We start from the raw sequence: 72,089 nt of genomic DNA on the forward strand, positions 1-72,089 counted from the left end.
AGTCCTCCCATGGTCAATTTATAAATTTTGTCATCTTCTAATGTAATTTTAGATGCATGTTTCAGCTTCAACTCCTTTATTCTTTAGGCAGTCACATTATGAAGAGGAGAGAAGACTTGAGAGCCAAAAAACTACATGAGAATTATGGCCAAAGTCTCCTTAGGATTCTGACATTAGTGTATTTCTTCCTTCCCCTTGGACTGTGAATGTATAGTGCAACTTGGATATATTGTAGGAATAACAAAAATATTTTCATATCTTAAACCATTCTCTACCTTAAGGATGTTTGTATATTTTTCTTTTAAAAATGCTTCATCTCTCTTAAAATAGCTGAAATTTAAGCAAATATAATTTTTAATAGTCTCCTGGTTGGGGTCAGAGGAAGAGTGATGGTAAAAACAGTCCAATCAAGCCTTTAGGGTTCACGAGCCAAACTTCTTATTTTTCTCACCCACATCCTGAGCACTGATAGGATGCTGAGCTGAAGTCATGAAAAAAAATATCCTAACTCCATGAAGATGCAGGAGTCAAGTACTCATGTGTGAGGGGAAGTGGAAAGTCCTCCCCAGGGTCACACTTCAGTGGGTCGCCTGTCACCTAGGTGGCACGGAAAGGCCTACTTGATTACAGAGTGCAAAAGTTTATGGAATGACAAAGAGATATGGACAAGAAAATCAGAGCAAAAAATGTATGCTTTCCCTTTTTGGATCCTAGAAATAGCATTAATTCCTTTGTTTCATAGAGAGGAGAAAGAGGCACAATATGGATATCTATTAGGTCAAGCTTTATTTTTTTCTAAATTTAGGATTTCTCCTAGTTAGAACCACCATATGCTAGTACATGTCCACACATCTTTGCTTAAACTGTCACATTTGTCAGAAATGCTCCCAAATCCTGACCCCCTTCTGGTCTCTATGTTCAATTTGTGACTTTCACTAAAAAAGTAGAAAGAATAGGAAACACAACATTTTCTGTGTATTAGCATGAGTAATGCCTGATCGATGCATAGTAATGGAAGAAAAATCAGGAGAGCGCCAAAGAAAAGACGTCTGATGTGAAGTTTGGTTAAGTCAACTAACACAAACGTTTTGTAAAATTAAAACTGAAAAAAATATTTTTCAAGTGTTTGATCAGATCACCTTGAATTAACAAATAAATACTTGAGTACCTTTATTACTTGAACTTTTTAAACTGTTGTAGTCTCTATTTTAGTCTTTCAAAAACTTGTTTTCTTGTTTTAAGAAATATTACTTTCAGGATGCTCAAGACTTAAAGTAAATATTTCTCTTCCATGTTATATGTTAATTCAAAATAAGAAGATGATTACATTGTAAACGACTCCGATTCACAGCAATGGTCCTAAGGCAATGTTCCAAGTGATCTCTTCACTTCATCAAAGTGACTTTGTTAAGAAATTTTGTCTTTCATAGAAACAACAATTGGAACAATTAATTAGTTTCAATTTTAATTAAACGATGATCTCATTTAGCTCTGATTAAATTACAACAGCTAGATAAATCCAGACAGCAACGTTTAGCTAATGTAATTAGGTATGGTATTGCTTTTCTCTGTTGCCACTCTGAATGACTAATATTTGGACACTGGTGTTTTTCCTACAGAAGGTTCTTTGCACTTTTCTTGGATAGACACAGGAAGAACAAGCAAACTGTTCTTCATCTCATAAGATAGCATAACTGAATGGTTTCTTACATTACTTTTCCAACTTTTATTTTCATATAAATCTTCAAATGCATGGCACATAATTGCCTTTTTTCTTCTGTTTAAAAAAATTAAGACCTGAACAAAAGATTTGAGGTTAAATTTCTCAAGAAATCAATTTAAAGATTATTTTGAGACAGTAAGGGTTAATTTCCTTGAAAAAGGTGAATCCACCTAATTTCCACATTTATTATTTTTTATAATTTTATGAAAACTGATTTTTAATATGTAGGTTCTTTTTTTCATGTTTGTTGTTTCATTTCTTTTTTTTTTTTAACCTTTCTAGCTTTATGTGTCTAAAATGCTTAACCTTTCAGTGGTTCTAAAGCATAAATCAACTTTGAAATTTCTGGATCTCTAAGAAAATTATTGTATATTGGCTAGAGCTCAGATTCAGTTTCACAAATGAGAGTTATTAGAATAAGATGGAGATATAATATACTTTCAATAACAAGAAGTCCAGGGGTAAACAACCTCGGTCCAGAAAGGAAACTCTTAAAATAAATTTTTAAAAAATCATACTAGACAAGATGAGTGAATACTTTATTTATTCCAAGAATATTACAATAGAAGAAAGGTAATGAACTCTCAACTCCGTTAAAAGAAAAGCAAGAAAGATTTTAAGAACCGGGATTGAGTGAAGGCATGGGGACTTGCGTTTACTAATTGACTAATCAACCAAAAAATAGGAAGAGTAGCTTTTCTCCTATCTTTGAGACTGGAGGGAGATTTACAACTCAGCAGGATGAGGACTGAAGGTACTTCCTATCCTCCCACAGAGGGAAAGAGGAGCCCACTCTTCCTTGATGTCTAAAATTCCAAAGAGGCTTCCCAGGTCCTTGAGAAAGACATTCCTGAGGCTATAAAGATGGTGAGAGGCTTTAGAGGAGATTTATACACATTTTTAAAAAGCAGAGAAAAATTGCAATTTTACACATTTTAAATAAGCTCAGAAGAGAACCGTAAATTTTCTAAAGTACAAGTTCTCAAAAAAGGGATATGGGATGGTGGGCTAGAGATACAAAGAAGTCAGTTTAAAATTTAGTCAATCCAAGGAAAATGTGAAAACTCCTTGGTCCACAGCCCATGAACATTTTGGTTGCGCTATCTGAAGCCCTCTGAGTTTTGTCTCAGGGCCTTCAGCAAGGAGTCTGGTCCAGCTCCCTCATTACATCTGCAGTGGGATGGGAAGAAGCAGCACTGCAAGGGGCCAAAAGAAAAAGATTTTATTAAGAACAATGCAGCAAGTTTAATATACAATGCTGTGACAATTACTGAGTCATAAGTCCATGCTTACTGTCACAAAAAGTTAGAAAAATAACTTGTCTTTACCCTGAGCATATTGACATTCCACAAAACTGGTTTCTGTAGTACAGAAATAAGTAAAAATGTGTTTAATTCATGAAGAATGTAATAAAATACCCTGATTTTAATCTTTTAAATATAACTGTATGATATTATCCCAAGTAACAATTAGAAATTGTATTTTTCATGTCAGTACAGCCTTTTCAAGTTATTAGAACTTGAGTTAAGGACTACCCCGGGAGCTTGTTATTTCATGTTCTTTATGCTTTTGTTCTATTGCTTTCCTGCTGTCTTGACATTCATGGCCTTTCAGATTCGAAGGGCTTTACTTCACACTTGAACACCATGAAACCTCTCCAGATGTCATTGTTAAGTTTACTTTTGAGTTGCATTTGTTTTTAGGGGCTATGGTTTTATTTCCTTTCTTCTCTTCCTAGACACAGTGATTTTCCAAGTCTATTTTGTGAACAATTATGATTTCAGAACTATTCAGAGGAAATATCTTTCTAGGTAGTGAGACACATAATGAGGATCCCCAGATGAGTCCCTAAACTGGTGCACTGTGTTAATTACACTCTGTTAGTCAGCTTTCTAACACTATGAAATATGCCTGAGACAGTTGACTTATAGAGAGAAAAAGGCTGATTTTCATTCAAAATTTTAGAGATTACAATCCACCAATGCTTGGCCCTGTTGCTTTTGATCCTGTGGTAAGGTCACATATCACAGTGGAAGCAAAATCACTCACATCATGGCTGAGAAACAAAAAAGAGATGGGAGGGCTGAAGTTCCACCAGTTCCTCCCAGGACGTGTCCTCAATACCCTAAAGACCTCCCACTAGACACCGCCTCTTAAAGGCTCTACCATCTTCCATTGGTGCCACTTTGGGGAGATGGCGTTTGGGGCACATTCAATATCCAAACTGTTGCACTTAACTAGTGCAATTAAGATGGCTGGAATTTGCAGACATCATTCTAGGACAGGTGGACCTGAAGGATCGAGTAGTAGGACTTTTACAGTAAAACAGATTTAATATTTGAAGATGCAGTAAAGATGATTTACAGTGAACTATTTCTCAAAGTTAAATTCCTCAAACAATTTTGTAACAAGGCATGTGTTCTAATCATGAAAAATATACTGATATGTTCTTCCTCAGTTCAGAATAGAGTATGTGGCTTGTTGCTGTCCAAGAAATATTTTGATTATCACACTCACTTTGTATAATTCATGTTAATATGTGACCAGGTCATCCAGTGACTTGGGAGATGCAGACATATTTAACATTTGGAAAAGCAAACACAAAATGTGTTTCCATTCTGTATTAAATTCTCCAGAGAATCAAGACCTTTTGATTTCTTTGTGTGAAGGTCCCCCAGACTGTAAGACAGAGATCTGTTTCCTTTCTTCAGGGAAATAGTGTTTTTGAGCACACAGTGTTTAGGATCAGCACACTTCAAGGCCATTAGCAGCTGTGAGGAACTCTGGTGGCACCTACAAGCCAGGGCATGGTGACAGCACAGTTACTAGGGAACTACGAGGTAAACGTGGAACAGATCATCCAAGACTAGGAGGTAGACTTTAACAGGCTCAAGAGAGACAAAAATAATCTCCCTGTGGATCTCTGAAGCACACAAAGTGTGTATGTTCTCAGTATGAACCATCCCTGATAGAAGCCAGAAACAAGAAACTAACATAATTAACTCTAGACTATCCCACATGCTTTCTAATCTTAAGAAATTCTAATTGCATATATAAGAAGCATTTTTTTAAAATTTCTATGACTCCATGGATGCATACATAAACAGAAACTGTACTGATCTGAGTCATATTTATACAACAGCACTAGACAAACCTAATACTCAACCCTCAGGAGTATTTATCAAAATAATAATTCCCAAGAATTTTGTTACACAAAATATATTTAATCTCTAAAGCAATCTTTGCTACTAGCTGCATTTCCTAGATATATTTTGAGTTTTAAAAATTGAGACTACAATGCTTAAATGACTATCCAAAGATCACATGACTGATATATGGAAAAGTCAGATTCCAGTCTAAATCATCTGATTCCAGCATAGATCATCTTGGCTACTCAGTCACACCACATGATTGAAAGGCAGCCTCTTTTATTTATACCATACTTAGAGATGCCATCCCTTTTAATTACAACATGTATACTTCCCATGAAATGTTACTGAGGACATTTTAAGTCAGGTATTCTTTTTCCCATTCTGTGTTTTATTTGTCTATGTCACACAGCAATATGTCTGTGTTTACTTTCATGTGCATGTGTGGCATATATACATATTTATGAATAGTCCATTTATATTAGAGATAATAAACAAAATATAGAGGATGACTAGTCTCTGCTGGACACATGCAAAGACAGCTACATAGTGAGTATAACTTATTGCATTATAGATGGCGTATTACATCCCAATAAAGAGAGTATAAAGTTAAAACACATTAAATAAACCTAACTTACCAAACCTCACAGCACAGCAATATAACACACTGTGAGTACCTGTTGTTCATCCTTATGCTCACATAATATGATCACATAACTGACAGATCTGTAGATATTTGCTGTTGCCCAGCATCACACATTGCTGCCTGAGAAAAGAACAAAATTCAAAATCAGAAGTACAAGTCCTATTAAATGTGTACTGTCTTCTAACTATTAAGGTGAAAATTCATAAATTGAATCATGGAAAGTCGGGGACTATCAGTACTTTGGTTAGTTTTAATTTCCATACTTTGCTAAAGAAATATGTTTCAAGAATATCAAGAACAATGTGATGGTATTACATGCATTGTACTTTTAAGTGTCAAAATACTTTCAGTTACTTTTGAAATGTTTCTGCAAAAGCAAAAATATAAAAACAAAAGATAAGAAAGACTGGTGGTCAAAGAGAAACTTTGTAAAACAGGCAGATACTTCAACATTGTGTGTGTGTGTTTGTGTATACTTACATTTGTGAATGTATGTGCATTTCTGAATGGTCAATTTCTAGTAGAAGCAATTAAAATACAATATCAAATAGGTATATGAATAACAACTTAAGAACTACTGAAGAACATTAAATACGATCTGCAATAATGGAAAAGATTAGAATAAGGATGTTCAATATAAAATTTTCAATATAAAAGCATATCATTCTCTATAAATTGATATATAATTTGTAATCAGCTCAATGAAATCAGAAACAAAATTTTCTTTTATTTATTTATTATTAAAATCTTTTTTATTTTTACTTACTGCATTTTGATTCATTGTACACAAATGGGATTCAACTTTTTCATTTCTGTGGTTGTAAATAATGTAGATTCACACCATTCATGTAATTATACATATACATAGGATAATATTGTCTGTTTCATTCTACTATCTTTCTGTCCCCAACCCCCTCCCACCCCATTTTCCTCTGCACCATCCAAAGTTCCTTCATTCTTCTCTTCACCCTGCAAACCTGCCTCGTTATATATTGTCATGCCCTTTTATTCTTCTTTATGGCTGAGTAATATTCCATTGTGTATATATACCACAGGTTCTTCATCCATTTGTCAAATAAAGGGCATCTAGGTTGGTTCCACACTCTAACTTTTGTGAATTGAGCTTCTATGAACAATGATGTGGCTACATCACTGTAGTATGCTGATTTTAAGTCCTTTGGGTATAAACCGAGGAGTGGGATAGCTGGGTCAAAAGGTGGGTCTATTCCAAGTTTTCTGAGGAATCTCCATACTGCTTTCCACAGTGGTTGCAAATATTTCCAACTCCACCAGAAACGTAAAAGTGTGCCTTTTCCCCCACATCCATGCTAACATCTATTATTGTTTGTGTTCTTGATAATAGCCATTCTAATTGGAGTTAGATGAAATCTTAGGGTGGCTTTAATTTGCATTTCTCTAATTACTAGGAATGATGAGCACTTTTTCATATATTTGTTGATCACCTGTATATCTTCTTCTGTGAAGTGTCTGCCCATTTCCTTAACCTATATATTGATTGGGTTCTTTATACTTTTGGTATAAAGTTTTTTAAGTTCTTTATAAAGTTTGGAGATGAGTGCTCTGTCTGAAGTGTGTGTGGAAAAGATTTTCTCCCACTCTGTAGACTCTCTTTTCACATTATTGATTGTTTCCTGTGCTGAGAAAGAACTTTTTAGTTTGAATCTGTCCCATTTATTGATTCTTGCTTTTATTTCTTGCATTATGGGAGTCTCGTTAAGGAAGTCTGGTCCTAAGCCAACGTGATGGAGATTCGGGCCTACTTTTTCTTCTATTTGGTGAAGGGTCTCAGGTCTAATTCCTAGATCCTTGATTCATTTTGAGTTGAGTTGGGTTTTGTACAGGGTGAGAGACAGGAGTTTTGATTTTACTGCATATGGATTTCCAGTTTTGCAAGCACCATTTGTTGAAGAGGCTATCTTTTCTCCATTGCAAGTTTTTGGCACCTTTATCTAGTATGAGATAACTGTACTTATGTGGGTATGTCCCATGTCTTCTATTCTGTACCATTGGTCTACCTGTCTATTTTGGTGCCAACACCATGCCTTTTTTGTTACAATTGCTCTATGGTACAGTTTAAAGTCTGGTATTGTGATACCTCCTGCATCACTCTTCCTACCTAGGATTGTTTTGGCTATTCTGGGTCTTTTGTTCTTCCAGATGAATTTCATGATTGCTTTTTCTATTTCTATGAGAAATGTCATAGGGATTTTAGTTGGAATTGTGTTAAATCTGTATAACACCTTTGGAAGTATGACCATTTTGATAATATAAATTCTGCCTATCCAAGAACATGGGAGATCTTTCCATCTTCTAAGGTCTTCTTCAATTTCTTTCTTTAATGTTGTATAGTTTTCATTGTAGAGATCTTCCACCTCTTTGGTTAGTTTGCTTCCCAAGTATTTTATTATTTTTGAGGCAATTGTGAATGAAATTGTTTTCCTTATTTCCCTTTCAGATGTTTCATCGCTTATGTATAAAAATGCTTTGGATTTATGTGTGTTGATTTTATATCCTGCTATTTTGCTGAAGTCATTTATGAGATCTAGAAGTTTGCTGGTGGAGTTTTTTGGATCCTCTAAATATAGAATTATGTCATAAGCAAATAGTGACAGCTTGAGTTCCTCTTTTCCTATTCGTATGCCTTTAATTCCTTTAGTCTGTTTAATTGCTCTGGCTAGTATTTCAGGGATGATGTTGAATAGATGTGGTGAAAGAAGGCGTCCCTGTCTTGTTCAGGTTTTTAAAGGGAATGCTTTCAGTTTTTCTCCATTAAGAATGATTTTGGCAGTGGACTTAGCATAAATAGCCTTACAATGTTGAGGTATGTTCCTACTATCCCTATTTTTTCTAGTGTTTTGAGCATGAAGGGGTGTTGTATTTTGTCAAATGCATTCTCTGTATCATTTGAAGTAACCATATGATTCTTGATCTTAAGTCTATTGATGTGGTGAATTACATTTATTTATTTCTGAATGTTGAATCAGGCTTGCATTCCCAGGATGAACCCCATTTGATTGTGATGCACTATCTTCTTAATATGTTTTTGGATGCAGTTTGCTAGTATTTTGCTAAGGATTATTGTGTCCACATTCATCAGAAATATTGGTCTAAAATTTTCTTTCCTCAATGTGTCTTTGTCTGGTTTGGGTATGAGGCTAATATTAGTGTCATAAAATGAGTTTGGTAGGGTTCCCTCCTTTTGTATTTCCTGGGATACTCTAAGAAGTATTGGAATGAGTTCTTCTTTGAAGGTTTATAGATCTCGGCTGAGAATCCGTCTGATCCTGGGTTTTTCTTGGTTGGTAGGTTTTTGATGGCTTCTTTTATTTCATTGCTCAATATTGATCTGTATAAATTGTGTATATTCTCCTGATTCAGTTTGGGAGGATCATATGTCTCTAGAAATTTGTTGATCCCTTCAGTATTTTCTATTTTGTTGGAGTATAGATGTTCAAAGTAGCTTCTCATTATGTCATGTAAATTCAGAGGTGTCTGTTGTGATATTCTCTTTTTCATCACGAATTTTAGTAATTTGAGCTTTCTCTCTCCTTCTCTTTGTTAGTGTGTCTAAGGGTTTGTCTATTTTGTTTACTTTTTCAAAGAACCAGCGTTTTGTTTTGTCAATTTTTTGAATTGTTTCCTTCATTTCAATTTCATTGATTTCAGCTCTGATTTTAATTATTTCCTGTCTTCTACTAATTTTGGTGTTGTTCTAGTCTTCTTTTTCTAGGGCTTTGAGATGTAATGTTAGGTCATTTAGTTATTAACTTTTTATACTTTTCTTGAATGTGCTCCATGTAATGAATTTTCCTCTTAGTACTGCTTTCATCATGTCCCAGATATTTTGATATGTTGTATTGTCATTCTCATTTACCTCTAAGAATTTTTTATCTCCTCCCTGATGATTTCTGTTACTCATGCTTCTTTCAATAGCATATTATGTTGTCTCCAGGTGTTAGGGTAATTTCTGTTTTATATTTTATCTTTGATTTCTAATTTCATTCCATTATGATCTGATAGAACACAAGGTAGTATCTCTATTTCTTTTGCATTTACTAAGGGCTACTTTGTGGCATAATATGTGGTCCATTTTCAAGAAGGTTCCATGTGCTGCTGAGAAGAAAGTGTATTCACTCATTGATGGATGGAATATTGTATATATATCTGTTAAGTCTAAATTATTGAATGTGTTATTGAGTTCTGTGGTTTCTTTGTTTAGCTTTTGTTTGGAAGATCTATCCAGTGGTGACAGTGGTATGTTCAAGTTACCCAGAATTATTATAATTATTCTATTGTGGTCTATTTGATTCCTGGAATTGAGAAGAATTTTATGTACTTGGATGTACTGTTGTTTGGGGCATGAATATTTATGATCATTATATCTTCCTGATTTATGGTTCTCTTCAGCAGTATGAAATGTCCTTCTTTATCCTTTCTGACTAACTTTGGCTTGAAGTCCACTTTATCTGATATAAGGATGGAAACCCCAACTTTTTACTGAGTCCATGTGCATGGTAGGTTTTTTTCCCATCCTTTCACCATTAGTCTGTGGATGTCCTTATCTATGAGATGAGTCTCTTGAAGGTAGCATATTGTTGGGCCTTTTTTAAAATCCAATCTGCCAGTCTGTGTGTTTTGATTGATAAGTTTAGGCCACTAATGTTCAGGGTTATTACTAAGATATGATTTGTATTCCTAGTCACTTGGGCTTATTTGTGGTTTTTAACTTAACTTGGTTTCTCCTTTGGTTTTTCCTTTAAGGTAGTTCCTCCCTTTACTGACCTACATTGTTGATTTTCATTTCTCCTTGTGGAATATTTTGCTGAGAATATTCTGTAACCCAGTCTTTCTATTTGAAAATTGTTTTAACTTTTGCTTATCATGGACGAATTTTATTTCATCTTTAAATCTGAAGGTTAGTTTTGCTGGGGGTATGGGATTCTTAGTTGACAATCATATTCTTTCAGAGCTTGAAATATGTTGTTCCAGGACCTCCTAGCTTTTAGGATCTGGGCTGAGATATCTGAATCCATATTGGTTTCCCACTATATGTAATCTGATGCTTTTCTCTTGCAGCTTTCAAAAATCCTATCTCTATTTCAAATGTTAGGCATTTTCATTATAATGTGGTGGATCTGTTGTGATTTTGTTGATGTGATTTTGTTGGTGTGGATCTGTTGTGATTTTGTGCTTTTGGTGTTCTGTAAGCCTCTTGTATTTGATTTTCCATTTCATTCTTCAGGTTTGGAAAATGTTCTAATATTATTTTATTGAATAGGTTGTTCATTCCTTTGGTTTGTATCTCTGGGCCTTCCACAATTCTGATAATTCTTGAATTTAGTCTTTTCATGATGTACCATAGGTCTTAGAGGTTCTGTTCATGATTTCTTATCATCTTCTCTTTCTTAAAGTTTAATTCTCTATCCTTATCTTCTTTCACCTCTCAGCATCACTCTTACTCTTGTAGAGGTTTCCACATGAAACTTCTCTGTTATCTTCTAACCAGGGTTCCATGGTATCTCACTAGTCTCTTCCCCTTAGTACATTAGCCATTGTTTCTTCTTCTAATACCCTCTAAATGCTGGGGACAGCGAAGCTTGTTCCTGAATTCTTTTTTATCCCATAAGCACCTCTATTCCTTGAGTGATTTCATTGCATGCCTTTAAATATATTCTATATGCTGGTGACTCATCAGATCATATCATCAATTCTGCTCTCTTCACTGCACCTGAATTTCAAGTATCCAGATGTCTATGGGACATCCCTATGTGCAGAAATAAGACACTTCTCACATTGAACATGCTTGAAACAACTCTTTTCCCCTGACACATTTATCCTCCAGTCTCTTCAATCTCAACAATTGCTATTGGGATTACTAATCTTTTAAGGAACAAAACATCTCCTCCAAACTAACAGTATTATGAAAATAGTAGAATCTTTAGAAATAATAGAAATTTTGGATTAATGAAGTCTCACACTTTACCTCTATTTCTCTTTCCTCCTTGATACCCCTCAAATTTTCAAGCTCTCTGCTGTCTTTCCAGTTACCCTAATTCCTTATCTATATGTTTATATGACTTCTAACCTGTCTGCTTGCTATCACCCTTTCTTTTACTGCTATTTTTTTTTCACATATCAGACAAAACATTAAAAATCAAAGCCCTACTCTGGCTATCACAAACTATCTGGAGTAAAATTAACTGTCCTAAGAAGAAAAATTAAAAAACAGACAAATTTTGTAAAAGTTTTACTGTCTTAGGGTGATAAACTTTAGAATTCATGTTTACCAGAGTAGGAAGATTTGAACAACCAAGAATGCAGGAAAAAAAGAAAAAAACAGAAATGAGTCACACCATTTCTGTATAATTTCTGAGACATTTTCCAACTCTCAGTTGCACATTTCTGTTGCAGACCATAGAAAACAACCTCTAAGTTGCTAAGAGTTTGCTTTACTGTGTTGGAGAGACAAAGAAGTAGAGAACTGGGTCTGTGAAATGGTGGATCTAAGATACTCTGAGCTTCATTGAGGTCCTCCAAAAGCTGCAACTCAGAAGTAATGGCTATAAGAAGGTAAAGATGATCTGCTTGTAATCTTTTATGTACCAGAAAAGAAAATTAAATCCTGTACTGAAAGATGTCATCATCTCTAGTGTTTGTAGTTTTTATAATGTTGATGTCCTTCATGCTATAATATATTTCAAGGATGCCAAAAAATTAGACTCACACACCAGATACTAATAACAAAATGTAAAAAAGAGAATGAGACTTATAAGTGATCTTGATATTAGACTTGACAGAAAATGACTTTAAAATAAATATAGTTAATATTTTCAACAAAGTGGAAGAATGAATGAGGGCTATCACAGGTGATTTTAAATCTGTAAAAAAGGAATTAAATGGAATTTCTAGAATTAAAATATATGAAAGAATGATCTACAGGTGAGTTTGGCAGTAGATGAGATTAGAAGACTGAAATATAACAGGTAGAGAACATCTTGATCACAAATGAAGAGGTCAGAGGATGAATAACACAGAAAAGAACACTAGAAAACTATAAGATACATACACATAACCGAAGTCATGTGAGAGGAAAGAAAGATATTAGAATTAGTATATTTTATATCTTTATTTTATTTATTTATTTTTATGTGGTGTTGAGGATCAAACCCAGTGCTTCACACATGCTAGGCTCTACCACAGTCTCTAGAATTAATATTTAAAATAACGTTGTCCAATATTATTTCAAGCTGAGAAAAAGATATTAAACCACAGATTTAAGAACCTCAAGCAGAATATACAAATAAAAATATTATGTATATATATAAATATATATTATATATTATATATGTGTGTGTGTGTGCACCTGCATGTTCATGCATGAACACATGTATATTCAATTATTAGGAAAATAATTAAAAGTACATGAAACCCTATCTAGTGTGATCACTTCTTCTTATCTTCTTAGTTTCTTCTTTGGGACTAGCGCACTACTCCCTGAGACAATCTGTACTTATTTAATGTCTCACTGACTTCTGGGTTAAAAGAGAGTCCCTGTGATTACAAGGATGTTAATCTGGTTTGTTAACTGCATAGTCGCACCAAATAAATTAGAGTCTGGCACACAGTAAGTGTTCATTTAACATTTTTGAGTGAGTGAAAACTGAATGAATATAACTTCTTTGAGAGTTGTAGAAAAATGCTCCATGTTTTAATGACATATTTTTTATGACTAACACATTGATTTTATTATAAAATATAACTCCCATTAATTTTGGGCTCCAGCCAACTCTCTTCTCATAATTCAAAAGGAGTTACATTGACAAGAGTTGACTTAAATCACATCTTGATCTGTATTATGAACACAGAAGAACACTTTCTGCATTAAAGTGACAATAAGTGTCTGATTTATAATTCTAAAGCACAGACATTCAAAGTTAAGTAAATAAAATGACTTAGGCTTTTTCCTAGATATTTTTTTAATTGCCAGGGTGTATGAAATCTATGAAAAAATAATGAATGCTGTAGCAAGCATTCCACTGTAAACTCAAGGTGTTACATAAGTGTATTAAGGATACATTTTGAGTTTGGAGAATTTGAAAATGATAATTAGAAATAAGACAATTGTCTTCTCAGAAGTAAATGTAATTTGTGGAATTCCTGAACCCATATTTTTCAGAATCATTCTTAATGTAATTCCATGAGCACATGGAGTTTTGTCAAATTCCCAGCACTCAGAACGGTTTTCAACACTGATTGAATATTTTTTATAGAATGTGTTTGCCTTTTTTTAATCCTCTGCAGAGATACTTCCCTTTACATAGTCTTATGCTTGGGGGGTTAGAAAAAACACTAAACTAAACTAAAACTAAAAAATAAACTGAACTAAATTAGAAATACTAACTCTAAGTTTGATTCTCTTAAATTGACCAGAAATAAATTTTCCTGAGGATATTTAGGATCATGGAAAATGTGGACTAGCAATAAACCTGTAACAATATTTATATTTTAATGACATATTTTTAAAAATGTTTTTTCACCTACATTAATTTGATTTTGTAGGTGATATTTGCTTCATTAGACTGATGGCAAACTTAAGAATCAGAGGAGTTGTAGTTTGCCTGAATTCATATAGTTTATACATTGTAAGACTAAAATAACATTTCTACACTGTGAGAGGTGTGACTTCACAACAAGTAAAAGAAATTCCATTAAATGACCTGATAATCTCTTTCACAGTTGCATGGCAATAACTCTGTGCTACATTTCAAAGAGCAGGGAGGATTGATGCCTGCCTTTCTAGGTATCCAAGATGGCTCCCAAGGAAAGAGTATCTGTATGCTGGAATATGGTGACCCCCACTGAAAAGATACGCAGGCATATAGTTTCAGGAATTTAGAAGCAAGGAATTATTATCATTATCATTTCTCTCTTTTGGCCTGACTCCAAAACATTTTAACTTGTCTAAATTAGGCTTACTTAAACAATATCTCTCATTCTCTCTCTCGCTCTCTCTTTCTCTCTCTCGTAATAAGAAAGCTTCTCACTTTAATTCATAGGTCACGGAAAGAGTGAAATCTACTTGTGATGGTAAATAAAAATTAGGCCAATAATATTTTCCTATTAAATTTTGTACAAAATTAATCTGTAGTCAGAGGAGTCTTTTCTGGAATAACAAACTTCCAGGTTCTCATGAGACTTTACATGCAACCTTTATTTGAAGATATGAGGTCTTCAATAACTATTGGCATTGCCTGTGATGACAGATGGAATTCCATGTCTATTAAAGTAACATATGCAATTTTGACCCCAGTGCAAAATAACAATCTCTCTTCCTCATAAAGTTAAATTTTTTTCATCAGACCCAAAATCATAGTTACTAATATGCAATTATAATTTCATGAGATTTGAGGTCTAGGATTAATTATCATTTTAATATTTGAAATTGCCTTCATATTTTATATTATAAATATGTTATTGTAGCCTTCACTCTAGGTAAAAAACATATTAGGAACCTAGACTATGATGTCAGTTAAGTGGAAACATACCAAGTGTCATTGCTGAAATTCAATTGCCAGACAATGTTAAATTTGTACAATATTTATAGAAATGTCAGTGTGAATGATGTGAGAATCATTTCTTTTCTTCACCAACAAGGAGGTTTAGGTTTAGATTTCATGATTTGCTATCCTCCTCAGCATAATTGGAATGTGATTTAGAGGCCGATAAATGAGTATCCAAAAAATGCACATAATTGAGGAACAGAAACAGATTTCAGAAATACATGGCTTAATTGATGTCCTGAGGACCTAGAACAGCTGGAGGCCTTCCTTCATTATGCTGCTCCTTCTCACCAGGGGAGGTGAGCATGAGAAGCTCTCTCTAGCTGCAAAATCACCCACTACCTCCTTTCCCTATTGTAACCATAATCATAATTTCCCAGTTATATGTTCAGAATTTGTGAATAATTATCTGCCCCTGAAAGAAGTGGGAATTCTTTTGAGAAGTGAGGAGATTTTACAGTGTGCATGTTGAATTGCATTTAAAATTAAAAAGCACTGATGTGCCTTCTGAACTGAAATTTCAGCCACCACGGACAGTAAATCCCCAAATTAACTACAGATTACTTTATTTCTTATGTGTGCTGGTATTCAAATTAACATCATCTAGATTGACACATGGGATCTGTGAGAATAGAGGAGGATCCAGGCAAGATGCGAGGTGCTGCTATTCCCATTTATTAAGTAGGTAAACTCACTTGAGAAATCGTTCAGTTAAAATCCACACATAATAAATGTAGACCCGGGCAGACCATTAGCTGTTGTTTTATTAGATGACAAACTCAATGGCAATTCACGTTTAAATATTCCTTACAAATTTGTACCCAAATCTATTACTTTACCCATAATAACTTGAGAATTTCTGTGGTTTTTCAATTAACTAGGTAAGAGAAGCATGAATACCTGAGTTACATCCCTAAAGATTTATCTGAAGCATGAATTTGATAACAATAATTGACTTGTTTAGAAAAGAAGCTTCTTGCCTCTGAGAGAAAATAAAGTGGCACCAAATTAAATGCACATGCTGAAATTTCATTATGAAATGAGATAATGGAGAGAATGGCAAGCTGGTTCTTATATGTTTTATTCTATAAACCACAAAATGATAACAATAAAGCTATGTCATTATTGGACAACTAAGAAATGATGATTCCTGATTGCAATAAGTTGAATACATCCCAACTACTAAAATTTTAAAAATAAATATGTCCATTCCCAGACTTTGAATTTGATTTTCTTTGGAACCTCAGAATTCAATCTTTGGAAATAGAATCTGCAAGCCTAACAAGTTAAGATGAGGTCATACTGGATATTGGTGATGCCTAAATCCAAGGACTGATGTTCTTATAAAGAGAACACCCAGGTAAGTATAAGGAAGAAAGTCATATGATGATGCAGGGAGAGATTAGAGCAATGTAGATACAAGAGGAGGAACACCAAAAGCTGCAGACCACCACCTTTAGAGCCTCCAGAAGGAACTGATTCTGCTGATCACTAGCCTCCAGCACTGTGAGGAAATTAATCCCTCAGTGTTAATTTAAGACACTAACTTTGTAGTAATCTGTTAGAGCAGTTCTAGAAAACTTAAAACATTAAAAAGATTACATGGTGCATAATTTGTGAAACAAAATCTGATTTAAAAAGCTGAAATTTCCATCCATTTTTATTAGTGTATTATAATTATATGTAAAAGTGGGATTCACGGGGATAGATTTGTACATGGTCATAGCATTATTTGATATATTTTGTTCCCCAATACCCTCTTCTTTCAATCCTCTTCCTGTATTCTATTGGTCTCATTTCTATTTTTCTGAAATTCCTGTCTTTAATTATTTTTTTTCTTTTCTCTTTAACTCTCACATATGAGAGAAAATCTCTCACCCTTGACTTTCTGAGTCTACCCTATTATACTTATCATGATGTTCTCCAGTTCCACAAATTTACCAGCAGATGACATAATTTCATTCTTCTTTGAAACTGAGTAAAACTTCATTTTATATATATAACATATTTGTATATATATAAATATATATTATATGTAATTATGTTTTATAATTATATATGTCTATGTCTCTCACATTTTCTTTATGCATTCATCTGTTCACAGAAATCTAGTCTGGATTCATAACTTGGCTGTTGTGGGTTGTGTTGTTATAGACATTGGTATGCATTTATAACTATACTATGCTGATTTTAGTTCTTTTGGATAAATACCAAGCAGTGGGATATCTGGGTGATATAGTGATAACATTCCTAGTCCTTTGAGAAATCTCCATACTACATTCCAAAGTGGTTGTAGTAATTTGTATTCTCACCACCAATGTATACGTGTGCTTTCCCCCCACATCCTTGCCAACAATAATTATTATTTGTATTCTTGATAATTGCTGTTCTTACCGAAGTGAGATGAAATTTCAATACTTTTAATTTGCATTTTCTTGATTGCTAAGAATATTGAACATTTTTTCTTATGTTTGTTGACCATTTGTATTTTTTTTTTTTTTAGAAAAATGACTGTTTAGAACATTTTCATCCATTTTTCTTTTTTGAAAAGTGAAACACATGCAAGTTCTTTGTATGGGTGTGTGTTCTGGTTTGTGTTAATTCTCCAAATATTATTTTGGGACCTCGACAGCCTCTCTTACCCTCATAAGAAAAAGTTGTTCACAAAGCAGGATAAAATTACACCAAAGATAATAGGTAAAATGTTCATCTGAAATGATCCTCTAGATTGTTGTCATGGATTATAGACTCATTTGGTGATACAGGTTAACTATATCCTAGGCAACAAAATAAATTCCAGTTGGATTAAAAAGTCATCGTTACAGAACTATTTTTAAAAATTTAAAGAAATCAAATGACATATTTCATGATATTAAAGAAGCGAAGAGACCCCAAAAGATAGTACCTTTTTGCTGTGTTTGATTGCATCAAAGTTTAAAAATTACATATTGAAATGCATACAATGAACTGATTTAAAGTTTAGGCTGTGACCTTTCTCACCTCTGTAAAATGTATACAACTAGTCAATTATGGATAATGGAACACAAATTCTGTTTCAGTATATCATTCATTTTTCATATATTTGTTTAAGTAGAATATTCAGTGAGACATGCACATATAAACCTAGAGGTGAACCACACCAGTGATCCCCTATGCCCTAGATTGTTCTACCTTCAAGCTCTTGGAAATCTAATGATACATAAAGAATTGTGAGTTCCATCATAAAGTGTTGATTTTATTTTCATTCCTAAATATTTTTAAACATGAATAAAGGAAAATTGTTGCTAACATTCTAAAAACCCTGAGCTCATTTTGTATATTGTAGCCATCTGAAAATTTCACAGAAGTTATAAATCACTTCCTTAAGAAAATGAATCTAATCTTACATGTGTGTCTACACATACCTACATACAAGCACTTTCATCTACATATAGTTGTATGCATTATTTTAAACCATCCATGAGTGTAATGTTTTCAAAGTCTTCCTAACATTGATCTTTAAATACAGTGAGGATTCTGAGATATCAAGTTAAGAATCATGACAGGTAATTTCTATAATATGCTCTAAATTCAATTCCTTGGTATCTATGAAAAACCCTAATAATTAAGAGGTTGTATAAATATTGAAGTATTGAAATGATATAAACCATTTCTAAACAAGTTCTTTTTTCTATCAACATGATGGTTTGTATGACATCTATGGAGAAAAGTTCTTAGAAAGTTATGTACATTTTCCAAAACATCTATCTTATGGTTTGAAGGTAAGGTGTCCCCCCAAACTCCTGTTAGTGCAGGAATATTCAGAAGTAAAATAATTAGATCATAAAAACTATAATCAGCCTATTCTAATTTGAATGGATTAATTTGTTGGTAACTGTGGGTAAATGGGGTGTGGCTGGAGAAGATGGGTTTCTAAGGATGTATCCTGGAAAGGTTGTTCTTCCCATGACTCCTCTCTCTCTCTCTCTGTTGATTCCTGACACCACCATGGGCTGAGTAGTTTTCTTTCTTTGGGCCCTTCCCCCATGATGCACTTCCCCCCTTGGGCCCAGCAAAATGGCATCAGCTGTTTATGGACTGAGACCTCTGAAAATGAGAGCCACAAATAACCTCTTCCTCTTCTAAGTTGTTCTTGTTAGGAATTTTGGTCATGGTTATACGAAGCTGACAACAAGAGTCTGTGCCTATACTCCTCAGTACATAAGGAAGTCCTGCAAACAAATCTTTTATTTATTTTCCAATATTATTTGTCAATTATTCAATTAACTGATTTAAAAATTGTTACTGACTCACAAAAATTGTTTCTTCCAAACTCTGTCCAAATGATGTTCAGTGGTAACATACTAGTATTTGTCACTTCTTTACACATTTTTGAATTTCAAATACTTTTGTTTCTTTAAAGAAAAAATGCACATATTAGTTAGGAATCATTGCATGTGGACTTTCTTTTGGAATGCTTACTCCTTGATAAATAGCGAGAGCTTAAGAAATGTATTTTAATAGAAGTTAATTGAGGAACTCCTTTTTTCCTTTATAGCATTAGCAAATATTTTCAAATTTCTAAGCTTTCATTTTTCATGTATATAAATTGAGAGAATAAATATCTACCTTGCAAGATTGATTTATGTACTGAGACTATTTATGTCAGAGCATTTAACAAATTTCTCAACATGTAGGAAGAATTTAATGTGACTTCCATTTTCTCTTAATTCTTTTCAATTTGTGAATATGTGATATGCTGTAAATTATATATGCCTGGTTTTTAAAAGCCCAGTTGAAAAATAAACAATAAATTTTCTGAATTATAACTATGTTATTGGCTTATTCTACTACTTTAGAATTAAACTAAATTTACAAAAGGTCAACTTAAATACAAGTTTAACATTTTGTTAAGTCTTAATTTTATCATTTTAAACTTAGTGCTTATTTATAAGGAAAATTTGGCAAACACCGAATCTTCATCTCGCTGCCTCATTCCTCTCTCTCTTAATAGGAGCATAAAGTTCTTTCACTATGCTATTTTATTTTCAAAATGTAAGCACGATCATTGGTTTACAGGAGGTTTTTTTCAAACCTTTCAGTACAATCTCACTTTTTTGAGATTTAGAAGAGTAAACTTCAATTGAAGACATGTTCTATATAAATGTCAACTACCCTTCTTTTCATAGTAGATCTGCTCTCCATGCTGCTCAGCTTTGACTTTTTCCTGATGTCATTTTTGCTCTCTACCTTCCAGTTAGTTTTACCCATTACAGGTCATTATGGTTTGATTTTTTTTAATGTTCCCCAAAATGATCATGTGTTAGATAATACAGAATGTTCAGGGTGAAATTATTAGATTATGAGAGCTATACCTGATCAGTGGATTAATCCATTTGATGGATTAATAAACTGAATGAGTGGTAACTGTAGGCAGGAGGAGCTTGGCTGTAGGAAGTAGATTGGGGAGTATATGTCCTTGGGGATTTTATCTTATCCCTGGTTCCTCACTTTCTCTTTCTGCTTCCTAGCTGCCATAAGCTGAGCAGCTTTCTTCTGCCATACCTTTCTGCCATGATGTTCTGCCTCACCTCAGGCCCAAAGCAATGGAGTCTGTTGATTATGGACTGAAATTCTGAAGGCCCAAATTAATTTCCCTTCTATGTTATTTTTATTGTGTATCAAAGTCTTGGAGATGGAAAAACTAATACAAAAGAATTCACAGAAGTTTAAAAGTTGGAAAGAAAATAAGATCAGGGTAATTATTACCCAAACTTTTCCTGTTGGGCTTCATCCCACAGGTCTGACACTTTCAGTGTAGACAACAGCTCATTGAAAGAACTGTTTTAAATGTGTAATCATTTTACATATTTTTCTGGATTCTTGTATCCCCAGTAGAAAATTTACTATGTCCTTATATTTGAAATATCAAATTCATGAGTTGTGTTTTAGTCAGATTTTTTGCTGCTGTGTCTGAAAGACCTTACAAGAACAATTTTAGAGGAGGGAAAGTTCATTTGGAGGATCATGGTTTCAGAGGTCTCAATCCATAGACATCAGGCTCCATTCCTCAGCATTCAAGATTAGGTAGAACATCATGTTGGAAGAGTGTGGTGGAGGGAAGCAGCTCACATGATGATCAGTTAACAGAGAGAAAGACTAAGCTCAACTTGCCAAATGCATCCCAAAGCATGCCCCCAATGACCCATTTGTTCCAGCCACACCCTATCCACCTTCAGTTATCACTCAGTTAATGCTTATCAGGAGGATTAATTCACTGATTGTATGAAATCTCTCATAAACCAATCATTTCTCCTCTAAACCTTCTTGCATTGTTTCCTACATGAGCTTTTGGGGAACACCTAATACCTAAACCATAACATACGCTCTCTTGGAAAAACAATGAAAACAAATAAAATCCATATATATACATATATTCATGAAAAAATATATTCATATTCATAAAACATATTTATAAAATTAATGATGATGTCTAAATACAAAAAAAAGAGAATGGTAGAAACAAACATAAAAATACCCATATGCATTTCCCCAATTTGAGTCTCATCAAATAGGATCATAAAACATTTTTCCATATAACAAGATTTATCAGAAATAAGTTATTCTCTATAAAATGTATCACTCTACTTTTTGAGAGGTTATAAAAAGTAAAAGATTTGTTTTGTTTTGTTTTTCTGATATTCCTAGTTATTATACATATTTCTACATAGTAGAAATCAATACTTCTCATTGTAGGACTAAACAAAAAAAATCCACAAGTGACATGGTTGAAGCCTTATATCGAGTGTCCACAGACATACTGTTTTTCATTTGCTACAGTTTCTGTATTAGTTGCTTGGCCGTTTTTCAATCAATGTCGAGTCAATATGAAGTAAGCTTTTTGAAGTGTAGGTTTCTTCAGATCTTGAGATACACAAATTCCACTGGTATTGTGTAGGTAGCTAGGTATTTTCATCTTTAGGATCTTGGACTTGCAACAAGAGGCAAGATGTTGCCACCATATTTCAGAAAGGTCTCAACAATATTTAGCAGCATTTATCATATGTCTTCATCTAAATACTTATAAAATCCCCTTTTTGTCCTAATTACTTTACATATATATATAAAGTATATATATTACTAATTACTTAATATATATAAATATATATATACTTTATATATATTTATATATGTATATATATATATATATATATAAATGCAGAGGCTTTCATGAACAAGCTACCTCATTCTTTGGAAATGTTTTGTATTTATACTGTGTTATTAGACTTGTGCTTTTGTGTCCTGAGGATTTGTGAGAAGAGCTTGGTTGGCTCTAGTTTTATTGGTGAGAAGTTTGGGGATTTGATTGGAAAACAGGCTTATAATTTGTTGAGTTACGAATTTCAGCTCATAGAGCCTATCCAGGTTCTTTTTGGGATCAGCATTCCAAGGCAAATGAAAATCTCTTTTCTTATAACATTCAGACATTACCCAAGAAAATTGTCACCTCAATGAAAGGTTCAACTGCCCATCAAACTTGAAGTCTCATGTTGATTTTACCACTAAGCCTCAATAGCTCAATATGATGTAAACTAGTACAGTAATTAAAAATAAAACAATTACATAAAAAGCACACCTGTAATGTAAATTGTAATTCTATTATTTTTTTCTGTCCCAAGGACAGCAGTTATGCAGCGTGTCTAGTAGACTGAACAACATTAGTGAAGACACATGTTTAATTTTGATTCTACAATCTGGTAAACAATGTTGATATCTCTATGTGAAGAATGTTGAGCAAATGAAGTATCACATGCTAAGTGAGATAAGCCAATCTCAAAAAACTAAAGGACAAATGATCTAGCTGATAAGCGAATGAGGACATATAATGGGGGGTAGGAGGGGTTAGACTTAGGGTTAAGGTTAGGTTTAGGGTTAGGGATAAGGAGGGTGGTAAGAATGGAGGAAGGAAGGACTGTATAGAGGGAAAAGAGGGGTGGGAGGGGTGGGGGGAAGGGAAAAAATAACAGAATGAATCAAACAACATTGCCCTATGTAAATTTATGATTACACAAATGGTATGCCTTGGCTCCATGTACAAATAGAGAAAAAACATGTATCCCATTTGTTTAAACAATAAAAAAAAAAATCAAAGACAAGTGCAAGAAAGGTATCCATATGCCTTTTCCTAGTTCATACTAGAACAGAATTAGGAGAAACCTTTTTTTAGATCAGAATTGCTTCTTCAGCAGATCTTATTGTCTTGAATACTATCATGACAGAAGAATGATTATCAACATGTCTCAAGCACATGCATCAGATTTAAGGAATTTAGGGCCTTGCTATTTAATGAGATAGATTTCAAAGCACATCAGTGTCAGAATCAGAAACATGAACAACCAAACCAGTGTGAAACAGAAAAGAAAGTCAATAGAGGACTTTTCAGGCAAATGATAATCTGAGGGCTGAAGGGCACCCAGAATGATAAAAACCGAAGTATCTTTGAATTTGGGGGCTAAGAGGTGGGAGTGGCTGAAGACAAGCCAATTATTTTCAAAATTAACCCTTTCTGCTCAGTGGACATAAACACCTGATGAGTTCTTAACTGGGAAAGACACCATCATGAGTTGTCAGAAATCCCCTAGAATACAAAGCAATTTTCAAGAAATAAGGATACCATTCCAGAGTCAGGACATTACATAACTTGCCGTTCTGATAAATAGAGCATAATGGAGGATATTCAAAGTTCTATGGAAAATAGGTTCAGTGTCAATAATCAAAGGTCATGAGTGAGACTATGTCCATGAATTCATAGCCTGTCTCCATCGCTCTTTGTTAATTATTGGTAAATCCTTAAAAACCTTTCCAGCCTTTAGTTTCCACACAGATAAAATATAAGTTATAATACCTAACTCATAGGGTATTTGTGAAGGGGAAATGAGGTAGCACATAAGAAGAGCTTTATATTCCATAGTGTAAACATCATAAATTATTCAAGTTTGATTCTTGCTCCAGAATTGTGACACAATGAAGATTAAGAAAAAAAATCAATGCACTATTTATCTTCATTTCTTTAAAATTCTTTCACTTCAGTATCAACCAATCTCTAGTTTCAACCTAATATAAGAGTCTAGTTCTATAGTGACTAAAATCACTCTCTCTCAACTGCTCAATATGATGAGCCCTTTTGGATCACATTTTCTCATCTTTAAGGAAGAATTTGCAATGTTTATATTTCCCTGACTTTTGAAATTTTACATGTCTAGACTTGAAGTTCTTTCTTACCTCTACTAATACCTGAGAGTCACTTTTAAAATTTCACTTTTTTTTTTTTTTTTTATTCCTAGTTTTTGCAGTGTTGGTGTTTCCTTGATTCTGTCTTTGTCATTTCCTACTTTTATTCTACTCATTTACTTCTTTTGGTTCCCTTTAAAATTTCAGTACTTCTACCACATCTACCACTGTCACATGCAACCACATATACATAAAACACTCCTATTTAAATTAATCTTCCAAACTCATGTTTTCAATAATCTGCTCTGCATCTTCATGCAGATAAGCTAGAAGCACAAGGATCTTGATCTTTCTAAACATTTAAAATATCTTCTCATACAGGTGCCAGCAACTCCAACACAAACTTAAATCCTTAACATACAAAATAATCAGATTGGAGATAGTCTCATTTGAACAGATGCAATTTGAGATTGCATATCAAAAGAACGATTTAAACAGTAGAAAAACTATAAAAGAAACCACTTGTTGGAAAATCTGAAAAGGTGCTATAGTTTGTATCTTGGGTGTCCCCTAAAGACTCATGTATCAAGGCTTGGTCTTCAGTTGGTGGCACTATTAGGAACTGATAAAAACTTCAGGAGGTAGGGCCTAGTTGGAAGAGTAGAGACCCTTGGAGGTCATGCCCTGAAAGATAAAACTTGATCCTGGCCTCTTCTCTTTCTGTTTCTTGGTTTCCATGAGATGAGCAACTTTACTCCACCCCACGTTTCTCACTGTGATATTTGCTTCATCAAAGGCCCACAGTAATCAGGCAGAGTGATAGAAACCTATGAAATCTTAAGCCAGAATAAATCCTCTCTCTTTTAAGTTGGTTTAAGGTATTTTGTCATAGCAAAGGAAATCTGACACACATGGCACAGAGAAATACATTTTAGCGGTTATTTTCAGTGAAAAACAAATAGGAGAATTAGTATTATAAAATATATATTTTATTAAATAGCATACACAATGTGATTTCAAAATTACTGTATATTTATATATATTACATATGAATTATTCATATGAATTATTCATATGTTCCTAGGTGTGTACATTCACATGTATGTGTATATGTATTTGTATATACATAGGCATAAAAGTATGTGTGTATATATATATATTATATGCAATAATATATAGTCACATAATATATATTATACATATATATATAAATAAGTATAACTATAAATACATAAATAGACATATAGATCTATAAAGTGGCATCTCAGAGGCCACATATATTTATTACATTTCTTCAAATAATTTCATTAAAATGTAACACAATCATTACTAATATGCTAAAATTATTTAATAAAACAATTAAAGAAATCCCCTTGCTTTATTGATAGTGTAGTATCTACTCAATTCTTATGTAAATTACCAAAATAATATTTAAGCAAAAAAATCATAAATCATGAATTAATCCACTATCTTTACCATACTAAATCAAACTGAGTTTACCACAATAACATTTCTAGCATATTTCAGATAAATGAGGAAACATTTTTTTTAAATATAACAAAGGCATTAGGCACCCAAAATTTTAATATTCAAAAATTTTACATAATATATACCCCTGTATTACATTCAGATCCAATTTTGTCATTGTAGATCACATGATGATTATGCAATATTAAAGAAATATGAGGTTAAGTTTATGAATTGCTTATGGTAAACTGAATTATATTTAAATTTCCAATTCAGATATAATGCAAGGCATATTTAATTTCTGAGAACTCTTTGTGCAGTTATGTATCATGGGAAAAGTTTGGAGGCAAATACCTATCTATTCATGAGCTCATGGCTAATAAATCTGTTTACCAACAAAATACATTCCTTGACTTTTTCCTGCAATGGATTGTCATAGAGATGAAATATAAAGGCAAGTTAATAAATCATGCTGAAATATAGAAAGTAAGGAATTAAACAATTTATACAATAGTAACGTTTTTAACATTTTTGCCCTGAAGAGATTTTCTGTATTTTTCATTTATAAATGTTTCTTCTAAATGTTCCAGTATCAGAAGGAGTTTGAATGCCTTATAATAAAATTATGAATAAGCTTATTGATGTAAATTATATTTCTTAAGAAAATAAATGGCATATATTCCCATTGAGACTTTGTTTAGTTGTGATCACAAATTATAAACTATTGCTTTAACTGGAATACCTGCATATTAGATGCTTTTCTACTCTCAAAACTGAAAAATTATTAGTTCCCAGTCCAGAAAGAACAGGAATACAATTTTGCCTTATTTCAATCCATATTAATCAAGTTGTGTCCAATCAATTAAATCAAAATTTAGCAAATATATAATGACCTCCTGTTGTCTAATAATCATTTTTATGTAATTGAGGAATTAAATATAAAAATGAGTTAATTTAATGACTTTTATGTCTGCAGCAATGGGAAAGTTTCTTTGAATATTTTCTGGTAATTTTTTACTTGTATGAGCCATGAAATAGTCTTGGAATAATGACAATATGAAACAGTAACTAATAATGTTAGTATTATTTATCTGTGCATACCTAAGTGTATTAATATATAAACACATCAAAATATGCTGTTAATATAATCTTGTCATTTTCTGGAGACACATAGATGACATATAGATGTAAGATAATAGATGTCAAACTTTCACTGTTCTATTCTGCACTAAAGGATAATATTTAGGCCCATAAAGTAAATTATATTGATTCATTTTATATGAAATTATTTGTTTGGATTATGATTTAAGTTGATAGGGTCTTTAATTCTTTAAAGGTACTGTATTTTATATTTCTTTCATACTTTTGATATAATCCAATTTGGTTATTTTTGGTTTTTTTGTCTGCTATATATTTTTAAATAGAAAATTCCAGTCACCACTAAAATAATATTTTCACTATGGAAATATTTCACACATTTAAAAAAGTAGACATATGTACATATATAATCTTTAAAATATATAATGGGTTTCAATAAATCTATAAATAGACAATTAAAACTGGGCTAAAAGATTGAAAATCATTATTCATAAAAAATAACAGGATAAATTATGATAATAAATAATATGGAATGAATAAATAATGGCCAATAAACATTTAAAATAATCATTTCATAAGTATTAATGTCAAATTGGCCAATGAACATGAGAAGTGTTCAACATCATTATTTATCTGACAAATACATATTAATATTAAAGTTAGATATCCTTAGCCACTATAATATTTAAAAGGCAGATAGTATCATTTCTCAATATTTGAATTGAAACTCTTATATTCTGAGTATAAATTGGCTTAGTCTGAAAAACTTGTTGGTAATATTTTGCAACCCTGAACATTAACATACTAATGACTCAACAGTTTCACTTTTAATTCCAAAACAACCCAATTACATACAATTGTCTATGAAAAGACTTGTGACAAAAATGCAAATTTCACCTCTATTATTGCTCCAAACTAGAAACAACTCATGTCCATTAACTTCAAAACAGATACATTAGTTTTCATGCATTCATTTAATGCAATACTGTGTCACAGTTAGAATGTATAAGCCATGTCTAACACATCCACACAGACATAACAGTTTGTGAGATAGCCAGAAAAAAAGCTTCTATTTACATAAAATTCAAAACTGGGCAATACTAATTCACCATGTTAGAGTAGATAACCTCTAGAAAAGTAGAAAATAGAAGAATTTTCCAGGGTAGCAGCTGAAGTTTTCTGCATATTATTATTATTTCAATGTCGTATGCATGGTTACATTAATATTATGAAATATAATGGGTTGAACACTTCTGTGCATATTTGTGTGCATATGACATATTTCCATCAAATTGATTTAGAATACAGACACATGCACATATATTATCATATTTACTATTCCTTATTTATATCTGTTTTTAATCTTTTTTAATTGTTTTTATTCCTACAGACTGCATTTTGATTCATTGTATACAAATGGGATACACATTTTCATTTCTATGGTTGTGCATGATGTAGGTTCACACCATTCATGTAATCATACATGTACATAGGGTAATGATGTCTGTCTCATTCCACCACCTTTCATATCCTCAGCCCCTCCTCCCTCTCCTCCCTCTCATTTCCCTCTGCATTTGTCTCTTACCTCCCAACTCCCCACACTTATTATGTATAATCATCCACATTTATCAGGGAAAACATTTGATCTTTGATTTTTTGGACTCGGCTCATTTCACCTAGCATGATATTCTCCAATTCCATCCAGTTACCTGCAAATGCAATAATATTATCCTTTTTTTTTTTTTTTTTTTTTTTTTTTTTTGCAGTGCTGGGGATTGAACCCAGGGCCTCATGCTTGTAAGACAAGCACTGTACCAACTAAGCTATATACCCAACCCCCAATATTGTTATTCTTTATGATTGAATGATATTCCATTGTGTATATATAACACAGTTTCTTTATCCATTCATCTGTCGAAGGGCATCTAGGTTGGTTCCACAATCTATTGTGAATTGAGCTGATATAAACATTGATGTGACTGTGTTACTGTAGTATGCTAATTTTAAGTCCTTTGAGTATAATCCAAGGAGCGGAATAACTGGGTCAAAATATGGGTACATTCTAAATTTTCTGAGGATTCTCCATACTGCTTTCCTGAGTGGCTGAACCAATTTGTAATTCCACCAGCAATGTAAAAGTGTGCCTTTTCCCCCACATCCACACCAACATCTATTATTGCTTGTGTTCTTGATAATAGCCATTCAAATTGGAGTAGATGAAATCTAAGAGTGGTTTTGATTTGCATTTTTCTAATTACTAGAGATGTTAATCACTTTATCAAATATTTATTAATTGCCTTATCTTCTTCTGTAAAGTCTCTGTCCAGTTCCTTGGCCCATTTTTGATTGGATTCTTTGTATTTTTGGTGTTATATTTTGTAAGTTCTTTATAAATTTTATAGATTAGTGCTCTGAGTGTGTGTGGAAAAGATTTTCTCCCACTCTGTGGGCTCTCTTTTCACATTATTGATTGTATCCTTTGCTGAGAAAAAGCTTTTTAGTTTGAGTCCATCCCGTTTATTGATTCTTGTTTTGATTTCTTGTGCTTTGGAGGCTCTTTAAGGAAGTCTTGTACTAAGCCAACATGTTGAAGATAAGAGCCTACATTTTCTTTTGTTTGGTGCAGGTCTCGGGTCTAATTCCTAGGTCCTGATCCATTTTGAGTTGAGTTTTGTACAGGGTGAGAGATAGGGATTTAATTTCATTTTACTGCATATGGATTTCCAATTTTCCCTGCACCATTTGTTGAACAGGCTTTTTCTTTTCCATTATATGTTTTTGGATCCTTTGTGTACTATGAGATAACTGTATTTATGTGGGTTTGTCTCTGTCGGTACCATTGATCTGCCTGTGTATTTTGATGCCAATATGATGCCATTTCTGTTACTATTGCTCTGTAATATTGTTTAAGGTCTGGTATTGTGATACCTCCTGCTTCACTATTTCTGCTCAGGATTGCTTTGGCTGTTCAAGGTCTCTTATTCTTCCAGATGAAGTTCAGGATTGCTTTCTCTGTTTCTTTGAGGAATGTCATTGGGATTTTAATTGGAATTGCATTGAATCTGTATAGCACCTTTGGTAGAATGGCCATCTTGACAATATTAATTCTGCCTATTCAAGAACATGGGAGATCTTTCCATTTTTCTAAGGTTTTCTTCAGTTTCTTTCTTTAGTGTTTTGTAGTTTTCATTTTAGTGGTCTTTCACCTCTTTTGCTAGATTGATTCCCAAGTATTTATTTTTTTGAGGCTATTGTGAGTGGTGTGGTTTTCCTAATTTCTCTTTGAGAAGATTCATCACTTATGCATAGAAATGCATTAGATTTACACATATTGATTTTATATTCTGCTACTTTGCTGAATTCATTTATTAGTTCTCCAAGTTTTCTGGTGAAGTTTTTTGGATCCTCTAAATATAGAATCATGTCATTGGCAAGTAGTGATGGCTTGACTTCTTCTTTACTATTCATATCCCTTTAATTTCTTCGGTCTATCTAATTGCTCTGACTAGTATTTGAAGGATGACATTGAATAGAAATGGTGAAAGAGGGCATCTCTGCCTTTTTCTAGTTTTTAGATGGAATGCTTTCAGTCTTTCTCCATTAAAAATGATGTTAGCTATGGTTTAGCATAGATAGCCTTTATAATGTCTAGGTATGTTTCTACTATCCCTATTTTTTCTAGTGTTTTTACCATGAAGTGGTGCTCTATTTGATCAAATGCTTTCTCAGCATCTATTGAAATAATCATATGATTCTTAACTTTAATTTTATTGATGTGATGAATTACATTTATTTATTTCCAAATGGTCAACCAACCTTCCATCCCTGAGATAAACCTCACTTGACCATGATACACCGTCTTTTTAATATGTTTTTGTATGCAATTTCACAGAATTTTGTTAAGGATTTTTGCATCTATCATCAGGGATATTGGTCTAAAGTTTTCTCTCCTTGATGAGTCTTTGTCTGCTTTTGGTATCAGAGTGATACTAGCTTCATAGAATGAATTTGGAAGGCCTTCCTCCTTTTGTATTTCATGGAATACTTTGAGGAGTATTGAAATGTGTTCTTCTTTGAAGGTCTTGTAGAACCTAACTGAGAATTCATCTGATCCTGGGCTTTTCTTGGTTTGTAGGCTTTCGATGGCTTCTTCTATTTTGGTGCTTGAAATTGATCTGTTTAATTGTGTATGTCTTCCTGATTCATTTTGGGAGGATTATATGTCTCTAAAAATTTGTCAATGTCTTTGATATTTTCTAATTCGTTGGAATATAGATTTTTAAAGTACCTTCTAATTATGTTACGTATTTCAATTGTTTCTGTAGTGATCTTTCCTTTTCATCAGGAATCCTAAGAATTTGAAATTTCTCTCTCCTTCTCTTCATTAGTGTGGCTAAGGTTTTATCAATTTTGTTTACTTTTTCAAAGGACCAACCTTTTGTTTTGTCAATTTTTTAAATTGTTTCTCTTGTTTCAATTCCATTGATTTCAGCTCTGATTTTAATTATTTCCTGTCCCCTTCTACTTTGGTGTTGATCTGTTCTTCTTTTTCTAGGTCTTTGAGATGTAATGTTACATCATTTAGTTGTTGATTTTTTAGTCTTTTTTATGTATGAGATCAATGCAATGAACTTTCCTCTTAGTACTTAGTGTCCCAGAGATTTGATATGCTGTGTCCTTGTTCTCATTTTCCTCTAAGAATTTCTTTTTATTTCTACCCTGATGTCTTCTGTTATCATTGCATCATTCAATAGAATATTATTTAGTCTCCAGGTGTAGGAGTAGTTTTTGTTTTTTATTTTATCATTGATTTCAAATTGCATTCCATTATGGTCTGACAGAATACAAGGTAGTAACTCTATTTTTTTTTTTTTTTTTTTTTGTATTTACTAATGGCTGCTTTGTGGTATAGTGTATGGTCTATATTGGAGAAGGATCCATGAACTGCAGAGAAGAAAGTGTATTCACTCAATGATGGATGAAATAATCTATACTAGTCCATTAAGTCTATACCATTGATTGTATGATTTAATTCTATAGTTTCTGTGTTCAGTTTTTATTTGGAGGTTCTATCCAGTGGTGAAAAAGCAGTATGTTAAATCACCCAGTATTATTGTGCTGTGGTCTATTTGATCATTGAAATTGAGAAGGCTTTGTTGATGTACATAGATGCTCCTTGTTTGCAGCACCTATTAACAATTTAAAATTGTTATGTCTTGCTGCTTTTTGGTTCCCTGAAGCAGTACGAAATGTCCTTCTTTATCTCTTCTGACTAACTTAGGTTTGAAGTTCACTTTATCTGAAATGAGGATGGAGACCCCTGCTTCTTTTCTGAGTCAATGTACATGGTATGTTTCTCCTGATCCTTTCAACTTTAGTTTCTGGATGTCTTTTTCTATGAGATGAGTCTCTTGAAGACAGTGTATTGTTGAGTTTTTCTTTTTAATCCAATCTGCCAGTCTATGTCTTTTATTAATAGGTTTATCCCATTAACATTCAGGGTTATTACTGTGATATGATTTGTATTCCCTGTCATTTTGGCTTATTTTTTGTTTTTAACTTGACTTGGTTTCTCCTTTGACTTTTTCTTTAGGGTAGTTCCTCCCTTTGCTGACTTATATTGCTGTATTGTTGTTTTTCACTTCCTCCTCATGAAATATTTTCCTGAGAATGTTCTGTAGTGCAGGCTATTTGTAAATTCTTTTAACTTTTGGTTATCGTGGAAAGATTTTATTTCATCATCAAATCTGAAGGTTAGTTTTGCTGGATATACGATTCTTGGTTGACATCCATGTTCTTTCAGAGCATGAAATATATTGTTCCAGGCCTTTCTTGATTTTAGGGTCTGGGCTGAGAAATCTGCTGATATTCATATTGGTTTCCCTTTATATGTAATCTGATGCTTTTCTCTTGCAACCTTTAGCATTCTATTATTTTGTATGTGAGGTATTTTCATTATAATGTAACTTGGTTTGGATCTGTTGTAGTTTTGTGCATTTGGTATTCTGTAAGCCTCTTGTATTTGATTTTCCATTTCATTTTTCAGATTTGGGAAATTTTCTGATATTATTTCATCAAACAGTTTGCTTATTGTCTGATATTCTGTCTTCTGTGAGATCTATTCTGTAGGTGATGCTTTCTGTTGAGTTTTTAATTTGGTTTATTGTTTCTTTCATTTCAAGTATTTTTTTTCAGAATCTCTATATTTTTACTGAAGTGCTCTTTTGCTTCCTGCATTTGCTCTTTTATCTGTTTATTGGAATAATCATACATTGCCTGCATTTGCACTCTTATCTCATCTTTTGCTTCACAGATTATTTTAATTATATAGATTCTAAACTCCTTTTCTGTCATTTCTACTGTAATGCTGCCATTGGATTCTATCAAAATAGCATCTTGGTTTCCTAGGAACATTTTCTTCCCATTTTTTATATTGTTTCTGTGTATTACCCTCCAATGGTGAAATCTGAGGTTTTGTAGCTTTCCCTCTGTATGCTTATTGTGACACTGCAGGTTTCCAATAACTCTCCTTTGAGGGGGAGAGCAATATTAGCAAACAATTAGCAAATACAAACAATATGTAGCCCTAAACCAGAGAGTTCCTATAAAGATGTTAACAGTACGGTAATAAACACATAGGATGAGTTCCATTATTATCTACAGTATAGCCAATAGACTTTCAATGAGTTCTAAAACTTCTAATGGTATCTGAAGAGAATGAGGTGGGTTGTAGGATGTAATTGTTAATGGGATAAGAAGTGAGTATATAGAGGTACCAGATCAAGGGAAGAGTGAGAGCAGAATCAAAAGAAGTTGGTCTTTAACATGAGAAAGACACTCTGAGGAAATAAGTAAATAAAAGGAAAATAGAATGAGAAAAAAAGAAGAAATAAAAATTAAAAATTAAAAACAAAAATCTATGCTTCACAGTTATCCATCACTCAAACCTCCCAGTCTTCAGTTTCTCCATGTGTGCATGTTAAGGGTGCCAAGTCCATGCTGGGCAGGTGGTCACAGTCCCCTTATTCATATCTTCTACTACTTTACGTTCTCTCGCTGCTAGCAACTACCATCCAATTTCTTTCTTGTTTTTCTCTGTATTTCAAATGGGCAGTTCTAAAAGCCAAGTCAGAACACATGGCTTTTGGCAAAATATAACTCCCTTATTTCTCAATTAATAGAACAATACCTTTGATTGAACTAAGTGTATTTTAGACAAGATTCATTATATTTTTGCTGAGCTCCATAATTCATGGAGACCATGTTATAATTCAAATATTTGCAACTTTTGTCATGCATGTTTAATGATGTAGCAGTATAATTCTCATTTTATCTTAAAGCATAAGGAGGTTCACAATATCACTTCAACACTTCAACTATTATCTTCATTCAGTTGTAATTAAATACACTGAAAACTTTTAAGGGAATTTTGGAGATATTTATTGTCTTCAAGACAATACATTCAGAAAATCTAAGTAAATGGATTCCAGGAATAATGTGAATAAACAAGATAGGTGTTAGAAGAAGTAGTTTTCTTTTTACTTTTTTGTGTCTCGAAGTTAGACATAACTTATTTCACTGTCCAGTTAGAATTTTTAATTTTAAATTCTCTGAGGCAGGATAGAACATTGTACATGATAACAGTGTTATCTATAAAGCCTAAAATCTTACCTCCAAACTTAGTAACTTAGTAACCTTTATCAGAGAGATATATATGCCATGAATCTAGATTAGACTTACCCCAGTCCACTAGCTGTGTGTATTTCAGATTACAGGAGAATAGCTTTATGTTTGTGTTGGGTGGCAGGAGCAAGAATGGGGCTAGAGCTATCTCAAGACTAGATGGGTGGAGAATTTGCGTCCAACTTCAATCACGTGTCTGTGGTATCTTTAGCTTATAACCAGCTGTCGTGGATGGCCATCCTAAATTCTGTGTTGTAGGATATTGCCATACCTTACTTCATGACTGCTTGCTTCATCAAAGTGAACAAAAGAGGGATAATGGGAATAAGATGTAATCACAGTCTTATAAACCCATTTGGGAAGTTACAGCACATCAATTTTTCTGTCATACTTACTGAAAACACATTCTAGTTTCAGACCACAAGTAAGACTAAGAAATTGCACTTTAAGATGAATAGCATAAGGCATGAATCTTTGACTAATTTGGAAAGTGATTGCTGCTATTGGCAATTTTAAAAACTAACAAAAAATGGCTTTTTAAAATTAGTATGACTTCAAATTAAGTATAAATATAATTTTCCCATAACAAAGCAAATTCTTGAGGACAGAAGACACAATTTCCACTTCCTGTTAAGTGCAATAAATTGTTTGCTAGGATTTGTAAATTGTTATTGCAGAAAATTACTTAAAATTCCTTGAATTATCTAGTGACAATTTTGGCATTTTCTGGTCTCTTTATAGAACACTACTTATTATTTATCACTTTTGTATGTATTTTTTTTCTGCTAATAAATTCTTGATGTTCAAGTTTAATTTATACTAGCTATAAATCATACTGATTTATAAACATAAAAAGTGTTTTGTGAGAATTGATATACCGTCAGTTTCTCTTAAACATTTTTGTACTTTAATATTTGCTGAGAGTTTCTAAATAAAAATGAAAAGGTTATATTATTATTGAAGTGTATTTTAGCTAAGGTTAACTTACAGAGGCTCATGAAGATATACTTAATATTTTTCAATATAAAATTTAGAGAAGCCAAATAGCAATCTTTAAACTCCTCCTAATTAAGTAAACTCAAAATTAATATCATTTTTGTGCATTTTACCACTGCATGGTTACATTTCATATTGATTTTGTGAATATTAGGTAATAGCATATTATATATGACCAAATAATGTGCTAATGTAATACTTATGACAAAGAAAATTGTTTTAAAAATTCATTAAGGCTGGGGAGAAATATCTTTCAAGGGTGCAAGTCATTAGGCAGAGTTTCACAACATAGTCATTCCAATAAAATGAACTAATATATTTTAATGCACAAAATTAAGAAAGTAGTTCAAGATAAATCACAAATTTTCAGTTGAGTATTTTGCTTTTGTTTTAAACTTAACTACTTTAGAAACAAACTGAAGTAAGTCATTTTAAAAAACTCTGAAATATTTTTTCAATTTTAAATATTTAAAAAGAAGAAAATAATATTCTAGATGATTAAAAAATAATTTTCTTATGCTTATAATGTAGGAGAAAAAAAGCATAGCAATTTATAAAATTCTTATTTTTTATTTATTTTAATTTTTCTTTTTTTAATTAATGCTTACCATTTATTTTCTTCTCCATGCTAATCAAAAATGCTAGGCAAAAAAAAATTAATAAACTTTTTGATCTAACATTTTTAATTCTTAAAATTTAACCTGTTACTGTCAACTGATAATTGCTCAAACACATATGTTAAGAGCATGGTCAGCTAGGTTTTACTTATGACACCATAGCTTTAAAGCAGAAACTTTTATCACTAGCAAATTGCTCCCATATGTTGTTGAGTTCTTATATAACTGAATGTTAGATAACTATGATTATGCTGGAGTTACACATGTGTTGGGTAAGCAGGAGTCAGTGCCTGAGGCTTATTGTCCCTGAAGTTGGTCTAAGAAGGATTTCCAACAATGTGTTGGGGGTGGGGAGCAGCAGGGGGAGAAAAACTGGACCTTTACCTTATCTTCACTCTTTTATGTGGGGATCAAAATAGAAAGGCCCTGGTTGCGAAGGAAAGCCACATACTCATAAGACATCTGTTGAAATTCATGTGAGCAGTTGGCATGCAACCTATTCTGTATCTATTTTTCTCTGGTGGTAGGTAGACATGATGTGGTCCTCCATTTTATTCCAGCTTGACACTTCTAAGGAGTATGTGACTGATAAAATAATCAAACCGTCTCCATTGAGCCATCCAAGCTCTTTCTTTGGTATCAGAAAACAGTATGTTGGGATCTTTGAAGCCCTGGGGTTGAACACTTGGCATAGTCAGTAGGATTCAAAGAGGAACATGTTGAGTTGACTATGGAAAAAAATATAGGATCTGTGGGGGAAATCTCTGCCTTGATGTGGTTGAAGCCAGCTTCCCTAATAAATGGCAGACATAATTGCATGGGTACTGGAACACCCCAAAAATTCAAGGATGTATGGTACAAGTGTTGGAATCAGCATCCAAAGTAGTCATGAAAAAGGGAATGTAAATTAAGATTGCCACTGAAGTTGTGTGCATTTGAGTTAGTCCACAGACTAGGCATCAGCTACTTAGGCTCAGTCAACAGACAACAGGATGGGATAATGCTAAATGGCACAGAATTGTATAAATAACATTATAAACTGCCAACCCTGCTTTATATCAATGCCTTTATTTCAATGCCAACATGAAAGTTTGAAGTCATTATTACCTTGGTTGCTTTTCACCACTCGCATTAAGCGTCCAAGCTTGGGAGATGTTTCTGTGCCTAGACGCATGTGGTCCTCTGTGGAAAAATTACAGATTTATCTGCAGGAACTGGATATGAAACATGCTATTTATGTGCAGCCTTTCCCAGAACCAGAGCATTTGATTTTCATTGCCAGAATGAGGGATGGTATTATACATGGTCCCTGCTCTCATTTGTATCACTGCACTGGTATCAATGTTATTTCCAATATTAGGACATCCAGTCCAACAAGCAGTACAAATGATAGCAGATATAGGGAAGACAGAAATATTGCCACAGAAAACAGGAGTATATAAAACTCAGCAAAATGGAAGGACCTCTTTGAGTCTTTTATAAACAGATGTGGGTGGATCTAGCAGCAAGAGTGCATAAAAGGGAAATAGATAAACAACCTAATGCCATTCTGGTATAGTTATGAAAGCAATTGCCAAAGAATAAAACACTTCAGCCTTTACCCTTTAGTGAAAAAAAAAAAAAAATGACAAGAGCAATAGTCAGAAAGGCAGAATGGACTCCTACTCCGAAGAAAGGAAAAGACAAACTTTTCCTAATAGGAAAGGTGGTGAAATCAGAGCTCATGGTTCCCTCTGAGGAGCCTTTGAGTCCTCAGCTGTGGAGTGATTTGGGGGAAGGCCAGGATTCAGGGATCCAAACCATATCTGGGATATAGATAGGAGATCTTCAAAAACTACTCAGAGTATAACAATCTTGGTGGACATGGGAGTTGAATGTATGTTGTTATATGGTTATCCTGACAAAATTTCAGGCAGATTAACAGCTATGAATAGATACCTGGGAACACAGTAAGAATCTGAGCTGTAAAGCTCCTGATGCAGCTTGCTGTCCAACCCCTACCTACCCACTGTTCATAGCTCCCATTTCTCAGTACATTGTAAGTGTTAATTACTTATGGGGTAAATGCCTTCAAACTGCCGAAGGGGAAATTCTTGCATTTCCAGGAGACTAAGTACATGTAAGCCATAATACCAACATTAAGTGGGCATGCTAAACACATCTCTGTTGTTTCATATAAACCCCATCAAATAATCACCACCAAGCAATATCCTATTCTTTGCAGACATCAAAACAAGACAGAGATCATACATGAATTGGTTCAATTCAACATAATTCTTCCAACTCACATTCTTTTTAACTCCCCTATGTGACTGACAAGAAAGTCAGATGGAATTTTGCATGACTGTGAATTACAGGGAATTAAATTGGTTAATCTCTCCACTCTATGCAGTTGTTCCCAGCATAGCCACCATTCTAGAGGAGCTTAGTACTCAACTGAAAAATATTATTTATACCACTGACCTTGCTAACACCTTCTTTATCATAAATATAGCTCCTGAGAGTCATGATGTGTTTGCCTTAAGTTGGGAAGGAAGACATTTAGTGTTATCTTAAGGATATCTCCATTGCCCCACTGTGTGTCATGATATGGTAGTGTGAGATTGAGAAACGTGGTCTGATCTCTACTGATAAAAATGACTCATTAAGTTGATGATTTTCTTCTCACTTCTGAATCCTTTTCAGCATTCACTGAAACCGTGCCCAAGCTTTTGACTACTTTTCAAGGGACAGGATAGCCTATGAGGCCTGACAAAGTGCAGCAGCTTACGGATGAAATTCTTGGGTGTCGTCCAGTTGGGTTATGCCTCAAGCTGTAGTAGATAAAATTCAGGCATTTCCACTTCCCAAACAGTGAAGCAAATGCAAGAACTTTTGTGACTACTGAGTTATAGGACTTTCATTTGTCATCTGGCTTCATTATCATGACCCTTATATAATTTGTGACCCTTATGTAAGAATGTAGGACTAACCAGCATACTGAGGCATTTAATCAGGCCAAATGAACAGTAAAATAAGCACAGACCCTTGGGACACTAGACATATTGAAACCCACTGATCTGATCATCCAATGAGACTCCAGATGGCTTTAGATAGAGCTTATGGCAGTAGATTAAAGGACATAGTCTCCAATTAGATTTTGGTCACAACTATGGAAGGGACAGGAGGAACATTACAGCTTTTGGAAAAACAACTGTATGTTACTTATGCTGTTAACTTTTTTTATTTATGTTACATTTCCTATGGATTTCACTACCAGAGAACACCAGTCAAGGCTGTACAACTGGTGAAGATAAGATGGCTGAAGGAAGTCCCAGCAGAGGAAATTGCTATTTGGCTACATTATAGATAGAATCACTCAGTCAAAAGACTGTGTGGGCAGCTGTGATTGCTGGGCACTGTCCACAGCGATGTTTGATGTTTTTGCTGTGTCCCAGAACTCTCTTGCCATTCTCATCACTACCCATGATGACTGGATGCCACCAAGCAGTATATCAAACCAGGGGATGTCCTTCTTCAGCACTGGCAGATAGACTACATTGGTTCTCTCTCATTAGAGGTTAAATACTCTTTTAATTTTGTGGGCAAAATGACATGTGGGAAACTGTCATTATGTAGCAGAATCAGATGAAGTTGAGCCAAAGGACACAGAGGCCTGGCTTCTAGGAACTGCTGGGAAGCATGTGGCGCTGCATGGGAGTGGTTCCCTCTCCCTTTCTGGAATTTTCCTTCTAAGAGAATGGCTTCCCTAACTCCACCCTATCCTGTCCGTCACAGAAGATTGTCCTTTACCTGTATGTTATAAATAAAGGAGGGCTGGGAAACTCCATGTTGTTATGTCCAGACCCATCATTCCCCTCTCATATGAAGAGAGTATTGGCTCTTGTGTGTTTATTGAGTAGATAAGTTTTTTGGGTAATAGATAGAAAAAACACCAACATCCTCCTCTGGTAGTTAACCCTTTTCTCCTCCATGTGGGACATGGCAGAGAGGACCCCCAAAATTACAAGCTTGATGCAAATCTTTTCCAGTAAAAGAGTCAATCAGAAGGCAACCATGGAGGGATTGATCTGACTGGGTCATGAATGTCACACCACAGGTAATTAAAAGTGACCAAAGAACTCATTTTACAGGTCATGACATAAAACAGTGGGCCCAAGACTAGGACATATTATGGATTTCCCACTGCCATGCAATCCAACAGGGGCTGGGTTAACTAAAACAATGAATGGCCTGCTGAGACAAGCCTTGAGGACCGAGAGTAGTTCTGTGTCGGGTGTGCTGTTTATCTGCTCCAGGCAATAAGAACATTAAATGAGAACCCTAGACATCAGTGACTTGCAGCCATTACGATGTTAACTTGTCAATGTGCACCAGCATTAAGATTACAGATAAAGTACAAATCTGTTAAACATTGCCTCAATTTGACCTGAGTCACAAGTAACGTCTTATTGTTGCTGGCTTCTCAAAACATCACACCTGAGACAAGAAACATTAGTTGGCCATAGGCTATACAAGTATATCCTCATAGGTTTATTTTATTTAACCTTTGTGGAGAGGGAGAAGGTCTAAATGTACAAGTAAAGCCTACTGTGTTGGGAACCATGTAAGTACAGAAGATGCTATCCTCAGATGTCATTACCCAGGGAAGACTGTATCAGTTTATGGCAATTATATATTCTAGAGGTGTCTTATTCTTTCTAAACCTACAATATAAACATTGATTGGTCTAGTACAGTTTTCCAGGAAAACTTACTCTGCAAACTAATTTACTGGCACAAGATCATATATGGCCTGTATACTGCCTCATGGTGTTGATTTGCCATTATTTGTGCTTATTAGACATTTGTCATAGTCTCCATAGGTTAGCAACTAGCAACCTATTCCTGGACTGGGCAATGGACATTGCACTTCATGAAACAGACTGTTGGATCTACTCAGAACTCCCTGTGACTGTAACACGAGGACCTACCTGTGTTAATCTAATCCTAAAATGAGACAGAATATATTTGACTGAACCAGAATTGGGCTGAAAACACACAACAGGCAAAATGGTCATCATATTATTACACTAAGCAAAAATATTTGTTTTATTTAGAGAGATATTGAATGTCTCTCATGTGCCTGGGTACACTTCTACATGGGATGGGCTTTCATGGGAGAGAGCAATTCAGTTACAGCAATTCAGGTTCCTTTGCGTCACCCAATATGGTATGGTAATAAGACAGGTGGACTTCATAACCCCGTGTGTAAGAAGAGTCAATTTAACAGATACCTTCTCCATAATCACCCAGTGCTACTTGTGGGGCTTTCTCACTGACTTGGAGCCTACCATGGATGTGTGGGCCTCATGGATGACCTTCCTTACTCTGCAATTGACAGGATGATGTACATGGGGCTAACCTTATCTACAGGCCTGAGTTGTCTCTTTTAGCACACACTTAGCAATTGGGATGACAGAAAGGTGCATCACACAGGGAGCAACGTGCCTTCTGGTGGATCTATCAATTAGCTATTCTTTCCCCACAAGCTGCAGCAATTAATATGAAAACTGAGATCTTGTCTCTAGCCTCCAACACTGTCCAAGATCTCAATCAGACTAAACATGCCATAACCTTGTTAACTAAGGAAACCACTCATATGAGAAAGTTAGGGTTACAAACAGGTTGATGTTGGATATGCTTATGACAGCCCAAGAGTACAGACTGCCTTGGGGACAGAATGCTGTGTATTCAGACCTGATTATGAACACAATATCACCCATGTTTCAACCCAAGTGCCTACACTAAGCAGAGAAGGCTTATTGTTTATGAAGGTGAACTAAGAAAGACTCCCAAGAATGTGTTGGGAGGGCAAGGAGGAGGAAACTGGTGACTTCCCTCATCTCCAATCATTAGGTGTGGATCAAAGCAGAAAGACCCTGGTTTCAAGTAAAGCCATGTACTCCTAAAATCTGAAGACCCCTGTATGAGCAGTTGGCATGTGATCTATCCTGCACATATTTTATCCTGGTTGTAGGTATGGTGTGGCCCTCCATCTATCCCTACCTGCCACCACTGAAGAGCATGAGAGTAATAAATTGTCCAAACTCTTTCTTCAGTCCTTCAGGTTCTTTCTTTGGGATCAGAAAACAGTATGCTGGGAGCTTTGCACCGCCCCCCCCCCCAAGTTGAAGAACATGCAAAGAGATGTGTCCAGTATATGTTTAGTCAGGGTACTATTAAAGTTGTTATCCTAAGTGAAAAAGATTCCTTGGGATAAACGTACCAAACAGCATTATTTTCTAATATGCTGTCTCTATGGCACTATTTGAATTTACTTTTTTTGCCCTTCAGCAATAATATAGCAGATACCATAGACTTCCAATTCAATTTCAGGTATTAATAGTCTAATGTCCAATTACTAAAAAGTCCATTCTGAACTAAAGTCAAATGTACACCTCTAATTTACTTAACAGTACATCTCTCTGTGGCCAAAATCAGCCTTCTAAAATTTATATAAATAAAGGGGATGTGTGGTCAAACTCTTTACTTGTGCCCTACATTACTGTTTTATGATCTCTCTTATTCACCCTGGTACCCTTGACTCTTCCAGATTGAAGATAGTAGGGGAGAAAATGCACAAGTGACAGGTAGACAAGATCTTATTTGAGAGCACTGTTATCATCTGGCATAGGTACCTTCCACATGACAGGTGTGATTGCTTATCAGAGTGATCAGATCTCAAAAACTCCCTTGGTAGCATAATAAAAGAGCACTAAAAATCAGACTATATCTGATATCTTTGGATTTTACTTTAAAAATTCACTCTCAAATAATTCATCCACTTGAACAATTTTAACAATTAACCTCTTATTTCAGGGTAAAAAGTCAGCTATCAAAATGCCTAATGAGATTTCATCTTGACTCAGTGGTTAATTTATCCAACTTATTGGCAATCATGGTGAGATTGAAAGGCATATTTTTTCTCAATAGTAAAGGCATAGCTGGGTCAAATGGTGGTTCCATTCCAAGTTTTCTAAGGAATCTCCACACTGCTTTCCAGAGTGGCTACACTAATTTGCAGCCCCACCAGCAATGTATGAGTGTACCTTTTCCCCCACATCCTCATGTACAATGAATCAAAGTAAACAAATAAATACAAATAGTAAAGGCAATCTACCATTCAAATATACTGGGAACTGGTGCACAAAGTTCAAACTTATTGTAGTGAAGATCCCCAAAGTGTGAGACAGACATTCTCAAATTCTTCATCTTTCAGAATGTAACCCCTTATTCTAATATCCGAATAAAAGCTCAAGGTTCTCACTAACAAGAATGTAGCAATTTCACTTCTTTAAAACCAAGGTTTCTCTCCAAAGTATTTTTTCTTTTTGTTTTCTCCTATTTTCATTTTATTTTTTAAAATTATAAGGGCAAGAATACATGATCTAGAATTTGATCCTGGTGTTCTTCCACACCTTGGCCAATCATTATTAAAGTAAATCTTAGGCCAACTATCATTATTATAAATAAGTTTTCAAGCTTTAATAAAACTTGGGAGTAGCATTGTTTAAAAACTTACACACAGCACACAGAAAGTATGGTAAAATGTTTCTAAAATGGAGCTTGCTCCTGCCCCTAAAGCAGTTATTGAGGTTGTGGCTTTCTTGAATAGTGTCTCGAGCCAGACTCTCTCCCAGCTACCTAAAATGTGGAAAAGATTCAATCTTCCACCTCATATCCCCTGAAGCAACTGTCAATGACTATAATCATCTCCCCTAAATAAGGTATTTAATTTCTTCCCAGGACCAAATAGATGAGAAAATAAGTTTCGCCTTTTCTTTTTAGAACTACTCTATCTTAAGTGAAACACTTGGGACTGCAGTTCAGAAAGATAATTTTTTATATCATTATACAGAGCATTTAGCAACTCATCGTCTCATTACCTCTGTATTTCTGAAAAGGATATTGGCATTAACTTCATAGGACCAACTGGCCCATTAAAATGTCTTCTTATGCAAATGATTCAGAAATTTCCTGTAGGCTTGGAATAGTCTTTTTGTCCCTTTTACTAGGGATCAAGTCTTCAAGCATTCATTGCAAGTACCTTATTATATGTACAAAGACTAAGTAGAATGTCAACTTGTGTTTTTACTATGATTTTCCAGCTCAGTGCCTTGTCACATAAATCTTTACAAAACAGACATCGACATACGTGAATACTATAAACACTGCAAATCTACCTGAATATGCCCTCATCTTAGCAACCCACTCATGCAAGACATGACTATCAAAGACCAATGTTTCCCTTAATTTTCCTCACTTCTTTAAATTCATCATTTTTCTTTTTCTATGTCTGATTATGCATCTACAAACTTATTCCTCTTTTTAATCATTCCCACCAGTTTACAAGCATGGAGGTACTGAGAGTGGTAAAATATGTAGTTTCAAGATCAATCTACTTGAAACTAATTCATGGCTCCTCCAGTTATGACTATGTTCTACTGACCTTTTAAAAACACCTTCTCCCTCATCTGAAACACTGATTTAATTGTAGTTAAATACTTCAACTTATATTTCATAAAGTTACATAGATTTAAGGAGATAAATGCAAGCACAATACCTGCAACATACTGAAATTCTAAAGCCAGCAGTAACTAACACCATTCTAAAATATTTCCAAATGTAAATAAAAATATTCCAAATTTTTTAAAAGTAGTTAATTATATACCAGTCTGGAATTTTCTCCTTATTTCTCTGAATCAAAGTCTTTCAAATAGACATTTATATGCTTGATGCACTGCTTTAATTATTAAATTTTCTAGTTGGCTTCCTTAAGTATGAAAAATCCTAAATGTTGTCTAGCTGAGTCCTAAAAGCACCACCTTTTCTACCTTTGATTTTAATTGAGATTATTATCTTTAACCACCTCCGATTGGCTATTAATCCTATATCTGTGCTAAGATGCTCACATTTAAATATACTGCCCTGACCAGTCTTCTGTATGGCAACTTCAAATGTCTTTGAGGCATTTCAACTTAATGCACAGCAAATTCTATTCAGATCTTATATCCAAGTGCATTTTTACCTCTGTTTTCTTTTCTACAGGAAGTGGCACCAAAGTACATTGTGTGTTTCACATTAGGAAACCAATAGTTACCCTTGAATTCTCTTCTTTTCCTTCAACTTCAATCTCGTTTTCCCAAAACCATGGGAACTGTATCTGTAAAATATTCTTGAATCTAGCCATTTTATTAATTATGAATATTCCCACTATACAATAAGCAACTATCCATGTTTGGGCATCTGTACCACTTTTTCTTTCATGGTCTCCTGCAACAGTACTGTAAGTGGTGATTTGCTTTCATTTAGTACCCTCTATTTCCCATATAGTTTTCAATATACTATTCTGAAAAGGTAAGTTACATTCTGCAACCTTCTTGAATAAAATCCTGTGCTGTGTCCTGAGAGGGCAGAGCTTGCTGACCTGAGCCCTAACTCCCCTGTTTGAGCTGCTGCTATTTTCACCCATTCCCATGAAGCTCAATCCGTCTGTCCTACTTTAAATTCATAGGAGATACCAGCATCTATGGCTTCCCAAGGGTTTCACACTTGCATTTCCCTGTTCCTGAAACACTTTTTATACCCTTTTCAAAAAATTCCCTTCTTACAATCTCCATTTAAATATTGCCTCCAAAGAGAACCAAAGCACCCATTTTTTTCTCCCTATTTCCATATTTCCTTTTATGTTACCTACAAAAAGAAATTATGGAGTTGTTCTTTGTTTTTCTCTCCCTTTCTAGACATTAAATTTCAAGAGAGCATGATGGCTAGACCTTCAATTGTCTAGAACCTAAAACAGCACCTGGCAACAAGAGTACACGAAACAGAGTTTTATCAAAATTATTCATTCATATATATTAGGAGAATAATCTTTCTTTTTCTCTATGAACAAATCCCAGACTGGAAAAATATACACCAAAATATTATGCACATTCTCCCTGGGTGAATAGAGACTTTTGGTTTTCTTATAATTGATTATATTGATTTTCTAAATTTCTTCAGTTAAAAGAGTGTTATTTTTTGATATTAAAACAAAATAAGATGAATTGTTTTTATAGTGAAGCTTCTTTCTGACTCATTGAATAAAATCACATTAAATTAAACATCAGATTGCTTAAAATATTTTGCCTGATTATGCCTTATATAAGGTCCTGTCTCATTCCTCATTTCTTCTTTTCTAATTTCTACTCATAAATGGATTTGATGTCTTTTATTTCTGCTCCTGGAAAAAAAAAATCAGCATTATAATTATCCCAAGATTTTATAACTTTATACATATATTAACAATACATTCTTGAGTATAAAGTTTATTTTTGTATATTTAGTAATTATTGTATCTGGTGTATAATAATTTTTGATAAATACATATATAACATGGGATAGAGAATACAAATTCAACCATCCTTAAATTATTGACCTATTAATAACAGAATTTTATATCTTTGACATATACATTTATGTATATTTTAATTATTCATGTTTATCTAATATAAAATAATTATATTTTATTTCAGTTAAACATTTCTTTTAAACATTTCCAAAGTGTATTTGACAAGGACTTTCTATTCACTAGTCAAATAATAAGAACACATGCAATTCCTGTTGAAGAACCCTAATATTTTATTATACTAGTCTCAATTTAATGATATACTTTATAATATAGTAAACCCATGATACTAAAAATATTATGGAGCACAGAAACTAGTTCAATAATGGAAAATATGGTTGTGATTCAGGTATGTGGATGCAACCAACTAAAAATATAGTCTATATTTGATTTACTCCTGTTTTCTAAGCAAAAATAAAAATATATTGCCATTAGGATTAACTTCTTGTTTTTTATGAGAGGTATAAAAATAACTTTTGAATAGGTTTTTATTTTCCAAGCTTCCATTTTATGAAGTTTATATACTTACTGAGATAAAGGATTATACATGATTTATTATATTTGCACTGGCAATATTGAAAACATATAATATTCAAAATATTCATGTTACCATTAGCAAAGTTGGATATTGTTACTTCAAGGAATTATTTGGAACATTATTATTAATATGGAATATAAAATTGATATGGATCTAAAAATATGTTTGACCCCAGAAAGAACAAATTAAAGAATAAATAATTAATTGGACCCTTACTTGCAATTGTGTTACTTACTTTTTTGCGTATTTGTATGTAGTTTTCTATGTCTCATTTTACTGCATTATTCTATGCTTCTGTAATTTTGAATTATTATTTTAATTATTTCCCTGTCATTTGAAAGAATGAAAAGATACTCTTTAACTTATAAAAGTCTAATTCAGGATAGTATCAGCTTAATTGTGGTAAAAATTATGACTTTGAACCACTAGCACTCCATTTTCTTTCCCCTTAAATTTGCTAGTTTTAAAAATATTATATGGACAAATGTTATTTTTTATAATTATTATTTTAAAGAATTTCAAGATTTTAAAAGATACAAAATATTTTTCTTCCACCTTACATTCACCTTGAATTTCACCTTGAATATTTCATCTGTCTTCTTCTCTACAGTTTTTATTATTTGAAATCCATGTTTAATAAAATACTTATGTTCTATCACAAACCCAAATAAATACAATTTTCTCATCATATACAAAGGTGCCAAAAATATGCAATGGAGAAAAGATAGCCTCTTCAACAAATGGTGCTGGGAAAATTGGAAATCCATACGCAGCAGAACGAAGCTAAACCCCTATCTCTCACCTTGCAAAAAACTCAACTCAAAATGGATCAAGGACCTTGGAATCAGACCAGAGACCCTGCATCTTATAGAAGAAAAAAGTAGGTCCAAATCTTCAACATGTTGGCTTAGGATCAGACTTCCTCAACAGGACTCCCATAGCACAAGAAATAAAAGCAAGAATCAATAACTGGGATAGATTCAAACTAAAAAACTTTCTCTCAGCAAAGGATACTATCATCAATGTGAAGAAAGAGCCTACAGTGTGGGAGAAAATCTTTGCCACTCATACTTCAGATAGAGCACTAATTTACAGAATATATAAAGAACTCAAAAAACTCTTCACCAAGAATACAAATAATCCAATCAACAAATGGGCTAAGGAAATGAACAGACACTTCACAGAAGAAGATCTACAAGCAATCAACAGATATACGAAAAAATGTTCAACATCTCTAGTAATAAGAGAAATGCAAATCAAAACTACCCTAAGATTCCATCTCACCCCAATTAGAATGACAATTATCAAGAACACAAGCAACAATAGGTGTTGGCGAGGATGTGGGGAAAAAGGTACACTCATACATTGCTGGTGGGGCTGCAAATTAGTGCAGCCACTCTGGAAAGCAGTGTGGAGATTCCTTAGAAAACTTGGAATGGGACCACCATTTGACCCAGTTATCCCACTTGTTGGCCTATACGCAAAGGACTTAAAATCAGCATACTGTAGTGATGCAACCACATCAATGTTCATAGCTGCTCAATTCACAATAGGCAGATTATGGAACCAACCTAGATGCCCTTCAGTTGATGAACAGATAAAGAAACTGTGATATATCACACACAATTGTGTGTGATATATCACACACAATGGATATATACACACACACACACAATGGAATATTACTCATATTACTCAGTCATAAAGAATAATAAAATTACGGTATTTGCAGGCAAATGGATGAAATTGGAGAATATCATGCTAAGTGAGATAAGCCAATCTCAAAAATCCAAAGGACAAATGATCGCCCTGATCAGTGGATGATGACACATAGTGGCGGGTGTGAAGAAGGTAAGAATGGAGGAAAGAGGAACTGTATAGAAGGAAAAGAGGGGTGGGAAGGGTGGGGGAAGGAAAAAATAACAGAATGAATCAAACACTATTACCCTATGTAAAAGTATGACTACACAAATGGTATGCTTTTACTTCATGTACAGAGAAACACTATGTATCCCATTTGTGTACAATAAAAATATTTTAAAAAATAAAAAAGTAAAAATACCTGTGTCCTATGATAATTTGCTTTTGAATTTCTGTTTTCCTAAGTTCTCTGTGCTTTGGTGTTCAGCAGTTTGACTATCTAGTTGTAGCTATATTTGTTACTAGGGTTTGTCAAGTTTCTTGGGCCAATAGACATATTTTTCTTCAAATTTAAGGAATTTTGTTATTTCTCAAAATATTTTTGCCTATTTTCTTTCTCCTTTCTTTCTGGAATTTGCATTAATATTTATGATGAAATGTTGGACACATTGCCACAGGTTTATGAAGCTCTTTTCATTTTTACACCATCTTTGATTTTTCTGTTTTTGGAATGAGTAATTTCTATTGATCAATTTTTAAATTCAGTGATCATTTTACCATACTTGTCATTCATTCCTTATGATTTTTTTTTAATTTACACTCATTGTACCATTCAATTCTAGAATGGCTATAGTTATTTCTAATCCCTTATTGAGATTCCTATATGTTTTATTCAGTCTACAATTGTTAAAATATTATATATAATTACTTAAATTCTTTGAATACATTCACAAGAGATGAGTTTTTGTCTGTTAAACTCAACATTTGTGCCTTGCTTCTATCTCTTGATGTTGGTTTTTATTGACTATTTTTTAAATTGTTTTTCTTAATATGGATTATTTTTTTCTTTGCACTTCTAATTAGTTTTGTTTTAAAAAAAGACATGTAAAATAACATATTTTTGGAAATTTTGAGTTCTGTTTTATTTTTCTGAGTTATTAATTATGTCCATTTGTTTACTTAATTATACACTGCCTTTCTGGTATATTTTCTTATTTTACAAATTTATTCGTACTCAAATCCTGGAATCTCTTACACCACAATGCTGAGTTGCTGTCAACTATTCAGCTCTCCCTTTTATTTTTCATTCCACCTTCCTAGGGATCAACCCTGTGTGTATGTAGTTTTCATGGTCAGAATTTATTTCCAAACATTTTGAGGTTGTGGGCTTCTACTCTCTCCCAATCAAGCTGAGCTTGACTGAAGAAAACATTCCATGTCTGGCAATGATCAAGTCTTTTTTCACATTTTACTGCTACCTGTACAATCATCGTCACTCATGAATATTTTGGAAGTCAGCAAGGATTATACCAAATTCTTACCCCAACATTTTATACTTTTCCAATATTCAATTTCTCTTCATTCAATTTCTGATTGGATTTTTAACTCACTGAACGAAGTCTAAAATTTCAGGTTAATATACAATTTCTCCCATCCATTATCACCTTTTGGTCATTTCTTTCCCATCTACACATCCTTTAGTACTCAGTCAGATCTGAGGCTGTTCATAGCAAATCTGCTGAATTTCCCTACTGGCTCTGAGATACCTCACTTGAACTATTCACCTGGAGTGAGCTGCAGCAGCATAAGGCCATAAACTCTTCTCATTCTTACCACACACTTGTGTTATTTTGCAGGAATAAACACCTTTCAACTCATTGACATCCTGTGGATGATTTTTATTAATTAGAATGAATGTTTTCAATGAGTGTTTTTGATCTCTACCTTATAAATTCTTCAAGTCACCAATGTCTGAACTCTTTCTCAATATATAATTTTCATACCCATATTTTTTGAGAGGTCAGATTAAACTATATAAATACAATTTGTACATTTTCTAATCTTTTCATAATATAAATACCAGTAAAGTCTAACACCATTCAAAGCTGAAGGAGATATGGTACTCAAAACTATAATTAATGCAATTACACATATTTTCACATCATTAATTTTCCCTATAAAATTAATTATGAACTATTAAAGTTTTTTGTATATAAACCTCTTTTTCCATCTCATACACCAGAATCAGTAGATTGTCCATCGAGTCTGGTTGTTCATATGACTTGCTTGTGCTAATGGAATGTGCATTTGGGTGAAGTGTCTATTCAGTTTCATAGCCCATTTATTGATTGGGTTATTTGTTATTTTGGTGTTAAGTCTGAGGTGTGGAATATGAATACTACCTGATTGTCCACACCCAAGCTGAAACTTTAATCAAAACCAACTGCTCTTTAACTTTCTCTTCTGACAAGAAAATACTCTGTCCCAAATTAGGGAAGCTTTTAAAAATTGATCCCAGAATAAAAGATAGGTGGAGAAAAGCACCAGCTAGAACATGAAAATAAAGTATTGTGAGTTACATATGCATCTTAGTTTTCTTAGTTTCCACAGGTTCTATTGTAAATCACTGAAATTGTGGAATTGTCTTAAGTCAGGACAACTTAGCAAAAGCTTACTATGAGAGGGTCCTTCCCAGAAGTATTGTACCACATTTCCACTTATATATCTTAGTGAAAATGTAGTCACATGACCACTTGTAATTTCAAGGAGTTCTGACAAACATTACATTTTAACAAGGCACAGCCCCAACCCCAGTCATGAAGGGGAAAGAAAGGTTGCATAAGCAACTGCCAGTCTTTGACATACTGTTAGCATGTAGAAGATGGTCATTCACTCACACATTCATTTCCTTTTTATCAAATCCATGTTGTACATTTTTGTATATATGCTATATTAGTTCAACTTCATGAACTGTGAAAATATTTTTGCATTAATTTTGCTCTCACTTTAGCAGCAGACTAATGGGAACTTTCTCATAGGTTGACACTGATCCTAATTTTTTTCCTCATTTCCTTTCACTGCAACTCTGTTTGGGCTCTCCTTTCTTTTTTCCCCTTTAGGCTGATTTTATATTAATACGCAATAGGACATGTTTCCGAAAACCAATTATAAAGATTTTCTGATTTAATCATCTGGATTTTCATTCGGTAGTTAAATGGTGATATTCTTCATATTTTTTAAAGCTTTTCACTAAGAGAGAAAAGACTAAAAGTGACTTGATATGACTTAGTGAATACTAGCACAAAATATAATCACTATTTTCATATTATTAGGTTGGCACTTTTAATATTAAATTTAAAATCTTAAAAAGCAATATAAGTGGAAAATATGAGTGGGAAAATATGAAATATTCGTAAAGATATTTTACTTTCTTTCTTATTCATTAGCTGCTTTGGGGGAGCAGGTTATTGGGGATTGAGCCCAGAGTCACTTTACCATGGAGTTACATCCCCAGTCCTTTTAACTTTTTATTTTAACACAAAAATCATACCACTTCAAAATGTCAAATCCTTCTTATGTCATGAAACAATATGTCTTAACACTGTGTCTGAGTGTCTACTCCACATGTTGTATAGGTAGATATGTGAAAGTCCTTACATATGGAAAGAATTGACATTCTAGCATTTATCTTCACTTAGGGGAGAATAATATAAGAGACATGATTCTTTTTCTGAAAGAGAGTTTTGTCAAATGTTGGGAACAGCTGGCTTGACAGATTGTTCTTGTTTGTCCCAGCTTAGATTTTGCTGAGCACTTCAGCCTGTATTGGGTATGCTATTTAGGCTACAAATGACATTTCCAGTACCTCTTGAAAGGTCAGAATGACATCTGTCTGGATATAACAGTCTTTACTGGAAATATTTACACAGTGATCAAACTTATGCATTTTTCAAACACTGCTTTCTATTTTAAGTGATTTGAAAGAATTTGGTTTTAGAGACCCAGATTCCAGTCTTGACTTTTCTAACTTCTGGATATGACACACAATTCTATGATGAAATGAAGCAATATTAATGTCTTCTGCACAGGGTTGTTGTGAGGATTAAACACATGAAAATAGTTTGCAATTCTAATGTGTCATATAAATGCAAATTATTTACATTTTGTGTTCCATGATTATTATATGAATGATCACACATATGCTTTTCCAACAAACTAAGTAAACAGAATCCACATTTACCAGATATTTTGTTTCCTTATCTGCTACCATCTAAAAGTAACTTTTATAAACTAATCACATCAACATCTGTTTTCATATTATTGGAAACTATTAATGTATTAAACACTGGTATATGTGACACATTAGCCTAGATATTTAATGAAATGGGAAAGAGTTTAAAATATCTGAGTATACAGCTCCATAAATGCCCATTTGATATGGTTTTATTTCTCATTTCAATTAACGTGGGTTGGGGTTGGGGTTGTGTGTCAACCTTAACCTTTATCAGTGTTGTTTCTCTGTGTCTTGTTTTCCAGGTTAGCTTCTAGATCCTTCCTGTTTCTGATCAAATTTCTGCATCTTCTTACTTAGAGCATGTTAGTTCTGCTTTAGTTCTTCCCCCAAAATCATATATATCACAATTTATAATGCATATCTCTTTTAGTACTTATGTACAAGAGTTGACCATTCTAAGTGCAGTACATGATTTTAAATACTTACACTCCCAGTTTAATAGGCTACCTAAATAAGACATTGTCATGTGGTGGAAATGCTGTCAGGGTCTCACCTGCTCTAACTACTTCAGTAGCTCCATGGTAGTCAGAAACAACTTCACATGAAGAAGACTTGATTAGATGTGAATATTAGGAATATTAAATAGTAAATTCTTTACATTAAAGGTGGTTTTGTTCTATTATATATGCAGATTTGGAACTTTCATTGATTGAAGAAGACTGGACGAAACACTGATGTGATTAGATATACTTCTTAAAGTTTTCTGTGACTTTTCATGTGGAGAAATACTGGGTTCATCTGTAATCAATTTAGATATAACATTATGCTCATTTAAAGATTATTTTTATAACTCTTATGTTGGGTTGTTGACCTCTTTTATTTCTCATCTTTCAAGAAAGTGGGTAAAGAATTATTAATTTTTTCTAAATGAAACTTACTATAAATTATTCATTATGTTTTTGAACTTTAAATTAAATTAGATTAAATTTGAACTTTAAATTTTATGAACTTAAATATACAAGGGATCACTTCTGCCTCTAAGTTATATTTTCTGGAAATTCTTTTTTTTTTTTTTATACTTCAGGTACATATTTATTTTTACAGTAGAACTTATTGTTTGTTAAAACATTCTAGTGAATTTTGGTTAATGTTCTCATTTTATTCCATTAAGAGGCATTTTATTCAGGTCTATATTTATATTCCTAAAACTTGGTGCTTTTGAGCTTCAGTTGAATCTGTCAACTGGCTAAGTAATGATAAATATTTATATCCCAAGAGGTTTGGAAATACCTGAAAGGAGTGTTCTTATTTAGTTGACAAATATGTTTTTAAAACACATCCTCAGAATTCAAACAATATGTAAATCTGGCAAATATTTGTTCATATGAAACTAGAATAGCTCTTAAGATTTTTTCTGGAAATGATATTCCAATGTTCATGTCCACTCTGGAAGAAGATTCTGATGTTTATATAAATGGACCCCAGAGAATTTCTCAGTATAGATAATAGTAAAATAGATCAAGATCTTTAATAATCTACTTTCCCATCTATAGACATGATACCTCCCCAGTCTGGCCATCCTGTAAGTGCAGGATCCTCATTCTGCCCATTTTCAGGTTTACCCATATGACTTACATTGATTAAGAGAATGCAAAAGCCTATAGGATGTACAGCATGTGTGACTAGAAAGGCTAAATGCATGTTTGTGGTTTAGTCTCCTTCTCTTACCTTCCACCATGATAGCAGCAGCTTCTTCCACTTTAGAGTTATGCCTGACTCATGCAGTAAAATGCCTTGAGCAGCAGAGCTGAGCCTAATAGGGTGGGCTTAGGCAGAGCAGAGCAGCAGCTGACCTGCGGACCTGTAAGTAAGTAATAATTTTTTGTTGTTAAGATACACAGAGATGTGAGGATTAAATTTCTGCCGCAGCAAAAGCTAATAGGGCCTTTCTAGAAGTAAAAGAAAAATAGAGCAAACATAAATAGCAATACCTATGACTTTCTATTGACTTATCTTACTTCATGTTAATCCTTCATTCTTTCCTTTATTCAACAAATATTTTATCACTATGAGAAAAGAATTATGAGTTATTATGGAATTTTTAAAAAATGGATATTGAAAACTCCAAGCAAATTTCTCCACTTAGGAAATTCATCTACTAGAACTGTGTGTGTTAATGTTTTGAAAATTATTTTATGTAGTGCTAGCACATGTTTTTCCAGGCTGTAAAGACAGATTAACATTCTTTTCTTGAAATGGACTTTATTTGCTGTCAAATTTTTAAGTCTGAGAAAAAAGGGGTGATGCTAATGAGTCTGATCATGAGTCATGTGTCCACACAAGCCTTTTGAAGTATGCTTGAACTCTTTCATGTCTATGTGTGCTGAATGTCCATGGCAATGGAAAGATGGAATGTCCATACAAGTAGAAATGGAACATTCTTTAGAAAGACGTATGCTTGGGTTGTAAGGATCTTTGTGAAACTCTAAGCATATCTGTTGTATTAACCATGCATCACTCCCAATTTTGTAATGAAAAAAATCTGGAAAAGCAACAAGTTTACAACATTTCTTGAACTTGTGAGAGTGCTCACATATATACCTGGACACAACACTCTGGATGCCAGCATGTAGATTCAGAAGGTTCTGGACAAATTCGTGAAAGCTGGTCAGACACATAGTTGAGACCTCTTTTGAAAGTCATCCCTTTTTGCAGGATTTTTCTCCCATAATCCATCCTGAAGAATATCGATAGAGTGTAGAGAAAATTTTCCCTATAGTATAAAACTGGAAAAGGGAAGAAAAACAGATGCACAGACACAATTTTTTAAAAATTCCTTTTGCTACCCAAATTCTATTGGTGCTTCTCCTATATTATTATGAAACAAAAACTTGTGAGGGAAGGGATGATGAGCACACTGATATGAAAAGAAAGGATAAGGTAGGAAGGCAGTGTTATCTTTAAAGTGCTAAGAGAAGTCAATTCAGAAACAAAAATGAAATAGACATATTTTATGCCAAACAAAAATTATGGTAAGGAATATTATAGGACTTTCTTTAGGAAGAAAACACGATATCAGACAGAATCTTGTACTTACATGAAGAAAAGAGTAACCTTGGAAATGGAATAAGTGATCATAAAATTATGGCTTTTTTTTATTTTCTATTGCCTTAAAAGATAACTGACAGGTATCCGACAAAACCATCATCAGTGTGTTAAGTTTATATCCTATGTAAATATGGCCTGTGTGACAATAATGCAATGAGAGAGTAGAATTTGAGAGTATTCTGTTGTTGGGAACTTCCATGAAGTGTGATGAAATAAAAGGTTACTGGAAAGTAGAATCTAATTAATCAAAGCTGTACAATCTACCCCTCAGGCAGTCAGCCACAAGCCAAGGTATGAAAAAAGCATACATAGCGCATAATAGAGGAAACAAAATCAAATCATGAAGAAAACTCATTTAGCGGGTCCAGTGGCACACATATAATTCCAGAGGCTCTGGAAGCTGCTGCAGGAGGATCACAAGTTCAAAGACAGTCTCAGCAACTTATTGAGAACCTGCTTCAAAGATTTAAAAATAAATAAAGGGCTGGGGATGTGACTCAGTGGTAAAGTGTTTCTGGGTTCAGTCCCTGGTACCAAAAAAAAAAAAAAAAAAAAAAAAAAAAAAGCAAGGTCATTTGTCACTGAAAACAGAAAAAGGCAAATGATGCCTTGTGAGTTGTATGTTTTTTCATAATAGCTGGTGTGAGTGCTAGGAATTGTTCTATAATGCTTTCTAATATAATTTTCCATCTATAGTTTTCTCATATGCATGGGTTTATCAGAACTCTGCTGAATTCTCCCAGGGTGCCCTCTGTTTTCCACATATTTTTTTTTTCAGAATTTTTGGTTCTTTCAGGCAAGAGTATTTGTGGATATCTACCAACAAGCAACACACAGAAATTAAAATGAGCAGCTACTTCACTAAAGAAAATATGTATATGGCAAATAAATATAAGGAAAAGATATTCAGCATCATTCATCATTAGAGAAATGTAAGTTAAAACTGAAATGAGATCACTCTAGACACATAGTGAAATCACTAAATTAAGAATATTGGTCACTAAAGTCTTTGCAAAAAATGTGAAGGAAATGAAATACTCATACATTTTTCAGGGGGAATGTTAAGTGTCACAACCACTTTGGAAAACAGGAAAACAGTTTATTTTCTTAAAAATTTTTGTAAAACCAAAACATCAAGCTACCATATGGTCCTGAAATTTTACTCTTAAAAGTATTCAGAGATAAGATATGACATCTAGATGCAATGTGAGATACTGAATTAAATTCTGGAACAGGAAATAGTCATTAGTTGAAAACTGATTTTTCTTGTACATGGAATCTTAGGGGCGGAAAAAGTTGAATACATAGAAATGGAGAGCAGAGTGGTGGTTACCAGAGGTGGAGATGGGGGAGAGCAATGGGGAGATGGAAACCAAAGAGTACGAAGCTATAGTTTTATAAAATAAATGCATCTCAACACCTAACATATAGTGTGAGGATTATAATTAGTAATTTTTATATTGAAAATTTTCTACTAGAGTACATATTAAATGTTCTCACCACACACACAAAAAGATAACTACCTAAGATGATGAATATAATAACAGGCTTGACACTAGGAACCATTTCATTATGTATAAGCATATCAAAACATCTTAGCTTGGCATGGTGGCACACACCTATAATCCCAGTGACTCAGGACGCTTAGGCAGGAAGATTGCAAGTTCAAGGTTAGCTTCAGCAACTTAGTATGGTCCTAAGCAACTCAGTGAGATTCTGTCTCAAAATAAAAAAATAAAAAAGTTTGGGGATGTGGTTAAGCCCCTTTGGATTCAACCCAATAACAAAGATACAAACAAATTTAGTGTATATATAAAATTAAAACACAAAGACACATGCATATAATAAATGGGACTCAACAAATACAAAAGAAAATAAACAGTTGACATGAAAACATAAAAAGCTGTTCCACATCATAGATAGTGAAATTCAAATTAAAACACTTATTTAAAAATACAAATAAAAATTTAAAAACACAGCACCATAGCCTGACTTCTTTTAGGCAAGAAAATCCTATTGAAAAGAAACCATGGACATCATTCCTGGGAGTGACAGTGGAGCATGAAATTCTAAGTAGATTTCCCAGATCAAGAGGTAAGAGATGTCAGACTGTTTGTGCTGCCATGACAGAATACAAAAGACCAAGTGATTTATAAACAATAGAAATGTATTTTTCCCAGTTCTGGAAACTACAAATTCCAGGAGCACAGAATCAACATGTTCAGTGTGAATTAAGGACTCTGACCCCATAACTTAATTACTTTCTAATTCTTTCACACTGATGATAAAGTTTCAACATGAGAATTTTATGTTTGAATGAACACATTTAGACCATAGCAAGAAGTAAAACATTAACCTAAGACTGTAACTTACATGTGACATGATTTGAATTTTATTTTGTTCAGTTATTTTAATTAGCCTATTCATTCCTATCAAAATATTGAGAAATGCTGGATCAGTATCAATTATATTGGACACTTTTGATTTTTGGCTTGTTTTCAATTTTATTTGTCCTCCTTTCTCATTTTGAAATTTTTCACAACTGCAATTCAAAAATGAGACTACTTCATGTTTTATACACCTTTATAACATATTATATGTTATAAATATATTTCTAAGAATATAAGTTCATTGGTATATTTATGTGTTTGTATATATTTTATTGATAACTGCCACATAATGAATCTTCAATGATTACAATAATATCATCTAGCTTTGTCAGGTGTGTACAACTTCCAAACCTATATGAAAATCTATGGGAACTTGGATAGTCCAGAATTTTCATGACTTTCTACTTGAGATTCACTTCTCACAGACTTTCACCAGTTATATAGTAACCAAAGTATTTTATTGTAGAATCAATTTATTTCATTGATTTTCACTTAATGTTATGAATACTAATATAGCTTAATATTAAGGAAAAACCTACCTCATTTAGTATTAGCATCAAACATAAAAATTCTAGTCAAATTCGAAGATAAAACTTTGGATATTTATTAAAAGCAGCAAACATTCCAATGCTAATTCTAAATGGCAGATGATGAATGTTCTTGTGATAAAATATTAATAGAGACTTATGTGTAGTATTCTTAAAATCCACATAAATTCATAGATTAGAGTTGGCCTGGTATACATTAATCAGGTTATAATATGTAACTATAAGAAACCCAGGATTGGGAGTCACTGATCAAAATGATTTAATAGTAAGAAATTCTGTTATGTGTTGTTGACTCTTAAGAAAGAGAACTGCCAACTTGTTACTTGACTCTGCACTTGAGAAGAAGCTTTAAATTACCATTGTAGGAACAGGGAAACAGAAGCCTGTATGTTAAATTTCAACATTATTCACAGTAGTGAGAGAGTCCTTCATTAATTAAATGTCGGCAGCATGGTAAGTGCTTGTAGAGGACAATAAAGACAGGTTCCTGGTCAGGGTAGAGAATGGAAGTCATTTCCTTGTGAGACCTTTATTGCTGAGGCAGATTCTACCTGTCAGGCTTTACATGCATAAAGAAAGAGTATAGTCCTCTTCTTTTGCTTCATGTCTCTTTTCTTGCTATTTATTTATTCATGAAGTATAGGGAATCCACACTGGCAATTTGAAAGCCACACTTTTTTGACTATTAGTGTTTTATGATTCAATACTAGCAAAGGACACATAAAAAAAGACAAGCCGCTTGTGCCATTTGGGTTTACTGGATTCTGGCACTGAGCTCTGCCAAACATATTGCCACTTCAACTTCCCTCTTTAGCACAGTCCTATTTAATGGTAAAACCCCAACTCAAGTCATTTTCATCATGAGACATTTGCAACTCCCTTGTAATGGGGCTGCTGTCTTCTGCACTGTGAGGGAAGGTTACTCTCCCAAGCGTACTTTACTTCTTTGGATTATTTATCATTTTATTGATTTGTTTCAAGTAAACTCTTAATTTCTTAAACAAAATAGTACTTATTGTTTTCCAGTAGCCATTGAAAACAGAAAACAGACAAAGTAGTGGCTACCTGGTGCTTAGGAGGGAGAATGATTTTTAAAAAAGGAAGCACAGAGGCAAGTTCTGCATTATAGATCAGCATTTAAATGCTTGAATTTAGTCAATTCTCGGTTACTCTTTGGTGCTGTCACTTAAAGGGGGTTTGAAAGAACAAAGGTGTAGCCTTATTCTACTAAATAATAGTACTTCCTGTAATACATGGAAGACGGATGGCTGTCAGGAATTAATATCCAAACACCTAAATCCATGCACCTCTCTTATCTTGTAGTTTTCATAACCATGCACAAGTGGAGCCTGCATCAATGAACAGAACTAGTTCTCTTCCAAATTTTGACAGGAAACATCTGTGTGCAAATTATTAAAAAAAAAATCACTTCTCCTGCTTTTCTTTTCTTTTCTATAAATTAAAATGTTTAGGATAAGTTAGCATCTTTGCTGAGCCCCTGCCACCAGCAACCACTATTCTAAATTTCCCCCAAATTCTATTTTTTTCTACTTAAGAGAACACCCAGTGTAGAAGCCATCTAGAAGCATGACTGATGCAGATAGCATTGAATACAGAACTGAACCTCTGTTCACATGAGACAATGATCTTAAAAACCCATTCTCTCCCTTTCTAGCAGTATCTTTATACAATCCTATCTGAAGTGGTTTGCCACTTTTGAGACTTTAGTTACAGATAGCAAACTTCAAAATATCCCTTACATGATTTTTTACATATGCATGCATACAGGTGTATGTATATCCTATCTTGGCATTTAAATGAAAAACTGAGAGATTCTGTAGCATTTTAAAATTCTTGATAGTTTTCTTTCCTTTTTACTTCCCTTCTGTTCCCTAATTTTTCAAACACTGACTGCATATATTCTTCCCCTCTCACTGGTATTTTATTACACATACAGTGATGTAACTTGAGTAGTGGTTGTTTAGTGTATTCAAGTCCAAGTTGAATTCATCATAAAAGTTAAAAATAGACAGGTCTCTTGCTTATCTGGGATGCTAACATCACTGCCAGATAAATAATGCAATCTTTTTATCTTGTTCAGAAACAGATCAATAAAAATTTCAAAAACCCTTTGGATGAAGTAAAACCATAGGTTTCCTTTCCTTATAACGATTCTGCTTGATTATTAAGTGGTTTGAACGTGGCGTTCTTTCAACTACCCAAAGTTGTGCAGTGGGTAGACTTCATACTAGACCATAAGTACTAACACTATTATGAGACAGTGTTGATCTCATAAATAGCATTTGAAACATGGGGCATAAAAAAGGGGAAAAATGAAAAGAAACCCAGCATGGTGTACTATAATTTCACTCAGTGAAACACAGAGATGGGGTATGTTGACTTCGGCTCTTGCTTTATGGGCAGATAAAGTAGTTGTCCTAGTACAACAGACTGAAGAGGCAATGTAAGGATACCCAACTCACATGACACTAATCCTTACCCACAGGGTAAAATTCTTCATTTTTCTTTGTTCAGTGATGAAATTCTAATCATAATATAAGACTGTTACCTTATTTCCTTTTGGCAAATGTAAATATACTAATTTACAGAATACTAATTCTTAGTCATTAAGGTCTTAAAATAAATTTATTGAATGAGGGCTATGTTTACTTGTATGCCTGTATGAGATCAGTTGTCATAAAAGAATGAGAATTTTAATAGGAGTGGGTACAAAATTACTCTCAAAATGACATTGAAACAGTTTCATGCTCACCACTATTTTTGTGATCAATGATAAATGTACTATTATATTATAGCTTCTATTAGAGAAAATTCCAAAAGTTAATTCATATTGCAGTAAGGCCATGGATCACATAATTGACTCCAAGTGTCTCTCTTAATTATTAAACTTCAGTATAATAATCATCCAATTTTTCCTCATTGATTATCTAATAAAAAGATGATTTATGTCATACTTTTAGTGTCAGAAGGCATCTGCCACCACAAGCCAAGCTTCTTGTTCATATTTCCTCCCAATCATTCAGTGGGTGATTCAGGAATATAAAGAAGATTTTAATACCTCCATAAATATAGCATTAATAGAAAACTATAAATATTGTAAAATTAATGTAACATATTCAAAAGACACTGGAGCAGAGGATGGGGAGTGGGAAGGGAGGAAAGTAAGTAGAGGGAATATGCTGGAGAACAAAATTGACCAAATTATGCTGGTATATTTTATACATGTACAAACAAGTAACAACGAATCCCACTGTTGTGTATTATAATGCACTGACAAAGAGAAAAAAATTAAAGACACTATGGTACATGTGTTTTATATATTTCTCTTGTTAGGAAGTAGTACTCCATCTTCCACTCAGGTAGATAGTTGTGATTTAACTAAATACCTTGTAGGAATGTAATGCTTTACACTCACCTATGAAATGAAGGAAGTTATAAATATGCCTTTATTTATTTATGATAAAAAGTTTTTATTTACTGTAAACAAGACTACATTTATAATGTGTTTATTTGTAATTCATTGTAAACTCTAGAAATTTATGCCTTTATCAAAGAAATACAAATACTGAATCTAGTTATGCTTTCAGCCACTTTAAAAATACTTTTCCTTTTATTGTGGGTGGCATTACTTTTCTTGAATGATTAGCACTATTATTATTATGATCATCCCTAAGCAATCATTAATAAACAGTTTATAAATCATTTTAGTTAAGAATAAGATAATTATATAGACATGTGGGAACATGTTTTACAGTAATTTATACATTTTAATGGAAAGATTCATTATATGAAATACTTTATTGATGATATCACAAAAAATGTGATAAAATAATTAAGAGTGGAAAGAGATTTTAAGATAACATAAGTATTGTAAAACTTAGTGTATTCCTTTTCTAGTGCTCTCTGCCTAAAAATCTTGATAGCTTCTGATATGAAATTCAGTCAACCTGAATTTAGCCTGAATCATCCTCAAAATTGGTGGGGCCTAGATTTGTCTTAATACTGAGATATTTTATTTAGTATGCATGAATACCAATGTATCCAGGAACAATAAGTGATAAGATTACCCCTCCTAAAACTCTGACTGTCCTTGAAGGCCCTTCCCCTCCACAATTCTCTCTACTGTGTCTCTCCACACCACACCTGACTTACCTAGGCTCCTTAATCCCTTCATTCCCTCCTAAAACATGACTAAATTCATCTACAGACACTGTGTAAAATTTCTTTGCATACCTCTAAGAGCTTAGTTTACAGAGCAGAGGTTCTAGACCTTTTAATCAATTATTTAACCCATAATCTAGATTTCCCCTTTTCTCAAAGGGATTCTTAAAAATATGGGAATTCATTTTGAGCATTTTTCCAATGAACTAAATTTAACTCCTTTTGTTAAACAATTTTCATTGTTTAACTTATAATCAACATAATTATAAATACATGCTTACATATTTGATTTGGTTTTACCAAATTTTCTTTACTTGGAGATTACTTCTATCAAATGTATATACTTTTGACTTGGGCAGAAGAAAGCATGCTTGCTGTGTTCTCCCAAAGAATAATGATTCATACCTAAGAATATGAATCCTTATTTAGTGTGATTTATTTTTTTTACTTCCTTGACCAGTTGATTTATTTAACCCTTCACTGCCGTTTCAAGAAATTTTGTTTTTGTGTTGCTTGAGCTCATCTAGTTAGGATCATTTGAAAATATTAGTAATGATATTTCTAATTATTAGATCTTTGCTAAACCAGTGTTAATGATAGAATTAAACCCAATCTCAACCTTCTCCAATATTTATTTCAAGGAAAACTTTAATACCACAGCAGATTTCATCATACACACAGAATGTGATGACTATCTTTTAAATTCCATTTCTATTATCTTCTTAAATCTTCTGATCTCAGGAAAATTAATTTAATGCCTAGCAATATAAGTTTATCTACAGACACTGGTGGAGCCTTTTCTAAAGATAGAATAATAGATCAAGAGAGAAGACATGCCAGACCAGAGAAAATTGATTCAGTGAAAGGAGAGGTCAATAGAGCTTCATATGAACTATTTCAATAACCACACCTACATATACTCTTAGTTCTGAATTATTAAAAAGCTTTTGCATTTTGTAATTATTTCCTATTCTGTAATAGTGCAAATTAAAGCACTGAGTAATTTTCTTTAAGAAGAACTATAGGGGCTAGGGATATAGCTCAGTTGGTTGAGTGCTTGCCTCACATGCTCAAGGACCTGGGTTCAATCCCCAGCACCAAAAGAAAAAAAAAAAAAAAAAAGAACTATAGAACTTTGGCTAATTCATGGGAAATACTATACACACACATAGACACATATATATAAATATTGAAATAATTATTTATCTATGTGATTATTTAGAGGAGAAGGGTGAGGAGGAGAGAGCAAGTGAGAGAGAGAGAGAGATAAAATATGCATGATGTACAATCACCATTATACAGGGCTTGGGAAATGAATAAAGACAGAAAATAATACACGACTGCACTATTTTTGGAGGTTGAAACTATAGTCTAAATGAAATAATTGAAAAGACATAATTTGATAATAGAACAGCACCAATGATTGCAATGTACTATCATACACACACTCATACACACAATTTCAGAATTGCTGCCAAGTCCTACCAAAGAATTCCAAAGTCCCACACCTCATTACACTATTGACACATAATACATTCTTTTTTCAGTGAATTACCATCTAAATTTTCATGGTAATATTGCTTATATGCAACTCTTAGATTTTATCCTATACATAAAAAGAAACCATTGAAGAGATTGGAGAACAACAGAGACATGATATATGTTAAAAGAAATTCTTTTGGCTGCTCTGTGGAGAGAGACCTGAAGAGACACAGAATGCAGAAGAGAGATATCAGATGTGAAGCTATTGCAGTGGTCCAGATGGAATATTATGACAGTTTGAGCAAAGATGACATCTGTGGTGTGGTCAAATTGAGATAAATTTTGAATATAGAGCCAAAGAATTTGTGCATGTATAATATATGGAATGTGAGATGAAAAAGAGAAGTCTCATGATTCTACAAGTTTGGGACCTGAGTAGCTTAGGTGGAAAAGAATTACAGAGGAGCACCATCAGCTATCAAACCATCATTTAAAGCATTCCAGACTCCTGTATCTCTCTCAGACCAGAGAACTTGATATACTGCTTTATTATCTTCATCTCTTGAATACACTGTTGGACAAATCCAATAGGTTTCTCCATCCTTGTTGTGTTACTGAGTCAGATCTAGAAAAAATATTCACCAAACAACCAGTGTCTACAAGAAATGTGTTGGGAAGTAAGAATGGCTATATTCAGTGGCCAAAGAATTGAGAAGAGAGAGTGCTATGTTTTAGAAATTAGGTTTCCCCAAAAACTCATGTGTGAGGCAATGCAAGAACATTCAGAGGTGAATGATTGGGTAATGATATGCTTAAGTCAATCAGTGAATTAATCTCCTGCTGGGGATTAACCAAGTGATAACTGAAGGCAGCTAGTGGTAGCTGGAGGAACTGGGCATTGGGGGCATATTTTGTATCTGGCAAGTGGTGTCTCTCTCTCTCTGCTTTCTGATCATCATGTGAACCACTTTTTTCTGCAACACTCTTTTACCATGATATTCTGCCTCACCTTGAGCCCAGAGGAATGGAGTCAACTGACTATGGAGTGAGACCTCTGAAACTGTGAGTCCCCAAATAAACTTTTCCTCCTCTGAAATTGTTCTTGTCAGGTTTTTGAGTCTCAGCAGAGAAAAAACTGAATAAAACAGGGAACTTTGCTCATAAATCAAATTCTCAACCCCAGGGAGTTGAGGGATCACAGATATAGTGTAGGAATAAGAGATGAGCTAAGAAAGGGGAGGAATATTCATGTTTTGTTTTGTTTTGTTTTGTTTAGATTGCCCACATCTTTCTGCTCCTTTCAATAATCAGGTGTTTCCTGTCCTGGCGTCTGTGGGACTTTAGCCTTGAAGGGACTAGGCAAGTCTAGGTCAAGTTAACATGTGTTATAATTTTGAACAAAACACTTTGCAAATAATCAACATGTCTGTCTGCAGAGCTAAGCAGAAATCTTACCCAAAGTTTAAGACACCAAGGGAGATAGATGCAATACAAGGACAGAGATGTTAAGCCTTTTCATCCTGTTCCATTCATGCATCAGACATCTGCAGGCCCAAGGGAAGGCGGAATCAGTGTTTTCAGAAGAAGCCGCCATCAGTCCTTGAAAAGTAGCCTGGGCTGCCCAAATGGTCATAACCTACACTTTGGAGTTCAGAGGTGGTATCTACAGCAAAGTTAATGAGAATCTAATAATGTGTTACCTGGTTATGTAACCTCTGAAATTACTGATTTTTATTCAATTAAGAGAAAGTGAAGCTAAAAGGTTTATTTAGTTTTGTCCACAGTATCAGTTGGTGCAACCACATATAGGCCTCCTTACTTCTCATTTGCCAAACATTTCTCACAAGTGCCCTTACAAGTGGTCTGCTCTCCACATCCTCCACATCCCAACATCACCTTGCCCCCTCCACTTTCACAAAGGAAACAGCATCCAGTCTGCAGGAGATATGGAGAAACAATGTTGGACTGGATCATCTTCATTTAGCAGATTATTTTAACTGCACTTGTTATGTTTGACATTATTTATGTGAAAAGTCAATAAAAGGCATCGAAATATCAGACCCACGTCCTTCGAACCTCACCACCTACTAAAGTCTCATTTTGTTGAGCCTAGATGAATTTCTTGATTCCTGGAAAAATTAAGAGTTTCAAGTGGATAATGTTGACTATGTTGTTAATAAAACATTAGTATTTGCAAATAATTCACTGCAAATTTATTAAAGATACAATAATACCTGTATATTCCACTTGCAAAGAATTTTAAGTTTAACCTGTTAATGTAGTTTATAACATTACTATTTTTATGATGTTTAACATTTCATACATTCGGGAGTTAAGCTCTATTTAATCATGATGTATGCGTGTTTCTTTTGAATTTGTCAATATTTTCCTTAGGAATTTTCATCAGTCTATAAATGTCCATATTTTTAATAGTCTAGTATTAGATTAATAAAATTAAATGAAAAATTTTTTGTCTTCTCTAGAGTAAAGCAGTTTTTAAAAACAAAATCCAGTGACCACTCAAAAGATGTGTAAGCAGGACTTTGTGATTTTTTTTTAATCTACTTTCAATAGTGCTTGTTTTTGTGTTTCCTCTTTTTACTTCTTAATGTTTTTTACCTTGAATTCTGTGCTGTTCACTGATATTAATATTGGTTTACCAGTTTTCTTTTCTTTAGCATTTGCTTGATATACTTGTTGCATTTCCTTGCTTTGGATTTTTGCTTCACTCTAAACTGATAATTATTGAATTGCAACACATGAGATTAATCTGTTTACTTGGTTTTAAGCTATTGAAATATTACCCTTTATAGATATGTTATTTCCATAATGGTGTGTGTTCTGTTTCTTGCTGTCCCTTTCTTTTTGTTCTCTGTCCTGCCCCAATTTCCTTACTATCCACTAAATCTAAGGTGACAGAGGTGTGTGTGTGTGTGTGTGTGTGTGTGTGAGAGAGAGAGAGAGAGACAGAGAGACAGAGAGAGAGAGAGAGAGAGAATTTATTCCTGCATTTTCAAAGAGCTTTCTTGTTGTTGTTTTTGTTTGTTGGTTTACTTTCTAAGCCTTTTAAAACAGCTTAGCACAGTTATCATTCAATGATTATTTGTTGAACATAGTCAGGAATTTCAGATGAATTTTTAAATAATTTTTTTTTCAATTCGCTTGGATTGGAAGTCATATATATATTCACATATATATGTAGCACTTATTTTTAAGTGTTTAATTCAATTTTTTAAATAATATCAAATTTATTCGATATCTTTTTGAATAAAAAAATCTTCACAGGTTTATTTTTCTTTATTACATTTTAGTGTTACTATTTTGATAAGCACAAAAACATATTTACTTTAAGAGTTATAGTTAATTATATTTCTGTATTATTTATATGGGATATGTTAAATGTAGTTTGCATAGCATAGATTCTGGACTAATTTTCTTCTTTCAGAAATACACCTACTATGCTTCATTCAATGGGAATTTCTGAGAACAAAGATTATTTGTATTTTTCTGTATGAATTTTTTATGTTTTATTCTTATAACAGTAGAATATAGAATTTCATCTTATTTTTTGCAGCAAGTTGATAACATAACAATTAACTATTGCTTAAATAAATTAAGATAAATTATCTTTCTACTTTAAAAATAGTTGATATTTTGATTGAATTAAAATTTTCTCTTTAAGAAATGAACAGAAGTCTTTCTCCATGGCTCATCTTAGGTGACTTTATCTATAATTGTTTCTGACATAATTGGGCTACCCTTGAATCTAAACTCCATTTTAAATTTAGCAACATATTTTTTGAGGGGATGTGGGGATTGAACTCAGGGATACTCAACCACTGAGCCACACCCCAGTCCTATTTTGAATTTTATTTAGCGACAGAGTCTTACTGCTTAGTGCCTTGCTTTTGCTGCGGTTGGCTTTGAACTCGTGATCTTCCTGCCTCAGCCTCCCTAGCCACTGGGATTGCCACTGTGCCCAGGTAATATTATTTTTTATTTTCAAGATTTTTATTGATTTTTAATTTTTTCTTTTTATTAACATTTTGCTTTTTGTGGTTGCTATTTTGAATCTAATGATCATACAATATATTTTAAATTTTTAATCATTTAACATGCAACATTCACTTTTCTTCAAATTAATTTTTGTATAATTTAGCAATATATATTGTTGTGCCAAAATTTTATTTTATTGCTTAATTTGATTATGCATTCCTCTACCTTTTTCCATCCTCCTCCATTGATTTCTTTTGTAATTTTATAATATTGCCCATGAAGTCTCTCAGCCCTAAGTCTATTGACAGGTCTGGATTGCTACTCAAAGTATTTGCCTTAACAATACCACAGGACTGTACCATGCATGTAGCATATGAACTCCTGATCAGCACTGATTCACCCTCATTCAGAACCCGTGGGTAGCTACACTCCAGGATGTGCCATTCTGGTCTGCTTCTTGTGTGAGAAGAGACATAGCGCATCTTGGATACATTTTTATTCTCATTTATAGACTTTTAATATTTGTTTTTTGGAGAATAAATTCAAACTACTGCCTGGAATTGTTTTTATGGGTGACTGAGCCAGGTCACAAAAATGTAACTTGACAATTACTAAAACCATTTAATAATGAGTTATTTACATAAATAGCTGCTAGAAAGAAAAAAATTTTAATACAACTGTGGAGATATTGCATTTTGTCTATTGTTTATCATTTTGAATTTTGCTTCTTCAGTGTACTGCTTAGTCTGTGAAAACCACAGTCCCTGAAATTTAGTGGTGTGCCCTTGAAAAATATCCTATTCTCTCTCTGATTCTTTGCTACTCAGTCTGGGGAAAATAAGCATTTATAAAACTGTATGTACCTCACTCTTGTGAAAACCAGATGAATTAAATGAACCACTTTGTAGCTTGTCAGTCATTAAACACATGGTAACTGACACTATTGCCATTGTAGCTGTCAGCAAGCTCCATGATAATAAGAGAAGAAAGTGACATAGTGCACACATTATCTGGTTCTTATTCGATCAATGAGGAAAGTGTGCAAGGGTTTCAAATCCATATTATTATAGAAAGCAATGAGAAATATAAGAGGTATGAAGTGGAAGGATGTAAAAAAATCATAGAGCACAGTGGAGTCTTTTCTTGAAGACTCATGTTCCAGGGAGGTATTACTTTTCACCTTTTTTGGAACATGACTACGAGAAAGTCAGGTTCAAAGACCATCAGCCCAAGACTTCTGGTTTATAGAGTTACTCCCCAAAATGTGTTGATTTAATAAATATATCACTTTAAAACTGTACTGCTCTACAAACCAGCAGAAATATTAGTTTCCTAATAATACTGATACTTAACCTTTCCAACCCAGTTCTTTTCCACTTTTCTTCTACACAGCTGCTTTTACCTCACAGAGATCCACGACGTGTGCACTGCTTGGTTCCCTGGTTAATACTTATGTGACCCACTCTAATGAGGTGACCTAAGATACAAGGTGGAAAGTCAATGCCAATAAGCCACATAAGAGAAATACAAATAAAAGTGCTAAAATCTTCAGAATGAGCACATACCAAAAAATTGCTTCTATGAGCTTGAAAAGTAAAAATTGTCGTGAATGAGCCAGTGGATTCAATAGTCTGTAAAGGTTTTGAAATATTTGAAGATAGAGCATAATGAAATGTAGAAGGAATCTTCAACAGCCATTATCCTTTCATCCTCTGAAAGAATAATGAGGCAGCAGCGTCATAAGCATTACATTATTAGTTGGCTTTTGTGTATCCTGAAATAATCATTCTGTGTTTCTTTTATTTATTCTCATTTGAATAAATGTGTTTTCAATCTAAGATTGTTCAAAATGGTAAAGAACTAGCTTTGTTCTCTTAGTTACATTACAATTCTTTGGAAAAAAATGTTAATTTTTTTCTTTGGTGGTTTTTATGTTGTTTAAAATAATTATAATATTCAAAAGTCTTTTTCATAAGATGAACTATTTAAGCATAGGCTTCTGACTTTTATTAGAGGAATAAGTGCACACATGAAATTTTAAAATGTAATGTTTAATTTAATTAAAATCAGTTTTATCACCAATTGTTGCAAGCAATAGAAACAGTTATAAATGAATTAGATGTGGTTTTGACCTAGTGAAATCATTGCAAGTCTATAGGTCTTTATATTAGAAAATCATTTATGTAAATGTTTAAGTAATTTTTCTTGATTCACTAAAGTATACTCACTCATGCCCACATTTTGTGATGACTTTTTTAAGCCTATGATTGAAATATTTTGAATAAAGATTACAAATATGTTAATTTAAATTATCAATTAATATCTTAATAAATCTGGATCCATATTTGTGCTTTTATAATTTCTCAACATATTTGTAATTCTTTCATTTAATAAGACTGTCATTACATATAAAATATACTTTAGTAATTTGATTTTATTTTTAAATAAGTTTGAAAAAATCATGACGTTAAACTGAAAGAACTCTTTAAAATTCCAAAAAGTAAGTAGAATATAAAATAGAAAACTCAATTATCTTACTTAAATATTTTACCCTAGTAAGAAACATCTAACATTCTTTTCAAAATCATTTTTTCATTTACTCCAGGATCATGTGAACAATAGCAGACACAAAACAAAACAACTACAAAACCACAAAGGCACAGTATTTCTAGTAAAGGAAAACCCAGTCACACATTTTAAAAATGCTTTTCTTTGCAGTGAATAGGAGAGAGGATTAAGATTACATCTAGTTATGAGCACAGACTTCTTAGTGCCACTCTACCAAACACATTCAGGGGAGAGAAATAGTGAGTATTAGAGGTTTGATGAGAGTTTAATTTTCACAGGTGAACCACATGGGGATAGAGAACCACAGCATACCATACAAATTTTGTAGGGAATATTTTGTGTATATTCCTGCTTCCTTATTTTTGTTTCTTTTTCCTGTACATTTCTTACCCCCAGTTCCTTACCCTTAGAATCTCCATTGTGCCCTCTTTAATTTGAAACATTTTAGTTAAACTCAAGCCTATGTGTGTATTTATCTCTTCCGGATTGACTGATATTTATCCACCAGTTCCTGACTGATGAACCTATATCTCCTCCTTGACAAGTACATGCCTGACCTAGTTAGAGCATTATCTTTTTTGCTTCTAGAAAGCTTCTGGGTGATGCATTCCCTATATACATATTCAGTCTGGCTTATTGACTATTATTCTGATTAACATGATTATCAGTTTTTGAAATAAGTACATACACATTTAATTTCAGCAGCCATATATATTGCCTTTCCATTCTAAGCAGGAAAATATTTTCTATAATTTTGAAAGTCAAACCAAAAGCTAATCAGCTATGGATATGGTTTCTTAA

Source organism: Sciurus vulgaris (genome assembly GCF_902686455.1).
Source record: "Sciurus vulgaris genome assembly, chromosome: 5".
Classification (NCBI taxonomy): Eukaryota; Metazoa; Chordata; class Mammalia; order Rodentia; family Sciuridae; genus Sciurus; species Sciurus vulgaris.